We start from the raw sequence: 72089 nt of genomic DNA on the forward strand, positions 1-72089 counted from the left end.
AAGAGTTGATTATGTCATATGTGGGTAAGTAAAAATAACTGGGTATCATTGTACCAAAATGAACCAAAAATCAGACAAATACTGTATGTTGTCTCTCACATGCAGGAGCTTGGATTACAGTAAAAAAGACACAAATTGGAAGATTTGTAGGGATGTTTGGAAAGAGAAAGGTAATCAACAGCTGGACAGATAAGGCAGGGGGGATGGGAGATGGGAGATTTACAAGTACATGATATGTATGCATGTAAACATTTCAATAAAAGACACTGCTTTATGTTTTCCAAAGTGAATATGTATACACTTGAAAAAAGAAGGTAAGGGAAGCCTTTTGTTATTGCTGATGTTGTTGTTTATAAAGTAAAAAGGGTTTAAGTAATGGGTTTAGTGGTTTGAACCTGAAAATCAGAAGCTTGAAAGTCCATGTCAGTTGGGGATTTAGCTCAGTGGTAGAGCGCTTGCCTAGCAAGCACAAGGCCCTGAGTTCGGTCCCCAGCTCCGAAAAAAAAAAAAAAAAAAGAAAGTCCATGTCAAAGTAGTTTACAGAGATAAAATCTGTCTCATAAAAGGTGTACATTAAATAAAGTCTCATTTTTTCATATGGAGTGATGTTTCTTTGATATAAGATATTTTCTCCTTTATATTTCTTTTAAACATATTTTATTGATTTAAATTTTTATGATGTATAGTGTCATTGTGAATGAATGCCATGCGTATGCAGCTGAATTCAGAGGCCAGAAGAGGCTGTTGAATCACTTGATCTCCTGGAACTGGAGTTATATGTGGCTGTGGGTTGTGAGCCTGACATGGGCGCTAGAAACTGAGCTTGTGTCCCCGAAGTCCCAGAAAACAAAAGTTACAAAACTGGTTGCTTCTGTCAATCTCTTTCCCAGAATGATATCCATATCTTCTAGGACCTTCTTAATCCTGGCTTCATGCTGTCTGGTGAAGTGCAAGCCATCTATACTCCATTGGATGACAAGTTTTATGAAACGGAGAAGCCTGGATTGTACTGAAGCTAATTCCATGAGATAAAGCCAGATGTGGTGGTGGCACATGCTTGTCAAACCAGTTTTAGGCAAGCTGAGGTAGGAGGCACCGTGAAGGTTAGAGGTTAACCTGGAGTAAACAGAAAGATCGGGTTAAGAACCAAGGACAAACGTCAAAATAAAACCCTCAAAATTCTCCAGAAGAGAAAAGAATCTTCCGCAAAGCATTCACAGTGAAGCCCTTTTCTCTTTGGGTTCAGCTGAGAAGTCTCCAGGGCTGCTCCCTAGAGCTCTCTAAGCCCTGGATTGATTAAGAAGCTCGTGCACTTTAAAGAAAGCTTTCCGCCTCTGCAGAGAGCTTGCTCCTTATCCTGGGGGTCAATGTTTGGATGTTTTATGAATTGTCAGAAGCAGCGTGGGTGTTGTCTTAGATTTACTCCATGCTCACCAAGTCTCCTAGTCTGCCCATGCATCTCTATAACAACACAACTGCTCAAATGGATGCAAATTTCTCATTCTCCACTTTCCTACAAAAGGGGGCGGGGTAAACTTTTGGAGATAGTGTACTAAGACAGACTGGGTCTCACCCTGTAACCAAGGCAATTCTTATGCCCGTGTGGCAGTCCTGTCTCAGCCTCCTCAAAGCTGAGTTGATAGGCATGAGCCGCCATTCCCTGCTATCGTGACTTCTGGAGAAGCAGGCAATCACACTCTTGTGTTCATTTTCCCATGTGCTGTGTCTTTTCTCCCTTTTTGTAGCAATCTGCATGTCCTTTCATATTCTAACCACTGCTAGCTCATTCTAGCAGATCTTCAGAGGGAATGGCCTGTTTCTCATTATCGCCACAAGGTAAGTTCACTAAGCTTTCAGCCACTGTGTGACAGACATCCCTTTCCCTTCAGCTGCTATGCCTCACCAGCAACGCAGAAAATGTCCTTCATCCTACTACCAACCTATTCAAGATCTTCTCTAAGGCTGAATGCTTTCTCTCTGTTCCTCAACTAATGTAAATATTAACGTATGTGGAGGCATATATGTGTGTGTGTGCATGTGTATGTGTATGTGTGTGTAGTTAGGCATGTGTATATGTGTATAGATATAGATGTATGTGCTTTTGTGCATGTATGTACGTGTGTGTGTGTTTCTGCATATATGTGTATATGTATGTGTATATGTAGCATATATGTGTTTATATATGTATGTGTATATGTGTATATGTATATGTGTTTATATATATGTATGTGTATGTGTATATGTATATATGTATGTGTATATGTGCATATGTATGTGTGTATGTATATGTATTTATGTGTATACATGTTTGTATATGTATGTATTTATATGTATACATGTATGTATGTGTATATATGTATGTGTATATGTGTATGTGTATGTATGTATATGTATGTGTTTATATATGTGTATATGTGTGTATGTGTTTATGTATATACATATATGTATATGTATATGTGTGTATAAATGTGTGTGCATTTGTGAGTGTATGTATATGTATGTGCTTATGTGTATATGTATATACACATATATATGTATACGTATACATATGTGTATACGTATACATATATATGGTGTATGTATATGTATCTGTATGTGTGTATATGTATATATATCTGTATGTGTGTATATGTATATATGTAGGTGTATATGTGTGTGCATGTGTGTATCTTTATGTGTATATGTGTATATGTATATATATGTGTGTGTGCACATGTGTATATGTATATATGTGTATATATGTATATGTATGTGTATGTATGTGTGTGTATATATATGTGTGTATGTGTATACATGTGTGCACATGTGGCTGTGTTCTGTATCCATCTTGGATGGAAGAAGGATTTCTTTCCTTACTTGAAGAGGCATCTGTAAAACAACAAACAGAAACAAAATATGAGGAAAGCTAAGTGAGACCAGAGAAGAGCATACATACTTAATTAAATACGAGTTTTGCTTGACATGCTAACTTTCAGGGTTGGCGCCTCAAAGAAATAAGCTGCCTTGTGTTTTTTTATGCCTAGGCTTACAGAATTATGATTGAAGCAAAGGGTCTAAAAGCTGAAATCTGGAGAGTAGCAAGCAGTTCAGATTCATGGTTACTCCAAACACTGGGCTCCAAGCAGATTGTCAGCTCACATTGGTGGGGGGGCATACCAAAGGAAGCTACTTACCATGCATTATTGATTGTTCCGATGTCTGGCCCATTCACTATAGCATCAATACAGAGAGATACAGGCTTCCTCCTTGGATCAGCACATGACTACATTGTGTATTATCACTTCCAAAGCTGCTCCTTTCCCTGCAAATGGAAGACGGTGTTTCCTATGGCTTTCACATGGCCTTCTTGTTTCATTTCCAGTTATGTTAATTACTGAATGTTTAAGCAATATGGGAAAGCAGACCAAGAAACACTGACATTCCCTGTTACTCAGAAAGAAACACCTTCAGTGCTTATATTTCCCAGAGAGTGCTGGCTTCCGTTACCCGAATAACCAGAAGAGAACAAAATTGGAATCCTGAAGTATTCAGTACATGCTTATTCATCCTGGACAATTTATAGGAAGGCTTTTTTTTAATAAGAAAATAATGTTGGGGGCTGGGGATTTAGCTCAGTGGTAGAGCGCTTGCCTAGGAAGCGCAAGGCCCTGGGTTCGGTCCCCAGCTCCGGAAAAAAAAAAGAACCAAAAGAAAATAATGTTAATGTCTCTTGTCTTTGTTCTGTAAATGTTTATCTAGCCTGTGCATCATCCTGTGTTTCCCCCAGATGAAGTAGTCTATTCAGTCACATGCCTGTGTGCAGTCTACTGCCCATTACTGTGTTTGTGCCTGTAGATTACATTCCCTCTTAGATCACCTGCATGATTGTTAGTACTAATGTACTAGGCACATACAAGTGTTAAAAAAATCCTAGCTAGCTTTTATCTCCTGTCATTAAGTTGGTGTGTGTGTGTGTGTATGTGTGTGTATGTGTGTGTGTGCATATGTGCTTAATTTGATTTTATTACTTGGTTGAATTTCATCTTCAAATAACATTCTTTATTTTTCCCAGAAGGGATTATTGGTGTCACTTTGGTCCTTTTGAACTAGAAGAAACCTTCATCTGATTATAAAATTCTTGAGACACCCTCTCCTTCAGATCTTCATTGACATTGATCTACTGTCGGCAGGAATTTAGCCTCTTTGTGGAGGTGCCTTGGCTGAGAAAATGTTGGGCTGTTTAGGTGGATTTGTTTCTCTACTTAATTGCTCATAGTTCAGCTAGGTAATTAAGTGACTTCAGCAGAATTGACTTCACTAGTTGTTTATTTGTTTGTTTTTTTCCTTTGCTGCAAAGGAAGCTCTCCTGGGACCTAGAAAGTCACACTGTGAATTCAGAAGGCGTCTCGTCTGGGAATGCAGAGTAGCGACCTTAAGCTGTATTCACCACAGGCAAGGACTTTCTTCCTGTACACTGAGACTTGTTCACCTGCGGTCTGTCACTGCGGTCTTCACAGAGGACAGTTTATTTCATTTAATTGTATAGAACATACTCAAATCTGTTCCCAACCTCTTGATCTAATCAACTTTATTGAAAAACTCCTTTTACCTCTATAATGGTATTAGTTTTCCTTGTTAATCCCTTCTAATTTCTGAGTCCACTTTTCTCTTACTCTGACATAATTTACGTGAATAAAATGAACTACTTAAGCTTATTGTTTTTCCTGTTTTATTTTGTTTTTACACAGGGTCTCTCTGTATTGCTCAGGATACCCCTGAAATCTGGGCTCAAGCAGTCCTCCTCGTTCAGCCACCCTAGCGGGTAAGTCTGCAGCCATGTACCAGTTGGTGATTTTAAAGGATATACGGTGTTCCCATTGTGACATATAGAAAAAGATATTGACCTGTTTTCTACACTGGAAATCCTTATACATGCCTTCACAGGTAAGTGCCTTCCTCACTTCAAGACCCGGGCCGCCAGAGGGGTTCTGCTGGGTCGGTGAAGTGTCATGTGCACGGAATAAAGAGTGTTAACCTGAGTCTTTTGGACTAGCACATGGCCTGGACAGTAGATGCATACTGCTTTCTTCTTCTTCTTCTTTTTGAAGTAGTGGTCTGCTTCTCTTTAGTGTTGAATAATATTCCAATAAGTGAAGTAACAGTTGTCGGTGGATTCATAATTATCTGGTTATTTATTTTGGAGCAGGGTCTTGCCTTCAAACTTTTTATCCTCCAAGGTAGTGGGATTACCAAGCCCAGCTTAGTATAGTGTTCTTAAAAAAAAAGGCTTTCAAGTCACTATCAGTTTCCCCTTAATTAATCATGCATTTAGTGCCTGGCTAAGAAATGTTCACCTCCATCAGAATCAGAAGCAGCTTTTCCTTGTGTTATCTTCCAAAGATTTATACTTTTTGTTTTTTAATATTAGAGCTACATTGCAACTATATTAGACCTACTGCACATTAGAACTTGAAAGGATTACTTAAAAGATGCTCTTTTCCTTTATTACTTGGGTGTGAATATCCAACTGTTTCTGGAGCTTACATTGAAATAAGTTTCTTCCCTCCCCACTGTACCGTCCAATTCCTTTCCCAGTCAGTGAACTTCACTGTCCTCACATTGTGCTTGGGTTTCTGGTCTGTGACTCTTACAGTTTTGTCTCTGTTTTTGTTGTTGTTTAAACACACCACCATCTGGCTTTACCATTATGGACATGTAAGCACGTTGGCTTGGTCATTTTCAGTCATCTAGCTAGCCTATGTCTCCTCCATGTTCCTAACAAACTGAGACTAATGTGTCAGTTTCTAAAATTCCCAAGATTGTGTTTGGATGGAGTCAGCTTGTGGACCAGGACGGAACAACCGAATGTTTTACTGACACGAGCCTCTTGGCTGTCAACGTGGTACATGATTCAGGGTAGAACACGGCATAGAACATACAATGCAGCATACAACATGGTATACAACACAGCATAGAACATACAATATGGTACACAGCACAACACAGGACCTAACACAGAAGACAGCATAGAACATCCAACACAGCATACAACATGGCATAGAACATACAATGTGGTACACAGCATGACATAGATCACAACACACAGTGCGGTGCACAGCCTGGCACATAACAAACTTTCAGCATCCATTATGGCACACAGCACGGCATAGCATGTAACGAACAGTGTGGCATCCAGCATAGCATCACAGCATCAACACAGCACCAATCATTGCACATAATACAGCTCACATCACAAAACACCTTGGTTGCCAATCTCTTCCTTGGCTTCTTCCTCTCTTTGTACTTCCCACCCAGTCCCACGCGTATTTTGACTGGTTTATGTGTCAGTATTTTACTTCCTGCTCTCTTGATACTCTAATTCTTTTTCAGTTTCTAAACTTCTTAATGCTGCTGTTAGAAATTCAGTCAGATCTTATATATTTAGCGTGTGATTAGAGTCTCTTGCCAAGTCTGCTTATTAGAGTTACTTGGTAGATTGCTTTTAGATTATTTGACATTTTCTACATATACACAATAAAGTCATCTGTCAGTACAGCTATAATCATATGCTTAGCCACCTCTTTTGAGAACCCGTTTAACAAAGCAAACAACTTTAACACTGTGAAATCCACAGATGAAGGAAACATATGTTAGAATTGGGTTTTGTTTCTTTGTTTTAGTTTATTGGTTTATTTCTCGTTGTTGTTATGTGCATGCATGGGTATGTGTGCTGCCGTGCATGTAGCAGTTACAGGACAACATGGTGCTTCTCTTCTATCCCATGGGCCATGGGTATTGAACCTAGGTCATCAGGTTGGCAGCAAGTCTAAGAGGTTTGGTCAGTCCCAAGCCTTTTTTTTAAATAAATACAGTACAGTACAGAGTGTATGTTTTGGGAGACATTCAGAAAGTACAAAATGCAACATGTTCTGGGTCTTGAAGGTATCCAAAATTTGTCATCTTTAGCAAAGGGTGCTGTATGTGCAGAAAGTGCTTACAGTCTGCTCACATCCTAGAGCCAGCAATATTGCCTAGATTAGCTCGGCCATCAATCTTTGTATTTATTTTATCAGATAAACATAATTGGATCAATGGCTTGCATCCAGTCAATTTGAAAATTGCCCCTGTTTTATTCCTGTCTACTTTGGTTTTTCGGAATATTCAAATTCCTCATCTGCAGTTACTTGATATGTTTTCTTGCTTTGCCCGAAATGTGACATTTGTACCAAATTTGTCTGATGTAATTATAATAGTACAGGTAAGATGATAGTTTAGATGAATCCTTGAAGACTTACCAAGGTAGGAAGATGCAGATGTCTCTTTGATTTCTTCTCTGTACTAAATTGGAGACTCCGGAGATGATTACTATTTAGCGTAAAGATTTGTTCGCTCTGTCAAAGCCGTCTCTCTTAATCTGGAAAACATTCACAAGTCTCATCTGACATGCAAACACCAAGGAGCAACTTAAATGATGGTAAATTCTCCCATTTGAAAGGGAGATGGGAAACTATTCGTTTTTATTGGTCTGAGACTTCCACAATGGTAGCGATTGTATCACAGGGGTGTTGGGTGAACGGTAAGGTGTTATCTACTGCATGGTACCTTGGTGAAGACTAACAATAAATACTTGCATTGCATTCTAGATGGAATTTTGAAAACCATCTCCTACAAATAGTGTGTGTCGCGAGTCACCCAATTGCACCTACCAGTAAAATTCTGATGCAGGATTAGAAAGTCAATCGTGAGAGTTCGTGATCTTGTACACTGTATGTCTTTACTATTGCTAGGAGGAGAGACAACTCGAGTGTGGGTTGGCTTTGGGGGTGAATTAATATTTTCTGAGAAGAGGAAGGATGCTGCTCAGTCATGTCAGTTCTCTGTGAAGCAATTTAAGAACATTTTTATGTACCTTCTGAATACAGCACGCGTAACACTGACTACACCTAAGAGACTTGCCTGAAAAAAAAATGGCAGTTTTGTTAATATATTAGTTTATTCAAATGCCTCTACTAAAAAATTGCATTTTAATGGCAATTATATGACCAGCTTTATTCTTGCACCATTGGGAATGTAATTGAGACAAATCGCTACAAACATGTTTGTAGTGAAAATGTCAACTCAGCATTATGCGCCTCTATTTTTCTGCAATCTCGAAATCCATCGGTAAGTGGAATCATCTGTGTTTCAAGAGCGAGGCAATGGGCAGAGAGAGATGGGGAGGAATGGTTTCTGAGAAGATCAACTCCAGACTTAACATGAATCATCAATTTAAGGTTTTAAAGATTCATGAGGAAATCAGTGATTCTAAATGTGCTTTAGGAAAAAATACCTCCTTAAATGATATTAATGGCAAGATGAATGCAGCAAGGTGAACCACACTGATAATATTAAATTACCCCAAGAGGTTCCCACTCAGAATCCCAACACAGAAGTCTGCTTGCCGACTGCCCTCGCTTTCCCCATTGGCTTACTTGAGGGCCGTCCTTCTTGAAGCTCCCTTTTTAATCATCAGATCCCGACCTTACAGTTTTCGGTGACTACTTTCCTTCAGGCTGTCTTTGCTCCTGTCAAGTTAGGATTTCCAGGGAATTATACTTCTTTGAAATGCATATTCCAAGCTTGAGATGCTGGCATATGTACACGGTAGAGTAATTGTGGAGGCCAAATGTTTAATTACACATGACAGCTGGAGCTGTAGGAGTCCGAGGCTTGCTTGAAAACAACTTATGCCCCATGATGCCTTAAGAGAAGGAGCACAGTTTTACAAACACACACACACACACACACACACACACACACACACACACAGAGTCACACCATACACACACAGTCACACCATACACACACACACATATGCACGCGCACACACACAGTCACATCATGCACACACACACATACATCTCACTTCCACATATTATCCACCAGTCCTTTTTGCCTAAAGTATTATTAATTGAAGAATGAATATCAGTAATTCACCTATTCACACTGGAATATATTTAAGTAAATACTGTTTTCATGAAGTTTAACAGAAAGCCTTATGGAAAAGGCTGCAGGAGAAAATCAGCATTTGGTTCATCAAACAATATATGTGTATAGGCAAACACAAAGGTATCAAAAAATAAAGATATAATTTACAGCGTCCTGTTACCAAATGGCTATTAATATTTTTTAAAGAAATGGATTAATTAGAAAGCTCAATGGTTCCTATTTATCTTCTCTGATGTCATTAAAATGTGCCCACCTATTGGCAGTTTATAAACACTGTCCCTTACATTTTTTTTCCTGTGGCAGTGAGGGAGCAGGCATTAGAAATATAATCATAACACGTAGGCTACGTGCATTATAATTAACTTTGTTTTATATGCATTCACATGAGAGATACTGCCCCGCTGCAATCTTTGGAGAATCAACAGATGACAGTGGGACACTAGGATGGGTGCAGCTTTCCTAGTGATGGGTCTTAAAATCTTCCACCTCCTAGGGCAGCTGTCCGGACTTTAGAGGCTTACGGTACCCACATAGCCAATCTCAAGGCTGCGAGCTACTGAGCCAATGTGACCAGACTGGATAAGGCTGGAATCTTGAAGGCCAAAATTCCCTGTGCATCCAAGCTAGGATGCTTTCAGGATTTGTTTCTGCTCATCTTTATTGAAGTAGACTATTACGTTGTATGTACGTGCTCTGATAACCAATTTACCTGGTCAAAAAGGAGTGGTGCTTAATTGTGCCTCAGTAGCAATGCCTCACCATCCCTAAAGGACAAGGTGAATGTGGTGACTTCAATCCTGGGTCCAGAGATGATGAGGACGAGGGTGTGTGCAGTTGCTTCTCCATAGCATAGGAGTGGGCAGAATGGAGAGTTTTAGTAAATCTAGCAGAAAGACTCAATTCAGACATGGTTTAAGTTATCTATGGCTAGAAAACAAAGTAAAACATGTGCAGAATAGTGTCTTGAGTAATATTGGCAAGTAAAGCTAATATAACTGGATATACTTTCCCCTGCCTTAATTGGATATATTTATATATAATATAATGTATATTTACATGTGTATGTCTGTATTTCACAGATGAATAAACACATGCCAAAAAGGCTATGAGCTCCTGAGCCAATGTGACCATAAAGGATATAGCTGGAATACACACACACACACACACACACACACACACACACACACACACACACATTCTAGAAAAAAATACATCTAGAAATTTGCAGAAGCCTGAATGTCTACGGATCCTTATTTAAAGCTGTACCTATACCTCAGCTTCGGTGGGCCTAAGAGATCGTATCACTTTGTCTTCCACCTGTTCTGCTTGATCAGTTCTGCTTGCTGTGTCACACCAAGCACAGCTTTAAAAATGAAAAAACCCTGCTATGTATGTCATTAAGATGCTTTTATTCAAAAAATGTTATACGATATAATTTTATCACACCCTTTCCCTCCCTAATGTCTCCTATATTCTTGACACCTTTCCACTCACCCAATTTCATGGTCTCTCTCTCTCTCTCTCTCTCTCTCTCTCTCTCTCTCTCTCTCTCTCTCTCTCTCTCTCTCTCTCTCTCTCTCTCAAAAAGAAAAACAAACAAATGACAATGAAAACAAACAACAATAAAATCACTAAGACATAAAACAAAACAAAACAGAAAAGCACACAGAAAGCATAGGATCATTTTACATTGGCCAATGTCTCCTGGACGTGAAGCCTGCCCGTGAGGCTTTGGTTGATATATCAAGTGACCCTCTATTGGAGAAGAATTGATTTTTCTCCTGCCAGCAAGTACCGATTGAGGATAGCTTCTTGCTTACAGGTGGAACTTTGTGTCCACTTCTGCCTCAGTGCTAGGGCTTTGTCTGTTTTAAATCCACATGTGACATCTACGTGTTCTCCCAGTCTCTGTGAGTTCACCTATATATCATTCCTGCTGTGTCTGGGGGTGTCCCCTTGGAGTCATCCACCCCCTGGGTCCTTTACAGGTCCTTTACAGTCCTTCTGTCTCCTCTTCTGTGTAGGTCTCTGAACATTTACAGAAAGGGTTTTAGGAAGATGTTACATTGGGGCTGAGTCCTTCAAAGCTTCTGTCTCTGCATATTGTCCAGTTATGGATCTCTGTGCTAATTAGCATCTACTGCAGGGAGTGGCTTCTCCGATGAGGGCTGAGGGATTTGTGAGCCTGAACATACGCCCTTTGGAGTCAATGTATTACTATGTTCCTTAGTGTGACAATGTGGTAGGTTTTCCCCTAGGGCCTTTGGTGTATCTAGTCTCAAATTTGGGGCCACTTGTAGCAATACTGGGTTCTGAGAAGGCGAAAAAACAACAGCTTTATCAATTTTTGAGGAGCACACATTCAATTCTGCTGAAATCAGAAGGACGTGGAGTTGGGCAGTGGGAACCCATGGGTAACAGCTCTGGATAGCACAGAAAAGACATTTTCTGTAGTGACTTAGTAATTGAATAAAAGCAATTGACAGCCTGGCACTGTCTGCACCATACTTGGCAATCACCGTTTGGCACCAATAGAGAGCTCACCTACAAAATTGAGCATCTATTTAATTTTAAAACAGTAGGAAAACTATGACATTTATCTTCTTGCCAACTCTAAAATATAAAAATGTAAAATCACTTCAAATAGTTGTGTATAATTTTTAAATGCATCCGATTTATGCCATGGTATTGGGGGCCAACTGGTGGCTTTATGTTTATGATTAATTTCTTTTGTTTTCAAGTGGAAATTTGTCTTAAGATACTCAAGTCTATCAAAGATATACCTTTGCTTTTTTTAATATTATATTTCAGAAATAATTAACAGGAGATTAATTCTGGGTAAAATATGGCTTAATTTTATCATACCCTTCAGGTGAGGTCACATTTATTTGTCTTTTGTATGCATGAAGATTCATTTATTGTAGTTCTCTGTGTGTTGCCTGGGGGGTACCCAGCAAGGAGTCATATACGAGAATCCGAGAATCAAAAATGTTTCATAACATAACCTTTTCATGATAAAAATTTTTAATGAAAGAAATTTAAGTTTAGGAAAGCTTTATTTCCAAAATGGGAGAAACTGTTATTTCTGATTATCTAGAATCAAGCCATAAACACCCACTACAAAATCTCATTTGTTTAAACTCATGATACAACAACAACAACAACAACAACGACAACAAAAAGAGAAAACAGCAAAATGTCACTAGCCAGAGCCAGGTTGGTAGAGCATCCTAGAGAGGAAGAACCATTCTGAAGATCTGAGCTAAACCTTTTCACATAGCAGTGAGCTACCATGTCAGGTTGTGCGGTTTGTAGTTCATTATTGAGAGCCACTTGGGACATAGCTAGTGAGTCTCTCAGCTTTACTCAACCAGTCAAAGTAGTTTAAATCAATATCTCCACCCTAAATTTGTATTGTTAATGTATACGGGAGATCTAACTAAACAGAAGAATCAGACAGATCAGAGGGTCTCACCCACCAAACTCTCCATTAGACCGTGTCTGTATACCAGCAGTCTAGTGTATCCTAACACCGTAAATGCCTCATAACATATAACTGTATTTATTGCTAAAACTAGAACACCGAATTTTTAGTTAGTGTAGTGAGTGCTTGAGTATGTTAACATAAAACTGATTTTAATTTGCATTGGGGCATGTAAAATAAAGTGGCTCTTAATGCACTTTTAAGTAAAATCTTAAAATTCAGGCACTAAAGTTTAACATCCACTATTGGTATTTGAGAACAACTTAATGTGTGTACATCAAATTTACATCATAGAAAAATACAGTCACATAATAGACAATTTACTTGAAGATGATTAAGCTTCTAGTCCTTAAAATAGAACAAAGACCACACGATGTTAGTGGTGGTCTTTAGTCAAGTAGAAAAAATTTGCCAGGAATAAAAAGGATATTTATTGACCCTTTTTCTTGTTTTCAGTGTTTCCTTGAAAATAATTTGAGAGAAAAGTGTTACCTATGGGAAAGGAGTCTGAGGTAGTCACAGTATCTTGTAATGCAACTGAACTGGCAGCATAAAAATGACTTTGGGATTCAGAAAAAGTGTGGTGGGATTTTTGGAGTTCGGAAGCTTGGTCAAGGCTAGAAATTATACAAGTGGCTTGAACTTGATTTGCACAGTTGTAAAACCACAATGGGACCCCAATATTTTCCTATTAGTGAGCAATATTTTTTGTTCTTGTCTTTTGTTCCTTGATATAGACTTGGTATTCCTCAGAATGATCAGAAGAGAAGGGAGACCATGAGAGGAGAATAAAGAAGCTTTATGGATGGTGGGGAGGAAGGGGAGGGGTGGGGAGAGATGACATAGAGATGAGAAGGGGAATACAGGGTGAGGAACAAGGAAAAGAGTGGAGGGAACAGGAGGGCAAGAGGGAGGGAGGTTCACATTGACCATAAGGAGGAGAGGGTCCATGAAAAAGCCATAGGCAGAAACACCTGAGGCAGAGAGAGCTAGAACAATATTAAACTACAAGTATCATGGGGATGGGAGGTAGCCAGCTTAGCATAGGGGGTTAAGGTAGATCATTTAGCTGCCCAGTTATTGAGGTGAGAGGACTGAGTTAGCCAGAGTGAAAACTGACAGTTTGGGAGGCTAGACCTATGCTTCTGTTTCCCAGAAAGGAGAACCTGGATCCAAGGAAACTGTGGTCAGCCAACCACAGTCACAGGCAACCAATCCGAGGATACCTTGTCATTGGGCCTGAAGTGAGAACAAGCAGCTAACATGAGAAAGCGATCCCCCCAGGAGGTCTCCAGAGCCTAACCAATGGTAGAATCAGTCAGACCCCTAGCGATAGAGCTAACCAATCAAAGTGTCTTCATTAGGGTTTTATTGCTATGAACAGACACCATGATCAATGCAAGTTTTATAAAGGACAACATTTAATTGGGGCTGGCTTAACAGGTTCAGAGGTTCAATCCATTATCATCAAGGTGGGAGCAAGGCAGCATCCAGGCAGACATGGTGCAGGAGGAGCTGAGTTCTACATCTTCATCTGAAAGAAGCCAGGAACAGACTGAGCATCCTCAGGCAGCTAGGAGGAGGGTCTCCAAGCCCACCCCCACAGTGACACCCTTCCTCCAACAAGGCCACACCTTCTAATAGTGCCAGGCCCTGGACCAAACATATGCAAACCAGCACACAAGGTAACTGGGTACAAACCCCTCCTGAAATTCCCCTAACAATAAAAACTGGGCCTGTGAGCCTACTCGGGGTCTCCATCCCCAAAGGGAGAGATCTCTGCCTGCAGGAAATTCTGCTGAATCAATGCTCTTTGCTTTTGCATACTCTTTGAGTCTGGGGTATTATTCTTCAGCAAATCACAGACCCTAACATAGATGCGCCTTGAAATAAATCTTGGTTTCTCTGTGTGGCTATTGGGGACTAACAAAGGTAAATAAATACAGCTACCAGATCAATCCACTGTATACTTTTATATCACAATAATTCATGTTATATCAACTGGAAAGGCCATGAGCGACTTGCTATCTTCCATGTTAACATTAAAGAAGAAAAGATGACCGTGGCCATTTCTTAATACATCTTTTGTTTGTTTTTTTTACCCAGTTCTGGTCTGATGCTTCTGTTTGTTTGTTTTTTTTTTAAGATTTATTCATTTATCATATATAAGTACACTGTTGCTGTCTTCAGACACACCAGAAGAGGGCATCAGATCTCACTACAGATGGTTGTGAGCCACCATGTGGTTGCTTGGATTTGAACTCAGGACCTCTGGAAGAGCACTCAGTGCTCTTAACCGCTGAGCCATCCCTCCAGCCCCCTTCTTAATACATCTTGAGGGTCCTTCTACAGGTTTTCCTTCACGGCTTCCTTTAGTCTGAAGAGAGAGATGCACACAATCTCCCAGCTACTGATCCTTCTCTTCCTGAGAACTTCAGGCTTTACCAGAAGTAGTCCCCACTTAGGTTCAAATGTTTGGGAGTACACATCCTTACAGTCATTTGTGTGACTGCGACATCTCCTGCCCTGCAGGGCGGCAGAAGTATCCTTACCCTCCGGAGTGTGCCTGTCTGAGTGTTCCAACACACCACAGCCTTCCAAAGACTTAAAAGCATGAGAGCTGCAAACCTACAGGTCCCTTTACTCAGGGCCTTGTTAGGAGAATGCATCGTATGAACATTTAATTTGTTTAACACAGTGTTCGAAAAGTAACCGCTCCAAGTTGAAATGAGGTCTGGTGACACCACAGGCACATACAGAACAGAAGAGCCAAACTCCCCATACACAGCACCAGCTACTGGCGAATTATGTTTAATTCCAACACTGACATTGATAATTGGCAGAATTTCCAGCTACGTAGTGACAGGATATGAAGGTGCGTGGATAGATTGATAAATGTCCCATTGGGCAGATACAGTGACTCAGCTGCAATTCAAGATTTGGGAGGCAAAGACAGGAGGGCTCCTGTTCAAGGCCGTCCTGATTTATAATAACTAATTCTTCCTCAAATAACCAAGCAAAGATATAAACAGTATTGCACAAAAGAGATGGTTCAAGGGAGGCTTAAAGGCATTAACATCTCTGTCACTCCTAATCTGAGAGTCAAACATTGCATAACAGAAGCAGTCGTTCCATGAGTCATTAAAACCTACCTACAACATTTCCATGTACTCCAGAAAAACAAACAAACCAAACAACAACAACAACAACAACAACAGCAACAACAACAAAACCCCAGTGATTTACTGATTTTAGGAAACTTCTCAGAGATGTTGAAATATTGACTGAAAAAAATGCACACCTTAGAAATTAGAGTTGGTGACTGGAGAGATGGTTTCGCTGTCACATGCACTGGCTACAAAAGCAGGTCTCAGCTTCCTTATGTAGGCTTGGCAACAGCTCTAACCCCAGTTCCAGGAGATCTAAGCCATCTTCTGGTCTCCTGGAAAGCTGCATGGCCACGGTTTAGACATGTCTGCAGACAAAACAGTTCTATACATGAAACAAAAGTAAAAATAAATAAAAAGAGGAAGGGAAGTGGAATCCAGAACTAAAACTAAAAAAAAAAAAATATGTCCATTTTCTCAATCCCACATCATTAAATATTTAAGTGTTGTATAATATCTTAGCAAGAGGCATGAGTAATTATTGCCATGCAGGCCAACAAGCATTCAGTTCACTCCCAGTGGAGTAGGGCATAGCACTTCTACTTCTTTCCTAAGGGCTGGCTAACTTACCTGAAGATGACATCAGTGTGATTTTCTCCACATCAACTCTTCATCATTTTCTCCCCTGAGTTTAAGCTTTCCTTTGGATTTATTTATTTGTTTTTGTTTTTATTTTTTATTTTTTATTTTTTTTGGAGCTGAGGACTGAACCCAGGGCCTTGAGCTTGCTAGGCAAGAGCTCTACCACTGAGCTAAATCCCCAACTCCTATTTATTTTTTTAATACAAAGACATGGTGATACCTGTCTTTAATCGCAGCTCCCTTTGAGGCTAACACAAGAGACTGGCAAATTCAAGGCCAGCCTTAGTTATAAATAGAGCCTGAGGCAACCTGAGAAACTGATCAAAACCTTGTCCCAAAATAAAACAGCAAAAATAAAAAGTTGGGGGTAAGGCTCTGGGATAGATGTTTGCCTATCAAGGTCTTAAACTTGAGTTTAAGGAAACATGTTGTTAGGAAAGAGATTTAACCAGGTATGTATGCGTGTGGTCTTTAAGGCCTCCAGACACTTTTAACTCAAACTTTATTATAAAAGCCTTGCAAATTTTGCTTTTCATTTGCAAGACATTTTAAAAGTTAGTGTGCGGGGCTGATTGTTCATTTTGTAAGCTGACATGCTCATAAGTCCTTACATGGGTCTTCCTCGGGACCAGAAACCCTGGTTTGCATCCAGCCTTCGTCTCACACTATTGTGTAGATAGTAGAAAGTAGCTATTACTACTACTAGGACAGAAATAACACAGAAACATGCATCCTAAGTCAGTGCAATAACAAGGACCAAACCAAGACCTCCATGCCTATCAGTAAGAAAGAGAATGTGAAAATGGAAAATTTCCAAATATTAAATGTCATGTGATTGGCATCAGATCGCCTCTGAAACTGTTTCCTTCAGTATAGGAATAGATACCTTATATTTAATTTTCCTTTCTTGAAAAATAAAGTATGTGTCTCCTTAGGGACCATCATTAATGTTTTTTAGACTGGGCGTACACAGATTTCACAAATGTCTTTGAAACCATACAAGACAGAGGAAGACATTTTATCTTGAGATATTAGTGTTAGTTCATGCATGGAGGATTCTGCGCTTCTGAGCAGGACCAACACAGCTTTGGCTTCTGTTTTATTAGCCTGAGAAATCCATTTCTTGACCTATGGCCGAGTGCAACAGACCCGTGTTTAAGTAAAAGCACAGGAAATGACAGGGAGACAAGGCTGAGACACCTGTCTAGATCACTGTTGACCCATCATGCTTAACTAATTTCTCCCTGACCTCTGACCCAGATCTCCACAGCTCCATGGGGATTTGTATCTTTCGTCCAACAGCCCCCACACCTGCAACCGATTAATGAAACAAAAGTCAACTTTGTTATCTGATGAACCGAACTCCCCAAGTTAGCAGAGACAATTGTTTTATTACTATATTGACAAATCGTCCTATTAACAACTAGCTACTAGCAAAAAAAAAATCAATTAAAATCTTGGCTGAGAAATTCAAATATAGTTGAATACATAAAAATGGGAATTAAATAGTGAGCTAATAGTCTTTTTTTTCATAACATAGTTCATCAAATGGTAGCAGACACATCAAAGCTAGGAATAAAACTAAGTTGAAAATAAGTTGTAACAGGACATATGGAGCTGCCCGGTGTTTAATTTCATTTTATTTTGTGCCGATGTGCTCCTCCGCACCTGTATGCGCATCAATACTACATGTGCTATTTCTCCAGCCTCGTGGCTAAATAGCTCACTGTTCCTGACATTCGATAAATAATCCTGCATAAATTTGCCGGGTGGTGTGAGGATACGTCCTTGTTGGAAACCTCTTTTGTCATTTTTTTTATGGACTCTCTGTATTTACTTCTGTCCCTGACTTTAATCGCCACATATAATACAATTGGGTATCCTCTATCAAGAGATACATTAACAACCACTGAACTGAGCTTTGAAGTTTACTTTGGAAAATAATAATCAGGGGGAAAATCCCGAATAGAGACAAAGGAGTCTTAAAGGCAAAAACTGCACTTCTACCAAACTATATTCCTCATAAAGGCATTAAAGCCATCTAAAAGCCTGCAAGTGACGCTTTGAAGGGCGAGGGGAATTAGTTTCCATAGTAGTCACTTATGGATTACTCTGGAAACACGTAACTTACGAATTTGAAGGAGAAGAAAGTAATTATTTTACCCACGAGTGTGAGTCAGTCTTTAATAAAGTCAGTATCTCCTCTCCCTGAGTGAGTGCTGGTAGCCACAGAAAGCAAACATTTGCCTGAGTGAAGCTGGGTCTCTGTCATTCACGGAAGGGACGAGGTTTTTGCCTTGATGCCATCAGTTAGCTCTGAAGAGAGAATACTGACAATCAGCTATTTTATCTATTGTGAATCATACAGTATTTAACATAATAGTGAAAAATACCTCATTGAAAAATCATTTTTTAATCCCATTTCTATTTATTACCAAGAAATGAGATTGATGGGAATAATATGTTATATCTGCATGAACAGGGTTTGGGCTATTTTAGCCCACATCTTTACATATATTTTTGTCCTTTGACGTCTTGGTAACATTCAACTCCCTTAAGGCTTTGATTTGAAATCCCTTGAAACTAAAGGTGTGAAATATTTCTAAACACACTTGTTTAAATATCTGTAACATAATATTTCGTGCCTTATCTATTCAGTTCTCTTTTCTATTTGCAAAATAAAATTATGTGTATTATTTTTTGACTGAATTGTAAACTATGGAGGTAAATCTTTTATTAAACATTGAGTGTCAATAGTCTCCATTGTTACATGAGTTTCTGTTTTCTTTTTTTGAGGCAGGAAATAATTTATTTGAAAAAAACCTTTTTTATCATATAGTTCAATGTGTTAGTTTTCATGATTTTCTCCTTCCCTAACTCCTACCATATTCTCTCTACTTCCCTGCACACCCACATTTATGTTCTTTATCTCTTGTAACAAAACAAAAAGGTAAAAGGAAACTTCAAACACACACACACACACACACACACACACACACACACACACACACCCCCAAGCAAACAGGTAAAGAGCCAGAAAGACTGAAAAGGTAGAATCAAAGTGAAATGAAGCAAAGTTACCACTGAGTTCACTTTGTGTTGACCAATGACTTATTGGCACAAGCCTGCCTTCAGGTGTAACCTATATACCCAATGGTACTAGAGTAGAAAGAATGCATTTCCCCTTTGGCCAAAGGTATCACTTGACAATAGTTTCTTGGTTAAGGCTATGTCTTCTTCTCCACTTTCCCTCCTCGTGCTGGAACCCCTTCTGGCTTGAAGCTGTTGTGCACCCTACCACAGCCTCTATGAGTGGATATGTGTGCCTCACTAGTCTATTAGTGGTGGTAATGTAGCTTGATGCTCCAGTTTTCTATGTGTTAACTCATACCATTGGAAATGAAAGCTTTTGACTTTTCCTCCCCCTCTACCTTGATGCTTTTGCTACCCTTCCTTACTGTAACGCTAGCTGTGCTGTGCAGAAGAGAATTGGCTTCCTTGTATTGTTCCCAATCCTTGATGGAAAACTTGCAATTTTTCAGCAATGAGCATGATGCTGGCTGTAGAGTGGTGATACGCAGTGCAGCCCGTCTTGTGTTGAAGCATATTCCTTCCCTAGGACGGGCACTTTCTTCTAAGGTTGGTAAATTGTCAAACTCCTTGTATGCTTCTATGCAGTGACAATACCATCCTATGCTTACTCTGCTGGTCTAGAATATCACATTTACTGATTTGCATGACTTTCGTGATTTATGATAATTTCAATGTATTGTTGAGTTTAGTTTTGTAATATTTTGCTGAAGTTGGTTGCTCCTGAGTTTACCAGGCATGCTGTTCTATGATTTTTCTTTTCTTCCTCTTTCCTCATCTAGACTTTGTTTCAGTGTCATACAACATTATAAAGGGAGTTTTGAATTATTCTTTCTTGATATGCTTGTGTAGAAAATTTATGAATTGTTTGCATTAAATTGGGTACAGTGGTGCACATCTGTAACAGTACCTATTCCAGGTACTGAGGCAGGAAGATAGTGAGTTTGATTTTATGTGTTGAGACCCGATATTATATTTTTAAATGTTAAAAAAAGGTGTGTTTTCTTTTCCAATTGTTAGTAGATGGTACCAATGTAGTCTATATGTTCTTGGATCTTAATCGATGGGAGATTTTGAATTATTGATTCAACTTATAACTCATATTGTTTTATTCGTATTTCCTGTCTTTGTGATGTGGAAGTGATGTGCTACAATGTATCTAAAAAGTTATCTATGTATCTGAGATGATCAGGTCGGTTGTTTGTCTCCTGTTCTTAGTAGTAGCTATGGTCCTTTGATTTGTACAGTATTGGATTATAACAACTTTCTTTTCTGATGTCATTTATTTTGGATACTTTTTAAAGCATAAGTGTGTATCATCTTGTATTGATTTTTAAAACACCTAACAAACATTGTGTTTTCTTCTTCTTCTTCTTCTTCTTCTTCTTCTTCTTCTTCTTCTTCTTCTTCTTCTTCTTCTTCTTCTTCTTCTTCTTCTTTTCTTCTTCTTCTTCTTCTTCTTCTTCTTTTCTTCTTCTTCTTCTTCTTCTTCTTTTCTTCTTCTTCTTCTTCTTCTTCTTCTTTTCTTCTTCTTCTTCTTCTTTTCTTCTTCTTCTTCTTCTTCTTCTTCTTCTTCTTCTTCTTCTTCTTCTTCTTCTTCTTCTTCTTCTTCTTCTTCTTCTTCTTCTTCTTCTTCTTCCTCTTCTCTTCTTCCTCCTCCTCTCCTTCCTCCTCCTCCTCCTTCTCCTCCCCCTTCCATCTCTTATTTCTGTTTTGCTTTTCTGAGGCAGGGCCTGTCTGTGTAGCCTTGGCTGTCCTGGAACTCAGTATGTAGACCACGCTGGCCTTGCACTCACAGAGGTCTGCCTGTCCCTGCCTCCTGAGTGCTGGGATTAAATGTGTGAGTCACTAAGACCAGCTATTTTTCTTTTTGTTCATGTTTCATTCATTGCTGCTCTGATTTTGATATTTTCTTTCTTTTGCTATTTCAGGGCTTAGCTCACTGACTTTTTGTTTCTTGTCCCATGACACCAAGTGGCCACCTTCCTTCTCTTTAGTGTTCATGGTTTTTTTTTTTTTTTTTTTTTTTTTGGTAGAAACTTCCCTTTTAAAATTCCCCTTTAGAATTACACCATGTTAAAAACAGCCTGTTGTATTCCCATTTTCTTTGTCTTAAGACAATCAACAAATTTAATTTTTATTCCTTCTTTGACCCATTTTATTCTTCAGAGTACGGTATTGGTATTTCATTAATAGCATTTCACTTTGCTTTTCAATTTCTTACTTGTGATTAAGTTCAGCTTTCATACCATTGTAGTTAAAAGTTGTTGGTATATTTGTCTCTTTTTATGCTCAGATCACAAGGTTCCCAGAGACCACCAGAGACCACCAAGAGTCCAATTCAGATGCAAAAGCAAAGAATCTTTATTCAAGCTCTGACCCTTCAACCTCTCCAGCGCAATGGAAGGTGTGGAAAGTGCTGAGCTGGTACAAGTCTTGCCTATTTATCATGGTTGCAGGATGGGGGACTTCCAACTTAGAAGTTATATGATTGGTTGACATTTGCTCGGCACATTTCTATTGGCTAGTGATGATTTCAGCTTGGTATGAACAATGGTTGCTAGCTTAATCAGTCTACTTTAAGACATTAGATACTTTCCTCTTAAGTACTGATTGGTTGTTGCTATGAGTGGAGTGGTTATTTGCCCAGGGGAATTGTGATTGTTGCCAGGGTGACATAGTTCTTGGAACAACTTTTTTTTTCCTTTTTCTAGTAGCTGAGTTTATTCAGAGGGCAAGTTAATCATAAAATGGAATCTGAAAGCAAACTGGGGTTTGCAATGTTAAGCTGGGCCCTTCACTCTTTTTTCTGGTTTCTGACTTAAAATTTATTATGTTGGCTGTATTAGATAGATCCGTGTTACTAATACAAATGCCTGTAATAATCAACTTACAAGAAAGAAAGGTTTATTTCCATTTTAGAGAGTCATTTCTGCTACTCAAGTCTTTTGGTTAGACAGCATGTCATATTTGGGAGCAGTGGAAGGGTGAATTGCTCTCCTCACGAGAGAGAACAGTGCCAAGAGAAGGAAGCCAAGAGAAAGAGCAAAGGACTGGATAGGCTACTTCAAGGTTATGCCCTCAATAGCTTAACTGCCTTCCATTTGAGTCCACCTTTTAAGGATTCCACCACTTTCTACTAGTGGCATCCTAGAGCCCAAGCCTTTTATACACAGGCATTCAAAAGCCACTTAAGACCCAAGGCTGTTGTTTGAATATGCCTCTGATCTCAGACTTTGAAAAAGAAACTTGGCTGCTTTCTGGCTAGCCTCTCATTTTTCTACTGTGGGAAAGACCAGAGCTATCACAGTCTCTCTCGACACCCTGTTTGCTTGCATGAGTGAGGATCCAGATAAAGAAAACCAGTCCTCTCCTGCTCAGCAGGTTTTCCCCAGATTGATAGCACCATCTAAAGTATTGCAAATTCCAGCTCTACCCTTAGGCTGGAAAATGTTCCCCTTCGGTGATTTTCCATGTTCGGACACGTGCTATGAAATGATGCTAGAGTGATCCTAGTCTGTCAGCATGCATTTGTCAGTCTTGTCCAATTTGAATTAATAATTAATTTAGCATTAATCGGTTATTAACTGTGATTAATTAATTGTAATTAATAGTTTATTTTTGTAAGATAAAATAATAAACTCTCATGGGTCCCTTCTTACCATTTTTTTAAAATTCCACTGAATTCAGAATATCACAGACAATTTCTCCTCTGAAAGGTGTGGGTGCATATCTTCCTAATGTTCACTACAAGCCAAGCCAAACCATGTCATTTTTTTATAACTAAATCTATTTAAACATTTGATAGTTTCATCTTTTAATGTAACATCGCAGTGCTCCATTTGTTTATGGAATCATGGGATTTGGACTCACTAAGAATTAAGTTCCAATACCCTAGAATACATTATGAAACAGAAGCAATAAAGATAATATGAGATAAATCTCCCAAAACTCTGCTCAAGCCTGGGGAGTTTGCAATTTGTAGCATAAAACTAAATTAGTGTATTATATTCTTTCCTTCTGAAATAGGTACAGCATTTGGAGGCTCTGAATTGTAGGGGCGATTCACTACATCACATTACATACGCTGGTAGGGTGGTCCTACAAGTCACTGATTCTAAGCAGGGCTCAAGGTAAGAAAAGTTCACTTATTTATCTTTAAGACTTATTTGCACATTTTATGCTAACGGTTTTTATCTGTGTGTACCTCTGCACACTAGAAGAGGGCATTGGATCCTCTGAGACTAGAGTTATAGACTGTTGGGAGCTATCACGTGGGTCCTGGAAACTGAACTCAGGACCTCTGGGAGAGAAGCCAGGTCCTAACCATTGAGCCATCTCTCCAGCCTACTTCACTCTTTTCATTCACCTGTTTCTAGTATTCCAATGATCCAATATTCAGTAGGGACTTGATTTTTTTTTTGAAGAAAAACACAATACAAACAAAACCATGAAATCACATCCACTTTGGAAAAGTTTATAGACGATGACTCCCAGACATTGCTAAGGCCACCTGGTGGATCTGAGTTGCAAAATTCGACAAAACTCACACTATGCCACAGGTCTCATGTGGGAGGCTTATTAAAAGAGAGCGGTGTTTCTTGCTCTTGCTCTCTTGCTCTTCCTCTCTTCCCCCTTTGTCCCTTCTTTCCCCATTCCCCTCCCCCTTCTCTCCAAGTGCTTATGGCCAGCCCCTACTCTACTCCTCTCCTTCTCTATTCTTCTCTACTCTCCCTTGTCTGTCCTTTCATTAAAGCTCTCCACATGGAAAAAAAAAGGGGGGGGGAGTAGTGGGGCACAGAGGCTGCCTCTGTGTGGAGGAAGGGAAGAAGGGATGTGGGAAGGAAAAGCATGGCCTTTTAGGCAGGGGTGGGGAGTGTGGGGAGAGGGTGGAGTGTGCGTGTGTGTGTGTGGGGGGTCAGGGTGATGCATGCATAGGAGGACATGTAACAGGAGTCAACAAGGGAATGTGTCACCTCTAGGCAGCTAGTGATAACCTGTCCTTTAGTATCAGGCCCCTTGGGTTTATCATGGAGGGGCCTGATGATCCTACTGTCACCTGGTTCCTTGGGCTGGCCATGGAGGTGCCTGACTGCCAGCACTTATGTGGCCATGTACTTTGAGAACTCATATGCTGTAGGTTTTCTTTATGAGTTAATCTTTGCTCACTCGTTGAGTTCAGTGGTTGATATCCAATCCACTCTACATTAACATCCATATTCAAATAGAAGTGGCACGTACCGGATGGCACACAAGCAATTGCTGTGAGCCCAAGTGAATTTACCCGGAATGGTATTTGGCATTATTAAAAACCATCTTCACTCAAACCCACATAAACGGCCACATAAAACCTTCTGGTTCCATACCCCCTTCTCTCGCCACCCCTGAAAGCGTTGTTTAAGAAAGAAAAAAATGTGTGGAGATGATGGTGTATGTGTGCGCACAGGTGTGTGTGTGTGTATGTGTGTATGTGTGTGTGTGTGTGTGTGTGTGTATGTTGTGTACATTAAGTTGGGTTATTGACGTATTCAAACCATAATTGAAGAGACTTCTCATGAAGATAGAGAAAATTATCCACAGATGGTAGAGAAATGTTTCCTGTAGGACTCTGCCACCTGATGTATCTTGCCTATAGTCCTACATTTCAGCTGCGGTTTCCTGCATCGGGGCCGTGTTCTTATGTAGGCACTTAAGCATTAAGTCATGTATGGCAAGGGTCTTATGGAGAGCTAATCACAACAGAGGGCTGCTGGGGAAGAGGAAGTCAGTGTCCCCAGGAGTGTGGGCAGAAGCTCATGCTCCAGTGCCAGTGGACAGTTTTACAGGTGTGTACGAGCCCAAGTAAAGCAGAACTAAAGGACAGGAAGGGCATCCTGGGGAAGGAGTGGATTTGGTGGGAAGTGGGGATTGCTGGGAATGTAAGGAGAATGGGAGAGAGTTGAGGGGTGTGTGTTAACAATGTATTAAGTACCTGTATGAAACTGTCAGAGAATAAACGACTTCCTCTGTGAAGGACAGATACTGTGAGTATGGTTGTGTGTCCACAGTGTGGACAGCCTCTGGTCTACAACTACCCATGAACACTGGTGACTTCTCTCCCTTTACAGACAGAGTCAGCAAGAGAAGCGGCAGACAGGCATTTCTGGATGCTTCTTCTGAGTCTCCACGTTACCAATAATAAAAAGTGTTGACTTTTAGTAGAGTTTCTGATGGTGACTTTATGTCAGCTTCATCAGAAGAATTGTGCCCCCAGTATCTCATAAAAACTAGTTCAGATGTTGCTGTGAAGGAAGGTTTTTGTTAGAAGTGATTAGTACATGTACCAGGAGTTTTTACTGAAGCAGATCCGAGTCTCATCCCATCAAAGGGAGGCCATGAGAAGAAAGGCTGGGCTTTCCAGAGAAGATGGAATGGTGTTGTGTCCCTATAACTCTTTATATGTCCAGTCTACTGGCCTGACCCGCGAATGTCAGAGCAATTACCTATTCAAAGCTTGCACTTTGTAGCATGTCCTGCATCCCTATTGCTTTTAGACTTCCTAGCCCCTTAGATTGCGCAGCTCAGGCAGTAGTTGGGAATATGGTGTGTATTAGGAAGGCTTGTGAATTGAAGTCTTATTTGCAGGCTGAAGAGCTCTCTTAGGAAGTGCGAAGATACAAATTGCTCTGCCATAATTAGTAGACTGGAGGCTAGTGGCATCGGGCTGCTGGACTGCTGTAAAGAATAATATAGAGTCCAGTCAGAGGAAGTAGGTCATTGGATTTGAGTCCCTGGGGTCTACATTTTGCCCTGACCCTTTCTGTATACTTTAATTCCTACCTCCCACACTAGACACATCTAATCCCTGTCCTTCCCAACTTGATAGAGGGAAACCTCTGAAAGTGTGAGCAAAAGAACTCTTTCCTTCCTTAAGATGTTCTGCCAGGCATTTTATCACAGTGGACGGAACTTGGATTAACTTGAAACACTGGGTTTCTTAAATACTTCTTCTATATACAAACTTAATGGCATTTTTTTTCCTAGAGAACTCCAACTAGGTATAGATTTTGTTGTTAAGGATTCTCACAGAGGAACAGAATCCTCAGGGATAGATTTCTGAATTGATTCAATGAATTCCTGATTGACTGCCCCATCTGATAAGACATGAGACACAGAGGACTCCAGAAGCAAAGGGGGTTAACAGTGCAGGATACTATATGGTAGAGAGAAATGCAGAACTGCCTCAGATGTTCCTACTCATATACTTAGAAGGGGCCTCCTTTGAGTGAATATGAATTTGATACCTTGTAATGTTTTTCAAACTAATAAGCTTAATGCTGAGCTGATAATCCTGCCACATCAGCTCCATGAGTGGAAGGGAAGGATACGTGTAATACTTCAAATTTCCATCTCCAGGGCCTTGAAAACCACATAACATTCTCCGTGTCTGAACAATACCCTTATCCCTAAGAGTCGCAGCACTTGGGCTGTGAAAACTACAGCCAGGGTTCTAACCCTGAAAGTAGCTGGGTTATCCATAATTTGGACAACCAGCTTGGCAGATATCCAGGGGAGGGGGATAAATGGCATTGTTTGAGAAAGGAACATCATATACACTGGGATTAGGACAACACAGAAAACTCTAATGAGGCTGTGAGCATTGGGCTCCTCAATTCTGAGATGTTTCTGAAAATAAAAACAACCTTGGTCTTACCTAAGAAAACACCTAGCTTCTCTGATATGGTTGCTGGTAAAGTCAACTCCATTCTCTTCAGGACCCATTGCACAAGTATTCTGTTTTTAGACTCTAGCCTGAGAAGCCTACCGAGCTTTCTGTCTGAGTGATACCTTCTTTTCTGGATTTTTTTCTCTGACAATTCTAGTCAACTTGTATGGCTTCCCTATGTCTAACTTGTGTCTTTTCAAGCTATGGAGTGTTCTGAGGTCTATACTATCTTTGTCTGAAGATGAGCCAGTCACCTTCCCTGCTATGTTTTCCTATTCCCAGCCAGTCCTTGCTTCTGCCCATGGCAAGTGACCGAAATGTTATTCCATGGATTGTGCCTATGTCCTAACCTTTATTCTTTAGATAATAAATTTATTTATTATGCTACAGATAAACAAGGATTGCTTTTTCAGTGTGAGTATGACCTACGCCGCTTTTGAAGTCTGCTTACTCTTTTTTTCCCCATTGTTGATTCATTTAATTCACTTTACATCCCGATGGCTGTCCCCAGCCCCCACAGTTCTTCCTGGTGCCCTCCTCACACAGTCCCTCCCCTTCTCCCCCTCTCCTTCTCTGTGACAAGGTGGAGTCACCTCCTCATCCCTCTCCCATTCCCTCACCATCCTGGCACATCGCATCCCATCTCGGCCAAGCTAGACTTACTTCTCTCACTGAGGACAGACAGGCAGCTTAGTTAGAGGAATGGGATCTGCAGTCAGACAGCAGCTTTAGGGACAGGCCCTGCTCCAGTGGTTGGGGACTCACACGAAGGGAAATCAGTTACTGTTACTTCTTCCTGAGCAGAAGAATAGCTTTGCTGTTATAACAGATCCCATTCTTGTCAGTGCGATTTTTCTTCATAGGAATACTTAGAACAGTGCACAAACCATTGATTCTGTAAAAATTAAACCATGAGTTTCAAGAGCCCTATTCCCTCATCTCAAGTAGTAATGAAGTAACCCTGCCCAATATCATAATTCAGAGCTGTTATTTCTTTCTTTGCCCTCATAGCATTGTTTTTTCCAAGTCTCTCCTCCCTGTGCTATATATGTTCATAATATACACATAGGAATGTGGCGCGTGTGTGTGATTTTCAGAAAGAAAGGAGATTTATGTCACACAGGGATATCTCTTCACTGAATTTCCTTTTGTCAAATTATTACTAATTTTCTCACTAATGTGAAATGCAAAGCAAGATTGTGTGTGAATACCTTTCAAACAGAACAGCACGCTCACCATACCACCCCTCATTGTTTGCTTTGATTATATACATTAGCAAATTTCATGGGAAAGGTACCCAAGGCTTCACTCTAAGTGGCTCTTATTGTTTCTGAATATAGTCTCGAATGTAATGTTATTGCAATATTTGTGAGACATTAAAATCGAATGCTCTCAAGAGAAATGTAAGATAAATTCCTTTCTCCCATGTGAAATAATGGTAGCTTAAATAAAATCCCTGTCTGTAGAATCTGAAAGAATAAAGTACCAAAAAAATTCCCCCAAACCTTACGTTATGATAAATGACTAATTATGCTATTTGTATGTGTATGAATGTGTGTGAATGTATACATATGTGTCAGTAAACATGTATATACCTACATAAAAAGATATAGAAGGAAATGTATTATACATTTTAAATAATTACAAATCCTTACTCGAAATACTTTAGGAAAGCTGGGATTACAGAACTCAGTCCTTGTGCAGTGTGATACATTTTCCTTGTATAAGTGACATTAACCAATAAATATCTGTTTAGAACATGTGTCTTAGTCAGGGTTTCTATTCCTGCACAAACATCATGACCAAGAAGCAAGTTGGAGAGGAAAGGGTTTATTCAGCTTACACATTCACATTGCTGTTCATCACCAAAGAAAGTCAGGACTGGAACACCCAGGGCAGGAAGCAGGAGCTAATGGAGAGGCCATGGAGAGATGTTACTTACTGACTTGCTTCCCCTGGCTTGCTCGGCTTGCTCTCTTATAGAACCCAGGACCACCAGCCCATGGATGGCACCACCCACAATGGACTGGGTCCTCCCACCTTGATCACCAGTTGACAAAATTTCTGACAGCTGAGTCTCATGGAGGCATTTCCTCAACTGTCAATTGAGACTCCTTTCTTTGTGATAACTTTGGCTTGTGTCAAGTTGACACATAAAACCAGCCAGTACAAACATGTATAATATTTTAGTTTTAAAATAATTGTTAAAGAGCTAGGGGGTTGGTTCAGTGAATCAGGGATTTGCTGCACATGTAGAGGACTAGAGTTTGGGTGTCTATCATTACTGGAAATTGCTAGAAGCCATAGGACCTACTTGCATTTCCAGTGCTTGGGAGCTCCCAAGGGCAGGCTGGCCAGCTCTCCTAGCTGAATTGGTGACAGCTGGGCTTCCCAAGAGGCATTGCCTTAGTAAATAAAACAGAGAATGAATGGTAAAGACTGGAAGAAAAAAAGATCTGACCTTCACATGCATGTGCACACATGTGCACTCATACAGCTGTAACACACACACACACACACACACACACACACACACAGACACGTGTACCATATACAGAAAAGATATTCAGAAATTCTTACATATTTAAAAAAAACACCCAACGGTTGTATTTGCAAGGAACCATTCACAGATGTCATTTGCTTGTCTTGCATTTTTCAAATAAATTTAACTGAAAATTTAATCTTATTCAACAAACTTATTCTCTTAGTTTTATCATCAAGTGTCTTTAAGCCTTTGATTTTTTTACTTCCATTAAAATAGTGTATGCTTGCTGGACATTTTCAATTGCAAATACTTTCTTCATAACAATAATTAATTTGTTTATTTTTCCACTGGCAAGGGACGGTATCTTTAAGTTTTGAGTTTGTATGTCAAGTTCATTCACCATCACCTTCATGCCTGAAACAGTCCAGCTCGTTGTTTATAATGAGCATCACCGTAGGCGCAGAGGACTTGTAAGAATCCAGCCTCTTCTGCACATGGGATGCTCAAGCAAATACAGACTTGAGATTACTTTGAGGGAAGACCACAGGATGACCACGGGACATGGTAAATAGACTCTGTACCTAGCACTTGCTGTCTGGAGGATACAGATCATAATTCTGAACACAGCAGAGGAAATTTACGAAGCAGTTACCCCTGGCTGCACCTCTAGCCCATTCTGCTTCCTCTTTCCTGTGTTGTTTATCTGTAGCCAAACACGGATGCTTCGCCACTAGTAATGGTAGCATAGCAGGATGCTCCAAGCTTAAGGTGAAATAACGCACCATGTTTTTGATTGAATGTGCATTTGGTGCACCAATCCTACGCATCTTGCTGGTTAGTGGCGTCGCATGCTTGATTTATTTTGTTTTAGACTCGCAATTGAGTGGCTGACAGAGTCTGCAGCTCACTGCCATTGCCCAGTATCTTAGGACACTACTCCATTTCTATCGCTAGCTCATTATTGAGTATTGCATTGTTTGGAGTACAGGTTTTATCAAAAAATCTTTTTTGCTCTAGCATAAAATATGTAAGTCGAACTATCTTAACATGGCACTTGCACGTGCTTTAAGCTTTTGGAACATGCCCGACTCTCTGCTGAGGAAGTTTTCCCGGTCCTGTGCCCTACACATATCACCCCACTTGGCTTGCTGGCCCTAGATATGCACAATTTCCTAATAGAGCATTTTACACAGGATTAATTCATTCTGGCTTTGCCTGGCTAGGTTCCCAGTTTTCAGCGTGCAGAAAGCCCACACTTAGCATGGGAGAGGAAAGGTCCAGCAGCTGGAATATCCATCTCCGCTGACCTCTGTCTAAGTCCTCGGAGACTTATCATCTCTAGGCCTGGCAGCTTTGTCAGCATCCTTCCAAAAGAGAACAGGCATCAGTGATGGAAATACGTGTTTCTTTCTGTAACAAGTGCCGAGCTATGATGTGGACTCAAGGGACCTTCGTTACTAATCTTAGAGTCCTTTTTCCTTCTTTTTTTGCAATCATTGAGCTAACTGTTTCTCCATCTAATTGAGATGAAAAAGTCCCAGCTGAAAGCCTCAGAGGGGTTTTCTGTCCTCTGCCCATTGCCTGTGTAATCATCTCAGAGTCACGAAAGCGTATGCATTGGAGCCTTAGCCTCGCGCGCCTGTCGGCAGGTGCAGCAAAGAGCAGGTTATGCCTGTGGTTGCATGGTTTTCGGTGAAAGCACACAAATGGGAAGCGTGTCCTGGCTTCACCAGCAGGGGCTAAGCTATTCGTAAGAGTGTTTAAGTCTTTAACTGAAACCACTTCACTTATGGCTGGAGTCCTTCCTGGTTTTCTCTTTGTTCTGAATTCTCATTTGAAAGGAGTGTTAGCTTCCTGCTACTACTAAAACACCCGGGCACCCAAAAGCGATGGATCTCATTCTATAAGTTCTGGCCTACGTGATAAGCTGTTACTTCCAGTATTCTGAATGGGAAGTAATAGGAGAGCAGCGAGAGAGAGAGCAAGGGAGAGCACAAGAGCGCGCGCGCACGCGCACAAGAGAGAGAGAGAGAGAGAGAGAGAGATACTGAGAGAGCGAGAGCGAGAGAGGGAGGGAGGGCGGGATGGAGAGAGGCTGGCACGAGAACATCCCTAACCAGGGCATACCCTAGGGGCTAACTTCTCCCTACTTGTCCTCACTTCTTAAAAGCTCTACCATCTTCCAATAGTAAAATGGGTGAGAACCACAGCTTTAATATATAAGCTGTGAAACAACACTCAAGAGCTAAGCATGAGGAAGAAGACAGATCACAGGCATTCACTGCAGTTTGTCTCCTGTTCCCTGGGCTGTGTGACTGTGCTCAAATCTTCAATCCTCACCCCTACTGTAATGGCTCCTCTCCCAACAGCAAAATCTTTTTATTCCCCCTCTTACTCATCCTCGGAGTGTGTGCTTTTCAACGAGACAGCTTCACGTAGCCTTTTTTCTTCACAGTTAAACTGTCTTCATTGGGACGTCATCTCTTCTCATCCCTGTGTCTTCTAGCAGCTCAGTTTTCTTAAGTGCAGTCAAGCTTTCCCATGGCTCCTGGAAAGAGTCCGTGGAGAGACCCTGTCTTAGTGAGGGTTTTACTGCTATGAACAGACACCATGACAAAGGCAAACCTTATAAAGGACAACATTCAATTGAGGCTGGCTTCTACTCCATCTGAAGGCTGCTAGTGGAGATTGGCTTCCAGGAAGATAGGAATAGGGTATTAAAGCCCATGCCCACAGGGACACACCTACACTAGCAGGCCCGCACCTACCCCAAAAAGACCACACTTCCAAATAGTGCCACTTCCTGGACCAAGCACATTCAAACAATCACAGACCTCCACACCCTGAAGCACCAAGGCTCTGAGTGCTGTGGTGTGGGAAAAAGAACTGTTTTTGGGGTAGCAGTGTATATATGGGAATCTCATTCAGGAACATGAGCTTTTATTTCTTTGCCTAAATATTCCTTGTGCCCTGGACCACCCATTGACTGACTTGCCCTTGGGGGTTGGAGGTGAGTTGGCATGGAATTAAACTGCAAAGACTTCAGGGGCAGGTGAGAAATATCACAAGCTCTGCTGAACACTGTTGCAAGTTCCTTTAATACCCTCTACCTGAGCCCCATTGCTTCCAAGGAAGCATCTATTCTAAACAGCAGTTCCCCATTGGCTGGCATTGTTGGTGTCAGCAATCTTCGTTCTCCCAGGCAGTCTTCAATTAGGTCCTCCTGCAGGAGATCTTTGTGACTGCATGGCGCCCGGTGTTTATGCACAGGTGGCCCTGCCATTTCTCCTTCACCTTGTCTTTGGAAGAAGCAATGTGCTGCAATGAGTCAGAGATGTCCTCCAGCCTGGAAAGGTGACCATGGCCAGCACGACAATATCTGAAAAATGACTATGCTACATAATTGTCTAAAACTGATCATACAATAAAATACTACCCACATTTTTATAAGATATTTCTCCATATTTATTGCTAGTTTATCTTGCAAACAATGATTCATATTGCTTTCATATAACATTGTTTGGTATTACTGTTACCTTGTTTTGAATGAAACTAGAATAATGAATACACATGAAATTTAATACCTTATTTTGGCTCTGTGTAAGATCATTTCTTAAATTGGGTCACAAAGAAAAAATAAAGAACATAATGATTTCTCAGACATTCTCAACACTAACTTTAGGACACAATGAAATCACTTCCCCTTCTACCCAATCATTTGAAATATTTTTTTTATAATACGTTTTACAATTTTGACAAATGTGAAAGTATTAAAAAAGGGGGAGGAGAGAAAATCCACTGTCAGAAATACAATTTATTTTACTAGCCATAAAAATATAAAAAATATAGTTTTTAAGGGATTTGTCATTTTTAATTACACTAGAAATCCAAAAGACACATTCAAGTATAGAAGTGACAAAGAGTTAGTGGCAGGCTGATTGCAGAAGAAATAAGTTCATTTCAAAGTGTTGGTGGCTTAAAAGAAAGCAGTAATAGTGCTCAGGGACCCTCACATGAAATACCTTCTGAAATTACTTGGTTTGCTTCTGAAATATTTCCCACATCCTTATGTGTCTAATTACATTTTGTCCCCAAGGACAATTATTTAAGGGGCATCCATTATAAGAAATAGGATAGATCTGATACTGTGTCCCCAACTTTTACTGAAGAACTTAGGTTATGTTTTGAAACAATGTGTTATTTATTGCCCTCTTTGTATCCAATATGTGCAACTCGGTATCTGTTATGGTATTTGAACTTGAGATTCCTTGCACATCCTTATGCATTGTTGCCCATTCTAATGTGTGCCACTCATATGGCCTTGTCCTATACAAGTCGGACAGAATTCAATTTCCCTTAACATACAATAAGGGTGTGTATGTCCTGGTAAACCCATCAAAAGCAGGATCTATTATAAATTTAAAAAATGCATCCACTGCATCTGGCGTAATGAATGTCACAGCTTACCAATGGTGCAGAGTAGGTTATGGGGAATTTTCCTCAGTGGAGGAGTGACTGGTTCTTCAACTCACTGTCCTGGCAAGCATCCAGAGTGTGATAATGTGTAGTGTTATGCCAAAGAAAGTCCAAAACACAAAGTCCAAGCATTATTTCTCCTATATATTCTCTTATATCACTGAAAAGTGTGTGTGGGGGGTTTAGGGAGTGTTCAAGCTGAAGGAACTTCCTGAGAATGCTGTTCTATCATCTACTGTGGCCAACACTTAGGAGCATAGGGAATTGGACTCAACAACTGAAACACTCTCCCCATGGCTGACTGCTTAATACCAAGAGCACAATGTGATGAATGAAACCATCACAGAGCTCTCCTGTGGCTCTCACCAGACGCGATAAGAGGGCATGGGTGGTGATGGCTGAAAAAACATATTTTGCAATCCCTGGAGGAAGCATTTGTAAAGGTCCTTGATTAATTTGTTCTATGTATCAACACATCCAAACATTGTGTTTCAGAGATGGACAGTGGCTTGGACAGTCCTGAATAAAGTGGTGGCAGCTGTGAATGAAGGAGATGCGGGGCAGCCTCAGGACAAGGAGGCTTGTGAAACCCAGGAGAGTTACTCTGTTGCTACTTGTGAGATTCAGGAGGAATTACTGTGTTGTTACTTGTGAAATCCAGAAGGAATTCCGTTGTTGCTACTGATGAGATACACGTTACTCTGTTGCTACTCTTAAATCCAGAAGGAGTTACTCTGTTGCTATTTCAGGTCCTTACACAAAGGAGCATTCCAGGATTAAAACTTTTATAAACCTGTATTTCTAACCCACAACAACATTCAAACCTAAAAATGAGCCACAAGCCATCAGGCAGATTCTTAATTTTCCTTCTGCTCATTTATCTTGGTTCTGTGTGCTTCTTAATTTAAATATTATGAACACTGAACGAAATACTAAATGGTTATTTTTTAAATTGTAATACAATGGGACTCTGCAAACAGACTCTGATGTGTGTGTTTTTGTGTGCCTGTGTGTCTATCTTTAAGTGTAATATTACAAAATGTATTTTAAAATATATTTGTTTTCTACACCATATTGTCAAGTAATACATTAATTTCACATTTATTGATATAAAATCTCTTCTTAGAAACATGTCATTCTAAAATTGGTAGTGTGTTTGTGTGTGTGTGTGTGTGTGTGTGTGTGTGTGTGTGCGTGTATGTGTGTGCTATGAGTGTGTCTGTAGACAGAGAAAGATTGATAAAAAAGGGTAAAATGCAGCTTTCAGAGGGGCTTTGAGGCACCACCATCCAAGTTGAGGCTCACCTTATCTCTTGCTACCTCTATCTCTAGTCTCTCCTGGCTCTGCTTTATCTCCCCCTCCCACCCTGCCACAGTGCCCTTTATAAAATGCAAATTTGGCCTTGTTTGTCCGGTGCGGTGCTCAAGGTCTTTCAGGGTGAAACAGCACTTGCTCAGCAGGCCTCCAGCCTTAGAGCAGTCACCCTGCTTCCCCGGGCTTCTCTCTGGCCTGACCTGACTCTCAGATTGGCAGAACACTGTTAACCCCAAGCCCTTGCCTCTAGTATCCTCTGCCTGTCCATTGTCCTCCATCTCATTCTGTATTGAAGTCACTTCATCTTGTGACTCGAAAGGCATCTGCCTCACAGTCCCCTAACATGTCCAGAGACAATTCACTTCTGGGCAAAGCCCTTTGAGATATGTTAGAGTTAAGTAAGTCAAATGAAATTTAAACCTAACATCCTCGTGGTCTGAAATGCAGAACATGCTTTTAATTTTTTTTAAAAGGCTGATTTAAATGCTTAAAAAGTAAGTCTCAGAAAAAATAATTAACTAGCTTAAATAAGTAGGCTGAATGAATGCTGAGGGGAAAACACATAGGAGTCTTCTAAAATGGTTTTCTTTGCATAAGCAGTCCGCTATACAGTTTATTTTCGTTTTCATCTTGGGAATTTTTACTGTTATCTTCGACCTTTGGACTCTTACATCCCATATCTGTGCTTTTAAAAAGACCAATTAGGAAAAGATGTACAGATTGAGTTTTTGTCCATATTAGTATTTACCGGATGATTAAAGTTTCTTGAGGAACTATATTTGGTTCTGAGATATGGAAATGCTTTCATGATCTCTCTTAGCAATACTTATATTGAAGGAGATGGAAAAATCTGTCTTTCCAAAGAGTTGTTTATTTCAGTCCTCATTGCTGGAGTGACTGTAGTAGAGAGTGAGGCATGAGGGGTAGAGGGATGGTGTAGGAGTTAAGAGAACTTGCAGCTTTTACAGAGAATCAGAGTTCAGTTCCCAGCATGCACATGTGAGGTTACAGTCATCTGTAATTCAGTTCCAAGAGGTTTGATGCTCTCTTCTGACTGCCTCAGGTACTAGGCATTTAATATATTATATATATCATAACTACTGCACCATCCTTCTACCCCTCATGCCCCACTTTCTATTACAGTCACCCTAGCAATGAGGACGTAAATAAACACTCTTTGGAAAGACAGATGTGTGTGTGTGTGTGTGTGTGTGTGTGTGTGTGTGTGTGTGTGTGTGTGTAAAATTCAGTGTGTGTGTGTTAGTGGTGGTGGTGGTTTGGCTTGGTATCCTTTGTCTTTTGTGGTGTTTTGTTTGTTTTCATGTTTTGGAGAAAGAGAGGAGAGAGCAATAAAAAGTCTGGTAGGTAGAAAGATGGGTACGATCTAGGAGAAGTTTTGAAAGGCAAAGGAATATGATCAAAATATATTAAATGAAAATATTTTAAACCCAATTAAAAAATATGTAGAGCCATGTAAAGAAAGGAGATCACAGCCCCCATGAATAGAATGGAGTCAGGAGCTTAACAAAACATCCATCCCTATGGTACTTGTTCATTACTTTTCCATGTGAAGATATTGTAACAACTTAATCTCCATGAACTAAAACTTGGACTCTTAGCTGGCATTGAATCTGCTGACACCCTAGTGCTGCCTGGCTTGGAACAAGTGTACAGTGGAGAAGAGATAAGGCAGAAGGGAACAGGTCTAGGAGAAAATAGTAGCAGAATCTTGCCATCCTCTGAAAAGGTACGAGGTCTTAGAGAAGGGAAAGCCATTTGTGTGACATGGACTTGTTATTTTACTAGAACGTCCAAAAGTCTCTCCCATGTTGTCTAGGCAGAAGAATGTCACTTCCACTAGACAGTCTCTTGGCTTTAAGAACACCTGATTGTAGTCTAAGGCCAGGAGGCCCAACATGCCAGAAACCTCCTGAAATCGAACTTCAACACTCAATCTTTCATTTTAGAAACAACTTGTCTAGAAGGTCTAAGCTCCGAGAGAGAGAGAGAGAGAGAGAGAGAGAGAGAGAGAGAGAGAGAGAGAGAGAGAATTCCCCTGTGTGTGTGAAGATTGTTACTTATTTGTTACAAAGACATTGGTCTGAAATTGGAAGAGTGACAACGCTTTTGGAAATATGCTTTCTTCCCTTTCTGGTTTTACTTAGTCCATGAGAATGAAAGGATGTCTTCGCTTCACCTGAGCATCTCATTCTCCCTGTAAATATTCTCCCTTCACAAAATAAGTGAATTATAATTTAAAATGCGGCTGCGAACCAGCCCAGGGTCAGGTGCTGACACAGTTGGGCAGGGGCCTGGGGCAGTGCTGACGCTGAACTTCCTGATAACACTGTCACCTGATGTATTCGTTGACATTGACAGCGACAGAAGGGCAGCTTGGGTATATCAGAGAGAGTGTTGATGATAAAACACAACAATAGCACACCCAGGAGTTGAGGAAACGACTCAAAACACAGACCTGGGAGTTGTGCATTCTGACCCATTCAAATTATTGCCATGGCGATGGGAGCCATCATGCACAGGAAGGTGAGGGACAAATTGAAGATGGCATGACATTCACCTTGCCTGCCCCTAAAATTCCAGCAAAGGGAATCAGCAGGCTGTGGTTCACAACATATTAAAGATATTATATTGAAGAGGATTTGCTCTTAGCACCAAGGGAATGTCCTGAAATTAGTGCCTGCTAGCAAGGTCTTGGGGCTCAAGAAAGAAGGGAAATGGACAACTGCACTGGGGTCATAAACAAGGCTTCTGTATTTAATGAGTATTGATTATTTTGAGCCTGGGCAAGTCTGAACAGCTAAAATATGTAGATTTTAGATTTTAAAGCTCATAAGGAAGAAACATTAGTTTTGAGTTGCTTCCTAATTCTATATAATGTAGTGTACAAAGGAGCAGGGGGTAGAAATATTTCAAAGGACAAAAGCAATTCTTACTCAGTTTTCATTTTTAAAAAATATGGTAATTGCAAATTACTTTTAAAAGCATCGATTGCCTAGTATTCTATATCAGTCTTCTTGGAGGGAATGATAGCAAAGATGTCTCCCTGTCTTAGCATTAAGGGCTTTAATATAAGATTTGTTTTATTCAAGTTTACATTAAATGCTTTGATTGGCCTACATTTACTTCTACTTGGTTAAAGTCCCATGATTATAAAAATTACTTAAGAAGCAGCTGATAATTGGTTAGATGTATTAAAACAACCAGCAGGGAATGAAACTTTTTAATTGGGTAATAGTTGATTCCCTTGAAAGTGAAGAGTCTTAGTTAGGGTTTTACTGCTATGAACAGACACCATGACCAAGGCAACTTATAATGGACAACATTTAATTGGGACTGGCTTACAGGTTCAGAGGTTCAGTCCATTGTATCGAGGTGGGAGCACAGCAGCATCTAGGCAGACACTGTGCAGGAGGAGTTGAGAATTTCTACATCTTCATCTAAAGGCTGCTAGCAGAATACTGGCTTCCAGGCAGCTAGGACTAGGATATTAAAGCCCATGTCCATAGTGACATACCTACTCCAACAAAGCTACACCTATTCCAACAAGGCCATTCCATCAAATAGTGTCACTCCCTGGGCCGTGCACACACAAACCATCATAGCAAGCATGTGGGTTTTGCTGGGTAGATGGTTACTCACCAATACTTAAAGCAGGCCTGCAAAATCATCACCAGTGTCTCCATGAAAAAAAGTCCATCAGTGATATAAAACAACAATGAAACTGTGATCTCTCTCTCTCTCTCTCTCTCTCTCTCTCTCTCTCTCTCTCTCTCTCTCTCTCTCTCTCCCTCTCTCTCTCTCCTGGCAAGAGACAGGAAACTTCATAACAACCTGGGGAGTTTTGTGTCCTTGTTTTTTGATTTTCTTCAGACTACATTTTTTTTCTGTCACTGCCCTGTTCCACTGCATAGATCCTCAAGTTTGCAAGAGAGGATGTGCCCTCCTTCATGCTAATGCCCCAACATAGTTCAAGCATCCAGAGAACTGTCCACTCTTCAATTACCCTCCAGTCACATCTACTTTCCCTAGATAGGCACACACATACATGCAGAATTCACTCCCACAGGCTCCCAACACACAGAGGAAAAACAAACAACAAACAAACAAACAAACAAACAAACAGGAACCTTATGCATTAAAGGAAGTTGGGTTGACTTTAGAAGGAGAGACGCTTGGTCTGACGTCACATTACCATCCCCATTGCACTGGCAGTAAAAAGATTAGGAGTATTTAGCTCTAGAGTGTACAAGGATGACTGTGATTTGATTTTGCTCATTTAAATTCCTGGAGGAGAAGAGTAACATGTGTGTCTGTAATTATAAGAAACACTCATGCTTCGTATTCTTACTCTCCACCGTGGTAGAGGAAGAGAACTGCTAAGCTGAGTTTACTCGCCCCTTTGTCTGAATTATTAACTTCTTGCCCCTGTGTATCAGGTTTTCTTTTGCAGTTGGAATTCAATATCTCCAGTTCTCCTCAGGTCAATAATGATCTCCATAACCATCTTGGCCTCTTGTCACCACATGGTCAAATTTTATGTGGTTGATACAGACCGAATTAGGAGGAGCATGTGATCTAGAAACTTCCATGAAACGAGGGCAAGAACTGAGGTCTCATGTAAAAACAAGTTATCAAGTTCCCATGAGCAATTCTCTCTCTCTCTCTCTGTCTCTGTCGATCTATCTATCTATCTATCTATCTATCTATCTATCTATCTATCTATTATTTATCAATCTCTCCATCTCTTCCTCCCCCTTCCTCTCCCTCCCTCCCTCCCTCCTTCTTTCCCTTCCTTCTTTCTTCCTTTGTCTCCTTCCTGTGCTGGAGATCAAACAAGTAAGTGCTCTACCTCTGAGTCACATCCCAAACCTAAACATTCTTACTTCTTTATTCCTCCCATAAACTAGTTGTGTGGCAGAAGACACCCTGATTTTCCTCTGAGGATCAATCATTAACCTTTAGAATTTAGGGTACTAGAAGATAGGTACCACATATAATTTAAAGCTATTAACTGCATGTATTCGACGTGAGAGTCTTTGATCCTATCTGGAACAGATTTCCTTCAATTGTGCTAAAAGCATCAAGGGGTTTAACTTTCCCCTTTCCTTTAAGGCAGGTGTCCTAGCCAAAAAGAAAAAAAAAAGGAAAAAAAAAACCACCTTAACAGCACTGATTGGTTGCAATCAGGAATGCTGCTTGTTTTAACCTTATTCTGGAGGTCTCAAGGAAAATCATCTGATGATAAACACAGTGTCAACTTTGCCATTTTCTGACACTAATTTGTAGGGAAAGGAGATAAAAAATAAACTAGAGAAACAGGAACCATAAGACTTAAAGCATGGAAATCCTTAGTATTTTGGAAACCTGTAAAGCAATTCCAAGTGTGCTTTTCTGGGAATGGACTGGCTAACAGGCTTTAAGTGTTTATTTAAGAAACGCCATAAATATAAGGACTGAAGTCACCAAAATAAGAGAGAATTTCTACCAAGGCTGTCCTAATGAGCAAAAGTTAATTCATACCAACTTTCACATACGCCTTTGTGGGCAGTTGGCCAGGCCCAGAACATTATCTGTTTGACTCACTGGGTCCCTGCCGCTAATGGAATCTAGCTCCTTGTTTGCTGTTGCCATGGTGATGTGATATTCTCAGGCATGTCATGTTCACAGATCAGTAGCAGCAGCAGGCTTGCAGACACACAGCAGCTCTCGGTCTTTGACCATGCCCAGGAATTCACTAATGCAGCCAGCTGCCAGGAAGGAAGTGGACTCTGGATAGGAACACCCGGCTGGGGGAGAGGACCCTGCCTTCTCCCTTTGTCCTTGTGGGGCCATTGTCATTAAAATAACCTTGAGTCTCCATGAATTCACTCATTCACAAACACTGTCAAAGAAGGTACAAGAGTTCAAGAGAATCCCGAGGGTCAAAAGGAGGACTAGTTCTAAATCTGTGCCCATTGAACCTGGAAATGACATCCTCTGCTGTTAGACATAATCTTATTCTTACCATAGCAAATCAAATCGTGCTGACTGGCACCAATGTCCAGGCAATTCAGCACCATGAAAGGTTACTGGGAGCAAAGGGGTCATATCCTTTGTGGCACCACTCTGAGAAATAGACACAGACATGTGTGGGAATATTCTACAAAGAATGGATTCCTCCCACAGTGAAAAGCAAGCCCCGCCAGCCCTCTATAAAGGGAGAGGGCATTCCATGCCAGGCTTATTTTTGTGTTTCCAGCCAAAGTTACAAGTACGGAGTTTCCGAGTTCTAAAATGTTTGAAGGAAGTCACAGATATTGTGTGAGATTTCTAATTTGCAGATAAGAGGTGACAAGGAGTAAGACAACATGAATTTTCTGAAAAGTTTTTTTTCTTTGCCCTTTGGAAAGATACTTCTATTAAATTATGCATAATTTTCACGAGGTGTGAAATTTGCTAGCAAATCGAGCAAATTTAAGAGCATGTGTGTAAATGTTTGTCAGTATTGTCCAATGCAGGATCGGAGGCTAATTGTAACAATTCAGCTTCCCTAGGGTCAGGCCTCTCTCTCTCTCTCTCTCTCTCTCTCTCTCTCTCTCTCTCTCTCTCTCTCTCTCTCTCTCTCTCTCTCTCTCTGTGCTGGGGCTTCGGCTCCTGCCTCAGAATGTGGAAATTGGGAACACCAACACCTCACTGGACTGAATGGTCAGTCCATGAGAAGTTTGTGGACATAGAGAGTCAGGTCAAAAACAGAATGCAAAACAAAAATTTCCATGAAGAGATTAGTCCTGTGTTCACATTCTCTGAACATGTGGCAGGGTGGAGAAGAAGGCAGGCACAAGTGAGAGTATTATCTTTTTCATATGCCTGTTTGCTATGTAATCCAAAATTTTGTCTTTCTTCTTACCTCTCCATCTTTCTCCCCATTTCTCTATGTCTTTCTCTATGTGTCTCTGTCTGTCTCTCCCTCTGTCTATCTGTCTCTCTCGTCATCTCTCAGTCTGTTTGTCTGTATGAGTGACTGTCTATCTGTCTATCCCCCCCTCTGCTTACCTGTCTGTTTCTGTCTGTCTGTCTTCCTGTCTCTGTCTGTCTCTCTGCATGTTTCCATCTCTGTCTCTTACTCCCTCCCTTCCTTTCCTTCTCCCTTCCTAAATGGTGGGAGAATTTTTCAGAAAGACCTCACTCGATCCCAGGCATTTTCTGTCACTTATGACTGAAGGAACATTGTGGACACATGAAAATTACAACAGCCAAGAGACAGTAAGCTGAATGTGAATCTTGCCTGACAGAGTCCCACAGGTTCATTCTATTAAAAAGGGTGTGGTGGTGTTAGGACAATAAATGTGCTCATAACTTGGTTGTGGATACTGTTCTATTTCACTGGAGCCAGCCACACAAGATTTAGAGCACATATTAATACAAATATAGATTGAGATTGTTGGAAACAGGAACGAGAAAGGGAAGAAAAGAAAAAGGAAAGGAGACAGGAAGAAAGGAGAGGAAAGGAGGTTGAGGAAGGAAAGGAAGAGGAGAAAGGGGATGGGGAGAGAGAATGAGGGAATAAAGAGGGAAGGAAGGAGGGAGGGAAGGAGGGAAAGAAGGAAGGAAAGAAGGAAGTATAATAGGAAGGAAGGAAAGGGAAGGAAGGAGAAGGAGAAGGAAGGGAAAGGGAAAGGAAGGAAAGAAGGAAGGAAAGAAGAAAGGAAGGAAAGAAGGAAGAAAAGAAAGAAGGAAAGCAAAAAGGAAGGGAGGAAGGAAGGTAGGCAGGCAAACTATGTCTTTATCTAGTGGGTTCTCTCTCAGCTTGTACTGAGTATGTCTTATCAGGTACTCTAAGACCTACTCCCTCATACTCAGGGTTGCAGTCGGGATGGACATGTACTTTCACAACTGCTCGCAGCCAGTCTCAACCCAATTCCTGACTAGAGCACAAAAATCATAGGTCACAACAGGAAGTAAGTGAAAGTGGTGGCTTACCAGGGTAAAAGTTTCTAAAAACATGTTCAGGAGAGATAGGCAGGTGGTAAGGAAGAAGAGTTTCAAAGATGACTGGAGGCTCCTAGAGCCCTGTGTGTGCTTCACTGTCTGCCTCAGGGTGGGATTATTGTGATTTCCACATGGTTCCTTCAAAGCATCGAAGCAGGAATAGGTGCCTCGCTCTGCTCCCGGGGCTGGGTGAAATGAGTAAAACACAAGGCGCTGATCCCGCTTACAATAGAATCACTTACATGTGATTCTCTCTTACCTCTCAGGTCTCAGAGCAAATCAATGCAGTATTTTCCATTCCAAGAGGCTTGGGAATGGAACTCTGTGGCTGTTTCATGTTTTCTAACCTGTTCTGTTTATATACATGGACATGCATTTAGCTGTCTCAACGATCTATTCGCAGCGGACGATGAGTTGTTGGAACACATGCTCATGGTTTTTATGAAAAGGTTTAGAGTTTGACATGGCAGTACCCGTTAACATCTGTGTGGCGAGGGCATTGTTCTTAACCCATTTCTGGGGTTCAAATCAATTTCCCACTGCAACAGTCATTTTTTAAAAAGTTGTCAAAATAATCATCCCCTGATAACATCTCTACCAGGAGCATTTATCCTTTCATATAAATTAGTATAAGCCACCTGGTGGCCTCTCCTCACAGAGTGCCATTACAGGAAGGATACTGCTGAGAGATACATGGTGAGCTTCCCCAGAAGGAGAGAAAGAAGCCATTACAGCAACAAAGTATCACGTTACAGACTAGAGGAAGGTAATGGGGGTTTTTTCAACTTCAATTCAGCTAGTTTATTGTCTCAGGACTTTGTTTTTTCAGTCTCCCTTATAAATATTTCTTTATATTCATTCAGTGGCAATGTATCTGTGTTCACTTTCATCTAACACTGGCTGCAAAGTGACCTTCACTTGACCCAGCCCATTAATTTAAAAATGCCTACAGCTAGAACTGAATATGGAGGAGACTCTAGAAGTAGACAGTTCCAAACTGCAGGAATGGGTGGGTTGTGCATGAGCAACTGTATTAGTTTTTTTTTCCCCCCAAGGAATGCTAATCTCTTCTTGGAAATTGCAAAACAAAATACAAAGTTAAATAAGCAGACACAATGATAGTAAAATAACAGATAACAAGATATCTAATCTTTAAATATGAGATCTGAGTATGTTCTCCATGTTTTCTGTTTGCATGTACAATGTACATGCCTCTTAAATAAAGTTATTATTCCTAGAATACTCTAGAGCAGTTGTTCTCAACCTGTGAGAAGAGACCCCTTTGGGAAACCTTTAAGTATAAAAATATTTACATTATAATTTATAACAGTAGCAAAATTACAGTTGTGAGGTAGCAACAAAAATAATTCTATGACGGGGGTAATCATGGCATAAGGAACTATATTAAAGGATTGCAGCATTACAAAGGCTGAGAGCCACTGATCTAGATCCTATTGTGTGTGTGTGTGTGTGTGTGTATTTTAATTTATCCTTCTCTTACGTGTTGTCCAAGAAAATCCATTCAAGAAACAAAAATTTCCCCTAAGTAATCTGTGTTCTCTTGAAAAGCTGAGTAAACATTTACATGTTTTTTATATCTTATAATTCATATTAACAATATATCTATAAAGACACAAATTTTCCTAACTCCTATCCTAATACTTGGTTGTTTGTATTTTTTGACTCTTTCAACTGTCTTAGAGAAACTTGATGATGCCCCAAAGCTGAGTCAGTGACTTGAAACTGAACACAACTCCATTTTTTCCACATTTTTTAAAGCACAGAGAACTAGAGCTAGCGTGAATCTTGTCCAACCTGGTGACAGTCCTTTCCAATGATATGAGCTGAGAAAGCAGTTGTACACACTTCCAAGGTGTAAGTGCTTTGATCATTGTTATTTTTTTTGAATTTGAAAAGCACCCATCCCACAGGCTTGTACTCGGATATTTCAAGTTCTGCGCATGGTTCTAGTTTGGAAGGGTGTTGACCTCTTTGGAAGAGAGGTCTGTCTGCCAGAACTAAGTCACTAGAAGTAGCCTTTGAAGGTTACATTTTAGGTTTTGTTTTTTGCTATGCTAAACACTGGTTGCTCAGAGACCCAGGTGATGCTATGCCCCTTTATTCTCCAAGTTATTTCTGATTGGTGAATAAATATGCCAACAGCCAATAGCTGGACAGAAGATACATAGGTGGGGTTTAGGATTTCTGGGCTTGGGGGTCAGAAAAAAAATCACAAGGGAAACAGAGAAGAAGGTGGAGAGAGCAGAAAACCACCATGGGATAAGAATCTTAAAACAATGGCTTTCTGGGTTGGTTGGTTAGAGTGAAAATCAGCTTAAACAAAACACGGAGGATTATATAATGGCTGGGAAATAGAAATAATAGCATACAGGATAGATATCTGTCCAGCTCCTGTACTTATTAAGGCTTATTATAAATAAAGGTTGTGTGCATTCTTTATCCAGGAACTAAGTGGTCGAAGGTGGGGTAGAAACCCTAGATTGGGATTAAATATTCCTAGAACAGGCCTCAATGCTAGAACTGAAATCTGTCCCCACTGCTTCCAAGTCTGCTGTGAGCAAACACCACCAATTCCTACTGCCAAAGGCTGAAGCACCCTGGCATGCATTTCCTACTGTGAGAAGAAAAAGCACTCTGAAAACATGAGCCCAACATCTCTCAAGTTGTTTTTTATCATTATCTTGGTTATACCAATGCTAAGTTAAGTAATACCAAATTAAAAAAATGGGAAGCGAATCATCATTATATATCTTTAAATATATCAATTTAACATGGCTATGTGGTATAAAGCCCTGTGTTAAAAGCTTGGGAGAGTGGTGTTTCAGAGTTCGAAGATGTGAACTGAAGAGTTGGCTGCAAGCAGAACATGGGACTTTCTGCTGGAAGTGCAGAGGATGGAGTGCTAACTGGAATGCAGACCAAAAAATGCCTGATCATGAGACTTCGGATAAAACAAATTCTTCACTAGCCATTGGATCAGTCAGTGGTCATTTGCATTGCATCATGGACAAAAATCTTTACAATGTACCTCTGTTCTAAAAGTTTTATTAATACAGAATTCAAAGGTGGTGGACTAATAAATTAACAGAGAAAACTTGGAAGACAGTAGAGTGTTCACATTATGGTACGGCCACTGGTCACAGTTTTTAGCCAGGTTTACCGTGAGAATTAGAATACTAAACCAGAATAGAAGTACTAAAAAAAAGTGTCATTTGACAAGAGAGGAAATCCAAGTGAAGTTACAGAGAAAACAACTTTTGTGACCACTACTGCTAAAGAGATCAATGTCCTTATAAAAAAGCCAAATATTTTGCAGTGGGATAAAAGAAAAGTGCACGGAAGACATTTCAGAAAGTAGTAAGGCCCACAAATCGAATGTTCCAAGGTATGGCCATTCGAAATATGTCTACAAGACTTGTCTTTACAAGATGGAGCCCCCAGGGCCATTCTCTTCACATGGGACCACACAGGAAAGTGTTTGTCCATGTTAGGTAACCCAGACACTTGCAGTTTCTCAAGCCATGTCTCACAGGAGCCAGGCAACTTTTTGAGTTGGTAACAGGGCCTGTTATTGACCACATATTGACAGATTTGAAGGCAAGCAGAATACAAGAGAGATAGTCTCATGGGTGCTTGTACCAAGATGTTTAGGGAAAGCCTTCAGGACAGCAATATGTGGTAGGGTGAGATTCACTTTGAGGCAATGTGGGAAGCTATAAAAATGAATTCTAAGTTGTAATAGAGGTCTCCTAGTTATTGAAGAGGTGAACGGAAGATGAAAGCAACAGGTACAGCCTGCTCAAAGAAGAGATCTACCTGTAGAGACTGGCCAACTCTTATAGCTCACACTTTGACACCATGTGCCATGGAAGTTAGACATGAAAATGTAGGGTACCAGGTTTTCCTTGTTGATTTTTTTAATGACTTAAATTTAACATTTTTGTTACATTTGTATTTTTCCATTTACGCTGAGTATGTCTGCTTGTTTATTCTGTATACTGAAAATATGATGCAATTTTGCCTTTTCTTTGTAACAGTTCATACCTAAGACACTGCCTTGAGTCCTGGAACCCTGTTGTAACTATTAAGACTTTCGTTGAGAGTTCCTGAGGTTAGACTAGCCTCATGCTTTTTACTGAGAGCTAGTCATAGGACCTTGGCTTTTAGAGACAAAATGTTACAGTTCTCTTTTGAAATTTCCTCATAAGCTTGTGTTTAGGGAGTCTGTGGTAGGCAAGGACTATTGAGAGGAAGGGAGTTCCTAGGGTTAGTCCATTGAAAATTACAGTTCGTTCCCTTTCACCCATGACAGTGCCACCTCTCTTTGCTAGTCCAAGGTGTTGTGAAGAGCCACCATAATTCAGTTCAGCTGCTGTGGGCTCGGCTGCTCTGCTGATTTAATGAGCCAGAACCTTTAGCGAAAATAATCGCCTCTGTCTTCAGTTGGGTCTGTCATAGATTCGATCTCAGTGACGGAACATAACCAATGCATCTACTTTCCACTGCTCTCATCTACTTCTCTGAATGCTGACGCCATTTTGTCATTAAAATCTATATTCAAAATAGCCACGAACCTCTTGCTAGATTGAGTGTAAAATTTGCTCTCACTGAGTTTTGTTTAAGTACTCGGTCCCCAGATCTTGCCACTATTACAAAGGTTGGGTAGTTTTGTGGTAGGTGGGAGGCATGGCTGGCAGAGGTGGACCACTCAGGTGGTGAGGGTTATAGCCCGATCCTGCTTATGGGACGCCCTCGCCACTCTACTTCTCCCACCACAATGGCCAGCCATGGGCATCCGTGCCACAGACTGAGATACTCCAATCCCATGTTTACCCTTCCCAAATATTTCTTGTTCCTGTGAATTGCTTCTATGATCAATAATAATGTGACAATATAGTCACTAACACCACCATTGAAATATATATATGTATTTATAGATACATATACATACACATATAACACACACACACACACACACACACACACACACACACACGATATGATTTTCCAAGCTCCATACCAATTACCCATGGTCCAGACCCAGCAGCATGTCATTGATATTTACAATGAGTAAGCAACACAATTATGTGTTATCCCACATTGAAGGAGCCACAAGATGTGAGATTCAGGGATAAAGGGTGCTATAAAAGGAGATACAGGTATGAACACACCAAGTTTGCCTACTGGGGATAAAACTCTAATGAGACTTGATTCTATTATAGCTTCTTCAAATTCAAATCTCCCATCAGTCCCACAGGTTCAACACATTTGTCCATCTGTTTATCACCTCTCTGTTTGATGTTCTGAGCAAGTCCCCATTGCCTGCAGCACCTGCCCAGTGATAGAGTTTGAAGGACAGTGGACCCCAAAATGGGAAATGACAGAAAGATTCATTGATCTATAAACCATAGGAAATGCTGAAAACTGTGCCTTACTCTTAGTTGTTTATAAAACTTGTTACATTTACAGAGCTGCATTGACTCATGATGAATGTTTGTACTACACAGATTCAAGATGAAGGTCTATTGGCCTTCTGCTCACATCCCTAGAAGGTCGTTCTTCAGCCACACTGAAGATCCTCTGGCCACTGGAGCAGCCAGGTCCCACTGTCAACGTTTTTTCAAAGTGTTTTTTTTTAACTCTGGAATACTCTGATTCCACTTGTTTTTGTACTTCCTACCTAAAGATAATCTCAGTTGGAATAGGCATCAACTAGGTTTTTCGGACATGGTGTTGAGACTTAAGATCTATCACCAATTGGCTTCGTGGCCTTATCTGGATCCCTCGCCGTTTTAATCTACATAAGAAAAGTTATAACAGCATCTGCCTCATGGAATCACCTGGAAGATCAAACTGAACTTAAAGCAGAGCCCTGTACATAGTAGGTACTCGAAGAGTGTCATAATGCTATACGTACTGTGGATACAGTACCTATCTCTTTAAGTGTCTACATTCTCTGCCAAATACATTTTTCTTGGAGATAAGGGCTGCATGTTAATATTTCCTACTCCTGGGTGTCTAGGACATAATAGGCAATCCACAGAGTCCTAGTAATAAATTTATCTAATAAAATCATTCTAATTAAAACCAAATCAAATATATTAACCATATGATTCAGGTAAACTTACAGTCTGTCATCCTGCTATAACATCTCTTGGCTACCAGCCCCACTGACAATTTAGCCACTAATTTCCAGTTTGCTCCTGTTAACCAACAGCACAGGGCATGCTGAACCCAGAAGAGAGTATTTCAGAATGGTGACATACATCTGAAAACACCGATGGCTTCACTAGGTTCCTGAGGCAACTCAGCAAGAATAGGTGTGGGGGCATTTCCTCTTACATCTTTGGTCTGTAAAAGTGTATGGTTCTGTGACTGACAATCCAACCCAGAGCAGATTAAGAATCCGAGGGGGGAGGGATCCACATCCTTTAATTTAAAGAGAAGCTACGATCAGTAAAGATTGTCTCTCACTTGATTGCTTCGTTGTGACAAGTATGTTCTCAAAATAAAATGAAAAAAGCAAAATAGCTATTTCAGTCTATTACAGTTCTCTTTTACACACACACACACACACACACACACACACACACACACACACACACACACACCTCACATACACACTTGTAAAGGCATCCTATTAAATTGCCACTAGGACACAACAACCCAACATGCAGTTTTATTTCACCATTTCAAAGAAGATATGGAAAGTTAAAACAGAGTTAAAATTTTTCCCCTTTCTCAGTTTATTTATAGGATAGGATACTGAATTGTGGCTGGAGTGTGAATCGTCCTCTCCAGTAAAGAGCTTGTGAGTTAAAATTGAAAGGAAAGCCATGGCACTCTGAAGAGATGCATTAGAGGCCATTTATGTCAACTTTTGGCAGACAGTCTTGCAGTTTTCCACCCCTGTCTTGAACAATCTGATTGGGGTTGAATTAAAAATAAGGAACCGACTGATCTGCCAGAGGAAATTCCAAGACACAGCTAGCACAGGATACTAGCTGGACACTGCAGCGTCTGGCCGTGTCTTTTGTGAGGAACCAAAGGGAAAAGAAGCAGAACCAAAGCTGTGAGAATCTATACGTGGCTGAGGAGAGAAGAGCGAATGAATTTAAAAGTACAAACAAGGCCGATGCTCATAAAGAGGCTATCGATATTAAGGAGAAAATTTGGAAACCATACTAGAACAGAAGGAGAGGGGCAGGGAGAAACAGATGTTCTCCATCAAATATTCAACAGTATAAAAATACAAACACAAACGAAACATGGTCATTTGAAAAGAGAGAAGTGTCCAGTGTCCCTCCTGAGAAAGAAGCCTAGGGACATGCTCACCACAAGTTCCGCTTCCAGGACAATTAGAGGTCACAGCAACTGTGATCCCAGGGCATTCGGGTTATATCTTGAGCCAACAACAGAAACTGGTATTATTCCCATAATGTTGGTTTTACACATATGCAGAATATCAAGGCGATAGTTTTATGAAAACTTGTGTCAAGATCGAATGATAAATAAATAAGTAAATAAATAAAGCCCTCGAGGCTAGGCAATGTTTGGAATCCACTGCATGGGGCTACTGAAGAATCTATGCATGAGTATGTTAAGAGGAAGGCTAAGCTCATGGAGTTATGATGGAGACCCCAGGTTGGTAAACATTGCAGGAAGATTGCATGTGTATACAGGAAACTACAGGTACCTAGTAAAACTAGAGACAGGCCATGTGTGCTGTAAGTAGCAAAGAGGTGGGAAGGGCTGCTGAAATACACTGCTAGCCATATGATGCTGTCAATGCTGGATAGGGTTTGCAGGAGTAAATGTTTGTTTGTTGTTGTGGCCCAGTCTTTCTTGCTCTCCTTCAACCTCTTCATTGGTTTGGAAATGTTGACTTTGCATCATGAATCGTGAACCCAGATACGTTTTCACCTCATGAGAACTTTCAGCTAAGAGGTTGCATTGAATCTCGGAAGAGATCTTTTTGAGCACCGTTGTTCACTGTTGAGGCTTTAGAGTTCTTGAAGTTGGACTACCTTCACATTTGGCAATCTGAGATGGCCATGAGCCTTTCAAGGTGCGGTATAATATCACAGTTTGAAAGTGAAACATCCCTACCCCAGACAACTTAACTTGGTCTTCAGATGGTGACAGCTTCTTGAGAGGTTTTAGAAATGTTGGCCCTGCGGCTTCTGTGATAGATATAGTAGGGATAACATTTGTGGCTACTATGCCCTCCAGTTGTGATATAGAATTTGGCTTCCTAATCCTTTAGGTGTGTGTCCTAGCACCTTCTTTTGTTGCCAGAAATTCTCTTGCATACCCTTCAGCATGACAGACTACAGGCTTTAAAAGAGTAAGCTAAACCTTGCCCCTACAAGTCACTCCTGTCATGCGTTCAGTCACAGGAATTAGATAGCTAACAAGCTATCATCATGTGAACTAAGGTAGAGTTCACGCCAGGATTCTGAAAGCGATCATATTGCTAATGAAAATATTCCACATATATACAATGAAGGAATACCATGGGATAGCTGCGTCCGCCATTGTGTTCACAGCAGGTACAACTGACAACTACTCCAATACTTCAAGAAGTAATTTTAAAGAACATAACAGGAAATAATGCAATATAATTTTTAAATGAAAGTAATTATTCTTATACTATTGTGTGAATTCGATTCACTTTAATTAAAACATTCCAAGCATATTTCTTTAACAACTCTCTAGGATTTATTACTTTTTAAACTCTCAATACAGATACGTAAATATTAATGTATCATACGTGTGCTACAATGTTCGTTAATGTAAACATTTCTGATACATGACTGAAGAGTATTATAAACCTTAACCAATGCAGTTCTCATAACTACCCTCTCATTGCTTGACATCGTTGGTCTGAAAGTGGAGTTGTGGATTATTTAAATAATTTCAACCCAAGGCAACTTTAGGAAATGGAGGATGGAAAGGATTGCAGGAAAAGTCAACATGAAGCCAGACGTGTTAGATAATACACCCTACCCTTTTCTCACTGGCTATATTGTTGCCTTTAAACAGATTTGATTAGGACTTGAACTTTGTTGACAGACACCTGAAGGTGCTCCTCAGTGGGCATTGCTTCTGTTCTGTACCATTTATGAGCTTCCATCATCCTTCAGCTTTTCAGCAATTATCTAACTGCTTATATAATTATATAACTTATTTTTATTATTCTGCTCAACCTCTATGCTTTTGTTTTTGATCCTTCTTAAACTTCAAGTATCATTTTCTACCTTGTATGGATCCCCTCTGTTTTTCCCCTCTAAGCATCCCGCCTTGATAAACTGACCCATGCACACATGTTGACCTCATAGCCTAAAGGGACCACACCTCTTCACTGATTTTCCTGCTATCGAGTCATCTTTCATAATGGCATTTTCCAAGTCAAGGTAGGAAAGGCTCACAGGAAACACAAGAGTCACTGTTACAGATTTTGTTCTGTATAATATCTAGCATACTTTGAAATCAATTCCTGCTGAACTTGCACACTACTTTTACAATGAATATCTTCTCTCCTTCCATATATGAAGATCTGACACTGCACAGTTTATGTCTTTGCTTTCATGTCGGGCTTAAATTTGCTCAGTTTTAATTGAGAGTATTCAATCCTAAAAATACATAATGTTGTTTTCAATCACCTCATTTCTGACAGTCTATAAATAACATAAATACCATAAAGCCATGCATACTTAAAGTGAGACTCACAAGAAAAGAAACTGTGTCCTTGTCTATTAAAGCATGAGTTTTGAAGCACAACATTTGAAGTTTACTATTTATAGTGACCACGATTATGACAGCTTATTAGATATTTATTCAAGATTTCCAATAAGAAATAATATAATTTAGACTGAGCGTATCCCCATATTCTTTTGAGGTATAAATGAAACATTCAACATCTCAGAAAGCAGGCTACCTTGTTCTAAATAAGAGGATAAATCTGTTGGGCTGGTTAAAGCCACCATGTCTGTGGGAGATGCCCAGGGTTACGTCATTTGTTTGTGCAGTCATGTGACCCATCACCTGAGCACTGCAAACAAGTACTAGCCTATTGGTTCATTGGCTTGATTCAGCTCAAAGTCCAGCAGCTTACTTCTAATCTTCCTTCTTTATATCTGAGTATAACTTATCATCATGAGCCATAGAGCTTAACCAGATGCAACCATCATAATTTTCCACTCAGCTCCTGGAAATCAGTGAGTTTTAATCAAGCAGATGGCAGTGGGGTGCAGTGGAGTGATAGAACACGTGAGAATTATGCAATGGATTGACTTGCTGTGACTCACTAGAGGCCTGTGCGGCAACTAGGTGGCACCAAGAGAACGCAGCAGTGTAGCAGTTGCCGATTTATCTCCACTCAAATCATCCCAGTGGCAGCAGCGCGGTGGTGCACATTCCTCTCTTTCCCCTCTACTGGTCCCAATGTTCTGGATTCCCAAATGAAACCCACACACACACACACACACACACACACACACACACACACACACACACAGCTCAATGGTTGGGTAACTTTCAAACTTCCAAATGGCTAACACCTCCCCTCCAATATTCCTGAGTTATTACTTACTTAAATCTGTATTCCACATTGTTACTTTAGACCCAGTCAGGGGGTCCCTGGAGTCCACTTTTCCAAGGCTCTTACATGATTGCTGTGGTCTTTCTTCTGCACCTCTCAGGCATGGTCTTAACCAGGCAGTTCTATCCTCTCCTGTCTCTGTGTCTCTGTGTCTCTGTGTATGTCTCTCTCTCTCTCTCTCTCTCTCTCTCTCTCTCTCTCTCTCTCTCTCTTTCTCTTCCTTGCCTGGGGAATCCTAAGAGCCTTGCCTCCATCTCCCTGCCCATCCATTGGCCACTAGCAACTTTATTTACCAATCAAACCCAACTGGGGTCAGGGTCCCTCAGTATCTTACATGCAGAAGTGCAGATTCCCTTGAAATTTTGGGGACCAAATTAACATAAGTAGCAGTAGACTGAATCCACAACACATCAGAGTGGCCATCTGCAGTTGGCCAGCATGCCTTCTTCTTCACCTGGTACTTCCAATCATTCTCAACACTTCTTAGTGTTCCTGCAGTCTACTCTGCATTGCCTCGGTTTTCCAGAGTCCTGACTAGTTTTATTATTGAGCAGATCATGTGGAACCGCTCTTGTCAGGGCCCTAGAACCTTAGCCAACTTACCCCATGCTCTTCTCTTTGGAAGCAGCCACAGTTGACAACCTGCATGGATTTCTCATAACCAGTGTGTTGATCTTGATTGATGGCTTCATGGAAGCCAGATGACAGGCAAGTCGCACAGCTTCATGTTTAGAGTAAAATGTCTGACAAAAGAGTGAAGCACTGAGTGCTCTTGGTCCTTTCCTACCCTTTCAGGAATGATGCATCTTCTAGACAAAGGAATAAAAATGCTTCCTAGACACAGGATAAGAGGTTCTGATGCTCTTGGGTGAGCCTCTGCTTCAACCTACTCCAGAAGTCCTAGGCAGACCATGACTCCTCACCCTCTCTCCTGTCTTTTGAAAGTATACTCTGTGAGACTATTTTTGTTTCCTAGATTAGAAAATTATTTACCAAGATATATTTAAATGTGTGAGCCTTGTGCCTGGCAACTACAAACTTTATCACTGAATCAAATCAAAAGGTGACAACATCAATTTGACTTCCTAGGGTCTTAGCTGTCCTTGGCTCTGGACAAGTTTCTTGCCTCTTCTTTTAGGGTTCTTTGCTCTAAGTTCCCCACCAGCTCGTCTGCTCATGGTTATCTCTATGGTTCCCCCCAAAGCTGTCTCTGCCCAGACACATTCCCCAGATCTACCACACTGCCCCAGCTTAACAACTGGAAACTTACAATCTCTTTGGATGGCCTCCAGTTATTCCAAGGAAGTTATTTTGATCACCATTTTAACAATTCTTAGTCATCTTATTGCTGTTTTGACACTGAGGTCTCATGTAGCCCAAATCATCTTCTATCTCACTGTGGGAAGATGACCTTGGACTCCTAGGTCTCTTTTCTGTTATTCTTGTGTTAGGTCATATTTTAAATTGGAAATGGTATCATTTATTGTCACTTCATATTAAGAATAAGATACTCAATGTTCAGATCCAGACACTGCAAGAGTCATATTCCCCTGAGAGCTCATCTCAAGCATAAGCACCACACTACGTACACAGAGTGCACCATTGCACACAGTGTCTCTTCTGTTAGAGACTGGATTGGCTCTCTCCTCCAAAATTCATAAACTAGAACCCTAACCTTTGCTATGATCCTCAAAACACAAAGTTTAGGAATGGAAGAAAGATTAATGCTGGAAGAAATCTCTGGTGTGCAAATACACTAAACATGGTTAAAGTGATGGCACTTTAGGCTCCAAAAAGTTTGATCACAGCTTCATAATCCTAATCACTGAGAAATCAAATATCTAGACATAGGACCTCTGAAATGATAATTAAGGTTAAATGAAGTTGTAATGGAGAGGCTCTGATCCAATGGCACTAGGGTCCTTATAAAAAGAGAAGACACATCAGTGATATAGAGGAGCAGAATGTGGGTTAGGGGATAGTGGGGAGAACACCATTTGCAAGTCAAGAAGAGAGAACTCAGAAGAAACCAGATACACTAGTACTATTATATTGCACTTCAGCCAGAACAATAATGGGACAATAAGTTGAAAAAAGTGAACAGCAGCCTTACCTGCTTAAAACAACTTACATATGAACTGAAAAACGCGTTACTAAGAGGGGCAAGAGATCAGTGGTTCAGAGCAACTGTGGCTTTTGCAGAGGACCCAAATTTGGTTCCCAACACTTACAGGATCGCTCACAACAATCCATAACTTCAGATTTAGGAAACGGGATGCCTTCTTCTGAACTCACTGTTCACCAGGTACACATGTGTTGTACAGACATAAATGCAAAGGCAAAACACATAGTCAAATAATTAAATTGGAAAATACATAAAAGGAAAGGAAGAACAAGAGAGAGAGAGAGAGAGAGAGAGAGAGAGAGAGAGAGAGAGAGAGAGAGAGAGAATTTACTAAGACTTCGAGGACTTTGAAGTGTGGTTTAACTGATATTTTTACAGTGACAGTCTTTTATCACTTGAGTGTTGTGCTGAGTGTACCACACACACACACACACACACACACACACACACACACACACACACACACAGAGAGAGAGAGAGAGAGAGAGAGAGAGAGAGAGAGGAATCTCTCTTGACTTTTCCCCCCTAATGAATACTAGCTCTTTATTTTCCTCCAACACACTGTCTCATAATCTCCTTATTTGTAAACAAATTACTACCTAAATTAAAATATATGCCCTCTAGAACTTTTTCAGGAAATTAATAGATATCACTTGGTTATAAATATGTGAGCTTTATTGAAACGGGTCTTATTGTCAAATTACTTGCTTTAAATGAGCCTTACTACAAAAAACAAAACAAAAAAAAAACAAAAACAAAAACAAAAAAGCAGCATGGATATTGCTTCAAATGTACCACAAGATACAAATTATCAAAGATTAGATTATCTTTATGTTTCAGCCAAATGAGGTTATCTTTGAAACAAAACAAGAGAGGTGATGCAACAGAGATAAAGGGGTCAGCTCTTTAAAAGGATGTGCAAATTTTAGGACTTAATGTTTTCTTGGTCAGGGAGAGGTTTCGTGTAAATTTAACCAATAGTACAAAGACTTGCAAAGGGATTAAGATAGTAAAATGCTCTCAGGTCCTCTACACCTCAAATCTTCCAATGCCAACACAGGTCTTCTTGCCCCAATTATTCATCGTACATTTAAACTTTCACAGAATGGATTAGAGGTGGGCGTGGGTTCTGAGTACACTCTCATCATCCGTGGTGTAGACAGTGCATTTCTCTGGAAAACATATGTGCCTACCTGTGCTCATATCCCTTCTTCCCTTCTTAAATGTGTATTCTGTAGCTTTTGGGTTTTTTTTTTTGTTTTTGCTTTTGTTTTTTAATATAACAGCCTCAATGATGTGAAGCACTTTGGAAAGCAGGGTAGGGACTATTCAATTTGATAAATGCCGCCAGGCCAAATAGCTTTCTGAGACAATCACATTTAGTAATGACAAAGCTGGATTCCTTTTCAAATAATAAAAAAAAAAGAAAAAGAAAAAATGCAGAGATAAAATAAAAAGAAAAATCCATGTATCTTCATTATTTCAGCTGACCCCAGAGAAAATGAACTTAAGGTAATATTTTATCCACAATGGTATCCTTGCCGGTGTGTGTGTTACCCTTTCTTGGTATTACAAAATGTCCCAGTGTTGACATACGTACATTGATTTTAATAGGCATTCTCTGCAGTGCAATATGAATATCGCCGGCAAGTGTATAATACAATTTTCTACCCCTGAAACACTATAGAAAACAGCACATTTTATACTGACATATGCCCCATCAATAATAGAGTTTTTATATCTTATTTGTAGCTATTGATCTCAACAGCATAATGAAAAATTGATTGCAGTGAAGTGCACCATTTCTTAAGTATAAATTTCAATGTCAAATTATTTTTATCTATGCTTCCCAATTATACATGGAACTTGTACATTTATACATGTTTGCTTCCACAAAACTCTACCAACAATAAATTAGGGATGACAGAAATCTACAGTCAATACAAACCAGGTTTCTCTCACTAAAAGAGGATTCCAAAATTAAATATGGTAGTTTCATTTCTTTATTATAAAAGGAATTAATGTCTCTGTATACAGTACCATCTTTTTATGCAATTTAAAGATTTGAAATGAGGTCTTAAATCTATCGGGCAATACAAATATACACACATGGGGAAAGGACCATGTACCCAGAAGCCCATGCTCTCATTTGTTAGCCCACAGTTCACTATAAAAATAAGGTGCCTCTATTTTGTTATCTCTTGAGACCTTATTATTTTAGAGGGAACAATCTGCTAGGACGTGCTATAGGTATAAGGTCTCTTAAAAATAATAGGGAAATCATATCTCCTCATCAGTGGTGAGCTCCAGGTTTGGTATCACAGACAAGCCATGCATTCAACCAGAAATACACAAACCCTAGCGAGACAGAAAGAGCGAAGGACCCGAGGAGGAAAAGACATTTCATATATCGATTCGTTCTTTCGGTATTATCATGTATCAAAACCAATACTTAACATGGTTTCATTTCTTCCCCCTCCATGATATCTAGAAACAAGCAATGTGATGAAAGGTATTAATCTCAAAGATGAAAACACTATTCATAAACGTAGTGTGCAGTCAGTAGAAGGACTCTCTCTGCATTAATATGGATGCAGCAGTGTTAGGGCCTGACGACAGTTAACGGACCCAGGATGCACAACTGACAGACAACACCAGTCACACTCATGGATGGTAGGTGGGAAATTATTTTATCTTTCCGAAAATTCTATAGTGAAGGGTTTGCTCCATCGGATCAGCACCCAACTATTTAGTAGTGATTTTTTTGGTGACTTTTAAAGAGATACCTAGCCTCTGAGTGTGCACGAGCATGAGTGCACACACACATGCACACACACGCACGCACGCACGCACATGCATAATAAAAGTAAGCTTTAAGAAATTCATATTAAAAAACAAACGTATTAAGTTCTTGCCTTTATACCATAAAATACACCTGTGCAAATCACACAATTTAATTTTATTTGTATAATCAAAGGTTTATTCAAATAAAACCACGGTACAATTTGTGAACATATTGGCCACACCTATAATTAATGCTGTATTTATTCCCAGTTATTACTTCTCTGAGTCTCCAAAAATTCTGAAGCATTTTCTGTGTCTATGGATTTGCCTGATCTGGTTGTTTAATGGGCTCCTAGGATCTGTGATGTTTTCTCCCGGAAATGTTTTTAAAGTCCATCTCTCTTGTATATACACCATTCATTCCTCGTTATGGAAAGGTGGCATTCCAGTGTGCACATACACTCTATCTGGCTGGTTTGTTCCTGAGTTGCTTTATTGCTCACATATCTAAGCTGTAAAAAAGAATTCTGCCTCTATCAGTAGGGCGTACATTTTTATGTGGTGTATTTCCCGAGTACATGTCTGGGGATGGAGGTGGTGGACCTATTGTATTCTATGTATATTATTTTGAGAAACAGCAACTTGGAAGGGATCTGACTGGCGCCATCCTTGACAACATTTACATGCTCTGTCCTTTCACTAGCAAACATGCTAGTCTACATGACGTAGTATATCGTGATTTTTTTTTAATTGACCTTTTTCTAGCAGTGTGATGTACGATACAGAGCATTCTGTCATGTTCTTGGTGACTATTTGCATATACTCGATGGTTAAAGAGAAGTCTGTCCAAAGCCTTTTCCAATTGTAAATGGTACTCTTCGCTCTCAGAGTGTAGAATTACACAACGTAACAGGTTGTCTTCTCAGAACATCTAACCGGAAGCATGATATACAGATGCACTAATAATATTACATTTTAACCTCAGCTGTGTTTTCTAATGTCTCCCATCGGATGTCCTACCACTCACAGTACAGCCAAAGAAGTAGGGCAAGACACCCCTGCTGGGCTGAGTCTTCCTGAAGCAGTGGCTCCCAGCAGGACTCAGATGACACAGAGAAGCAAGGCTATGCAGATACAGCCTGAGTTCCTGTTGTACTCTTCCAATTTTCAATTTACTTAGCAAAAGCTTTGGAAAACTGTCAAGTGTCAAAGTCTGTAGCATGTCAGCAAAAAAAAAAAAAAAAGTCTGGCAAAGGGTATGAGTAAAATGGGTAGTGGATAAAAATGTGTGTATTAAAAACAAGACTCTTGAGAGGGAGGCTGAAGGCTATGGCAACCGAGCCTGAGAAAAGTAGCAGATTTGACTGAGGGGAGTCATGATTGTAACACTTTGCTATTGACAGATGGGGGCCCAGAAGGTAGCTTGGAGTCAAAACAGAGCACCAAACACGGGGATAACTTGTGAAAGAGTAGATGAGATCAGATACTTGTTCATAAAAAAATACTTTAGAGGACCCTCTATGTACAGGTTCCTCAGCCAGGGGAGTGCAAAGCAACCGTTATTTTGAATCTCTTCATTTTCGGTTGGTAACACTGAAAGTCCAGTTGAGAATGGCGCCATTTTATTGCATAATTGTGCATTATATTCTGGAAAAAATTCTGGAGAGAAATGATGTTGTAACCACATCATTTCTAAATGATTCAAAAACTCGTCTTTACTCAGCGTTCATTCACCCCACAATTCTTTAATGACTTGTCTTACAGCTCTGCAACTTCACTAAATGCTGGTAGGAGAACATTAGTTAATCATCCCCATCAGTACTGTAACTGAGTAAAGAGAACAACAGACAAAATAATTACAAATGGAAAAATCACACGTCCCAGTGATTAATCACATGTCCCAGTGGCAAACCATTGTTGCTTTCTGAGGTCAAGAGAGGATAGATACTGGTAAACTGTGGGTCTGGTTGATTATTTAAAGGGACTATGTCAAACTCCCTGCAGGAATTAAGAAGAATGTCTTGCTTAGAAGGGCAATGCATGTGTCTCTTTAAGATACCCTATCCTCTGTGCAGGAAGCTCAACCTGTACACGATGAGACTCCGTAGGGAGTACAAGGAGGGGGAAACTACACTGTGTTGTAATCACTATGGCTCCTTCAACTTCCATGATCTCAAAAGGAAAGCTATCTGACCCTCAAGCCAAATGCGGAGTTCTCAGCCCTGTGTTTGTCACCTAGCAGATGCGCTGACTTTAGTAAGTTATTAAATCTCCCTGTACTATTGTTTGAAAGAAGTGTGTGAAATAGCTCCCCGATGGTAAGGGCGTGCGTATTGGATATTCATAAACACATAGAGATGTTAGGGTATGATCTAAATACACAGAAAGTTCTCTCCTTCAAGATCGAGTACCTCTGTTGAAAACTGTTCCAGAAACGAGAGTTGTTGTGGCATGTCTGCTGGAGGGGAGGAGGGGGGTAGGGTGTGGCTCAGAAAGTGTATCTTATGGTCTTTTATTACATTTCTGGCAAGGAAGAAAATTTGCCACTCTTAACCTCAGGAAGAGGGCATCTGTGTTTGCCTGGAGCGATTGCCAAGTGACATTTGTAGAGGAGCTGTTTCCTGTCTTTCATTTCCCCCAAAAATGTCTTGACAGCCTATTCGACGGTTCATCATTGTGCTTCACTTTCTTTAGGAAGCTGGTGTTTATTTAGGACTGTCTTCACTACTTATCTGGGTACTGTTTAATTTTCTTCATCAGATTGCAAACGCTGTGAGCCCAGTATTGTCCGGGTTATAGTTCAGGGGTAAGTGAGCATGCGCGGTACATTGTAGGTAAGTAATATATATTTATAAATGAATAGATGCCCCAAATATGCTAGTGTTGTAAGTGCAAGGCTTCTAGGGCCCACCTTCAGGATGAGAAGGGCATAGTAAACATTCTCTGTTTAAGACTGAGTCAGGAAAAGCTGGCCTGACCGTACTGTCCCTGGAGACAAGCTGTCACCATCGCAGAGTTTAATACACTACTCAACGAACACCATATCGGTTCCTTGTTGTTTGCTCCTGAATAGAATCACATAACATCTGGTCTCACAGAGATGCGAGCTATGTTACACGGCAACAACGTACAGCTCAGATGTTTCGACTCTGTGAGGATCAGCTCGACAATGCCCCTCTCCTTCTGTGTGAATGGTATGCTTAGCGCTAAAGGCACTTTGTTGAAAATTGACTTCTCTAACTCAATGACCGAGTTCATGTTGGCATTCAAGCATCCAAATGTTTTCCTAGATTTCTCTTCAGAAAAAAAAAAGATAAAGCAAACATGTCAAAACAAGGTACTTTCTATACCACTCAGAACAGAAAACACTGAAATAAACACCCTTCTGGATCTTTAAATGGCCTAAGACGTTTTATTATCATTAGGTTTAAGCACACTGAAAATCCTAGTGGCTTCTTCCCATAGATGGAGTTCTCATGTTGTCATGCTTATAAAAAGAGATCAGCAGTTAAGCAACAAGTGTTGGTCTAACAACTTCAAATCTACTTGGGTACATAGGAGGCAGGGGCTATTGTAATTTCTTTGGTGTGGCAATAGTGTCAAGTCAAATGTAATATCAGGTACTTAAGATACCTAGTAGCATAGTATAGCTGGATTTTTTAAAAATTTCATTATACAATGGGTTCTCTGAAGCATTACATGATAATGTGGATTTTCTTCAGTGCTAGGAATTGAATGTGGACCAGATAAGTGTTCTATCTCTTTTTGATGTGTCCCATTTCCTTTACTGACTAAATATATTCCCCTAATTACTAGTGTCCATTTTTTATTATACTTTGTTTAGTCGCAGTTATCTCTAGATGTTTACAATTTGCCGGAATTGGACAACGATTGATAACTTGAAAATTAGCATGTTTGGCCACGCCTAGAATAGGGGCATTTTGTCTTCTGATTTGTCTGTAAGAGAACTGGATAACTTCTTGAGATTGCATACATTTTTCCCTCTTTACACTGCATGTGTGGATTGTGTATATATGCATGGACATGTGTGTCTATATCTATGAATGCATGTGCCTGTGTGTTTGTGTGTGCATTCATATATGTGTGTGCAGATGTATGCTATGTATGCACAATTATGTGTGCGTATGTGTGCCCCTGTGTCTATGCAGGTGTATGTGCATATGTGTGTATTTATGTGTGTTCATCTCCATGTTTTAGGCATGCACACATGTGGGTATGTCATGTTAGTTGCATAATGTAGGGTCTTTTGTGTGCGAGGTATGCACTTGAGCTCTGTCTTCGTCACCAAGCTTCTTGATTTCATTTTCTTTACGAGTGTCTGCCCTGGAACTCAGATAACTATCAGTGACAACCTTTCTTATAGGACAAATGGAAATATGCAGCATGCTTGATAGACACCCTTTTGGATCTACTTTTTCTTTGCTAAACTAGAGATTTCTTTTGCTTCCTACTACTGTACAGCCTACCACTATTTAACAGAACTGTTAATGTTATCATTGCATTTTGGTGCTTTGGGCTAACTTCTTTCAATATTCCAGCATGCATTATGTAGGAGTTGGTGAAGCCCCACCTCTAACTGAGGAAAATGTCAGCAGTCAAAGACAATGGGTGGAAGGAGAGTTAGTTTTCTTCTGTGCCGAATCCCCTAGGGGCTTGCCCATGATCCAGTCAATAGACATATATGGAGAACACTCAGTGGATTCTCAGCCACCTTCCAGAAGTGATTGGGAAAATGGTGAGTCTGGGACCTTGAATAATATAAAACAAGTTCGTCTCTAAGCTGCTTTCCAAAGGACCCAAATTCTTCAGCATAACGTAGGCTAGGAGTTGTTTCAGATTAAACATAGGAGACTTGGATTGAAGTTCAGTTGGCTCCTTTAGATCGGGGACTCTTCTGGGTTTTCAACTGCTGGTGAGCATTGCAATTCTCCCAGAAGGAAAGTTTCTACAGATCTTGAAGCATTTGTCAATCCGACTTATCAACAGAGCACTTCCTCTAAGGCTGTTCTGTGGAACTGTGTTCACACTGTGACACGTTAGCCAACAGTTTTCTTACTATGTCAAATTTCCATAGTGCTTGCTTTCCTGTTCCTCAGGAACATGTTGTTATCTCTGCCTAGTGCTGCACACAGTGATGCCTGAGAGAATTTTCCAGTTGGTTTCATTACCAGGCAAAGCAGCACGCTTTAACGACTCCATTCTGCCTCCTCTTACAGATGTTTTACTCCATGTAAAACCACGTGCAGTGGTGTGCCAGGCATGTTTGACACTTGAAACGGACCAGTTTCTTAACATTTTTCTCTTCCATGAACAAAATGTTACCAGATGTTTTTTGCTGCCAGCTTTAACTTGGAAATTAATAGTAACTCACTAAACATAACAAAATTCAATCTTGAAGACATTCTCATTCAGTGATTTGTCTGTGTAGAGACTAAAACCATCACACCCAGAAAAGTCTACTACAGTCTGTGTGCCCTATCTTTCTGTCACTCCCTGTCTCTGTGTCTCTGTGTCTCTGTCTCTCTTTCTCATACACGTGTAAACTCAAACACACATATACACAAGTGCATGCACATATATGCACATAAACACATACACAAATACACAAATACATACATACACACATATATGCATATACACACAAACACACACATACCCACATATACATACATATACACACATATACATATATACACATACATGCATACACAGACATATACACACACAGACCTCACATTTTTCTTTTCCATTTATCTGTTTATAGAGTTCTTGTCTGATTCCACAGTCTGGTTGCTATGGACTGTGCCAGATCTAACATAGATGCACATTTATCTCTATGAACTTTCCTCTCTTCTCAATTTAATGTGTTGACTTGAATTATTTATAAAAAAAAACTTTAGAAGTTTACTAAGCTTAAAAATAAACATGGGGGGGAAGCTCTCACGGCTTGGTAGACAGATGGTGCTTGACCATATTAGGACCCACAAATTGAGCTGGAGAGCAAATTTCATTCAGTACTACTCAACTCTCACACTGTTCTGCATGTTCCTGGAGCTAGGAGCAGAAGCAATTCCCTCACTGTTCTGATGACTTCCTCAAGACTTTCTACCTGCCTAAGAACCAGTACAGGAGAAGATGATCACGTGACTGCGAAGACGGGTGGGAGGATGAGGTGCATACAGATCTGTTACATAAATACATTCCAGTGAGCAGTAAATTGAATGTCTGAATGGTAAGATTGCGGGTGGACCACACACTAACGGTGGTTGTTAAATGCCAGGAAATGGTCAGCTATTTTCCTGTTCTTTAACCTTCTAAAAATCCCACTTTCCTTGTTTTCTCCTAGACTGGAGTCCTCCAACTTTTTGGGCTAATCAAGTACTGCCCAACCCTTAGTATTCAGATAAAGTCCCTCCTTGTTTCTTCAGATTCTAGTATCCCTGTACCAAATGGTTGGCTAGTTGTCAAAACTTAAAACTTCAAGAAATGTTATGTTAAATTTACTCTTAGTTCCATTATTTAAAATTATAATGTCTAAAAAAGTCTAAAAAGAAATCTCAGGCTACAGAAGTCTAGAATGTCATATATGCACACACACACATACACACCACACACACACACACACACACACACACACACACACACTCCTGCTGGTTCACAAGGCATTCTCCAAGAGGCTCTGGGAAACTCTGGGATCAATTCATAATATCCTTAATGCACTTGCTCTATCTTAACATCAGTGGGAAGATATATATTTTTTGCCATATTTCAAGCAAATGCTACTTATTACAACAGACCTGCACACATTCACTTTTAATTAACCCAAACACTAAGCGTGCTTCCAAATATAAACCAATGTTTTTCACCCTGTTGACTATTTTTTTGTTTTGAAATATATTAGCTATTTTTTGAAAGTTACTCTATAAATGAAATGTGTCGTGGCTGTGTTATTATTCCAAGTGAATTAATGATTACATTTAAAAAACCTTAGCCTTAATTTTCAAGGTTTTACAAGACATGGTAGGATCCATATGTGCAAAATCTCTTCCAAGTTTCCAGTGATTTTTAAGAATCAGAGGGAATGCGCAGAACTTATACTGAGAACAAGGGACGGGCAATGTTTGTCCTAGATCATTGGAGTATTGTTGCCTCTCTTAGGTGAGGAAACTCGATCTAGCATGAGCCAAAGGTAGGTGGGTTGAAATTTAGTTTTCCTCTCAGTTGCACCTTCCTGCTATCGAGCCCCAAATCCCCTATAGTGGCCCCCGGAATCCAAAGCTCAGGGAAGACTGTAAAGGCAGGGTGTGGAGAGCAAGCAAAAGTCAGCCACCCTGTGTTTCTGGTCCTGATACATTTTATTTACTAGTGGTTTATCACACATCGGAGTGGTGTTCTCATGGGAGCAGGGGGGCTATCTGAAAAAGAAATATAAACAAGAAGGAGGGCAAAGAACTTGTTACAGGGTTTGCCTTCTTGGGAAGAGAATGTATCTCTGCTTGGAACCCCGAAATCTTGCTCCCTCAAAGCTTCTGCACGGACTGTTTCTTAGCAGTTGTGTGCACTGCTCTTTCCTAAATTCCCGAGTTAGCAGAGGACATTCACGGTCTCTGTCACTACCCACTTGTCCACAGACAGAACAGTATCCGGGCTGCTTCCCCTAAGGCTGATTTTTCTTAGGGATACCCGAAGCACCTTTATCCATTCCAACGAATTAAATTATCCACTTTAACTATTACTCACTCACTTGCAGGAAACAGAGCTGTCTCTCTCCGATGATGTTTATCACCTTTTAACTATTCCCTTGACCTTATTTCTCCCAACCCATTCATCTAATTTCTTTTTCCACTTTCACTTTCCCCAGATTCCAATGTAGTAATTTAGAGGGAGATGAATGGAAGGCTGGACTCCAATCTCGCAGTTATTTGAACTTGAGTATTTTTCCACCTCTCCATGCCTCAAGTATTTGATTTGTAAAATTGTTTTAATAACACCCAAATTTTCATATCTCATAGAAAATCCGAGGGCATAAAAGATTAGAGAGTATATAAAGCTACTTTAGATAATAGCAGTGTACTGGTAAATAGGCTGTGTGCATAATGTTATTCTTCTGCAGCACTACTCAGACACTTCCTCCTGACCTCTATTCTGCCAGCCTCACTCTTCCAAGCTGTACTTCTTTGTTGGCATAGGTAAAATCCCCATTCACTTATTCAATAAGCTTTTAGTTTGTTGACAACAATGAGCCAATAATGTTCTTGTTGGGGGGTGGGGAGAGAGAGAGAGAGAGAGAGAGAGAGAGAGAGAGAGAGAGAGAGAGAGAGAGAGCACTGTAGACAAGGATGTTGTAGCTTTCCTAACCATGGTAAATCTGTACATTTTAGTCCTTAAAGCCAACAGCAGCAGGATGCTGTCAGCCCGGGTAGACTGTAGACTGCTAAATCAACATCTCCTATGTGGTATTTGCCAATGATAACCAACAGGGCTCCCTTCCTTCCTGAAAGTCCCTGATGAACACTCTCCCCCTAGGAAAGTGTGAGGACTTCATGAAATCATCAAACCAATCTTGTACCTCTGATTAATACGATTCGATGTCTCCAAAACCCAATGCTTATGGGATATAGCAATTCTTCTGACTGAACCAGAGCTATCTACAATATTATGTAAATTGGAAGGTCTGTGACATCCTTCCTTGTGACCTCAACAGAGAGGGAAACAAATGCTAGGGGAGCAGAAGAATTATATGACGTAACAGCCTAGAATACCATGGGGCAGTGAATGGGAGCTGGAGTTACAGCTCAGTGATGAAGCTTTTTCCCCATGGGCAAGAGACCCTGGATCGAATCCCCAGAACTACAACAAGCTGTATCCTATTCTGGATTAGTATGGAACCGCTTCTTACATGAGTTCACATTGTACCTTAGGGTTAAAGCAACAGAAAAAGGAATAGGTTTCAAAAATATGTAAAACTGAGACATGGCAAGACATGATATTTTATATTCATAGCAAACTTAACAAAAAAATAAAAATAACAACAAAAAATCAGCGGTACTTTCAATATCGAGACAGACCTATCATGTTTTGAAGGACCACATATACTATTAAATTTTTATTCTATTAACCATAGAAAAACTAATGGAAGAATTAAAAGGAAAAGCAGGCGGGAACATTTCTATTTTAAGAAAGGGACTGCTCAAGTACAGAGGAGTCACAATGAAAAGAAGTGGGTGATGGAAAATGAGAACACAAAAATTTCATGAAAAAACAGTAGAGAAGGAATATGAGGGACGGATTTGAGAGGCGACCTTAAGGTAGAATTTATTTTTAAAATGTGACCTTCAGCTCGGCACAAATAGGAAGTCAATCAGAGTGATGTGTCAAGAATATTCTTTAGATGACTACATAAAATTCATATCAAAGAAAAAACCCGAAAAAAAAAAAAACCAAATAGACTGAAAATCAGAATGAGATTTGTGACCAGGAAGGTACGGAGGAAGACATTCGGTTCCATTTGGGGCATTTTAGGTTTGAGGTATCCTCTGTGGTAAATAGCGTACTCTATAGAATGACGAGCAGCAGATCCCACTGAAGTAAATAAAGGTACTGAAAGTGAGTTCGGAGAGAACTGTATCGCGACCCTATAGGAATACCGGGTTTACAATTAGATGCAAAAACGATCGCCCTGTGGGGTCTTCCAGAGTTCAAAAAGATTGTCTGGAATATTAATTAAAAGTATGCCACCAGGTAGACAAGGTAACATGCTTTTCAAACGGTAGCCCACAAGGACCCAGGCAGGGGCTCCCGGGTAGCCTGAGCAACACAGCGAATCTCAAAAACCCAAGGGCTAAAGATGAAGGTTAGCCATAAGGTGATTACCTAAGGCTCTGGATGCTATCCCTGGTGCCACGGCAGAAGAGGTGTTATTCTGATGATTTATTCATGGTTTTAACTTGCCTTCCTTCTCCTTTGCCAAGTGTATTAGCTTGTTGTTTTATGACTGGTTTTATATGTGTTTATGTGGATATTGTTTGTGTGCGAGTCGGCGTGCAGATTCCAGCAGAGTTCAGAGGCACCGGAGCTGGAGCTGAGGCAGCTCGGAACCACGAGATGAAGGAGTTGGGAAATGAAGTCCATCCAACCCCCTACAAAAGCACTGCCTGCCCTTAACCTCCAAGACTCTTCTCCAGCTCCTTCTCACAGTTTAAAAATCACCGAAAGCGTAAGTCATGAAAAGTCAGTCTCAAATGTGTGTTTCGTTCACTTTTGAATGTTTTATAATTAAGGATAGATTCTTTAAGAAAAAATTGCATCTCAACAAACCTCCTCCTATCTTTCTGCCCCTGAATAATATTCACGGAATTGTACCAAAAGGACATACGCGCCCATAGTTCTTAATTAGATGAAAAGCTATTTTATAAGAAAAATGGGAAGAAATCATTGGTATCAGGTTCCCTTGAGCATCTGAGATAACTATCTCTCAGGATGAGGTTCCCGAACTGAGTGACTAAAGTAATTCAATCTGAAGGAGAAGACAATGCTGCTGCTGTTCAGCGTTTCGGCGACATCAACTCGAAGGTTCTGCAGGGATGGGTCACATGACTAGCAGCCCAGGCCACTTCCTTCCCTTTTCTTTCATTTGAAAGTTTGGGGTTTACCCATCTCTGCTTGGGGCCTCTGGTTATTTTGATGGAGCCAGTTTGATGCCATTAGACAGGAAAAGGTGCTCTTGAGCCAAATGACACAAGTGTGTGTGTGTCCTGGCATTAACTTTAATGTGCACCTGGGTCTCAAAAAGGGAAAACAGAAACCCAAGTTCCTTTCTTTGCCCTTTGGGATTCAACCCTAACACCATTTTGTTTAAATATCATAGTTTCAGTTTCATCAAAGTCAAATGTGTTTATGTGAAATTGCACACCAGATGTTCATGGCCATGGATGTTGTGGAGTATTTCATCGCCAAGGTGACCCTGTGGATTTCACAATTATGAACCAAAGCCAGGGTGTTTATATAAGGCTCCAACCATGGAGACTATATAAAAAATGGAAATTTAGTTATAAGGGCACTATGGTCCCATATATATGATCGTTTTAAGCAATTGGGGCCTATAAGCATTGAAAACTTGATTAGGGAAAATTATTTATTCATTATTTAGAAGATTTGTATGGTTGTGTTTAATTAATTATTATCATCAGTGTGATGTAGCCTTGAAGTATGATAAAGAAACAGATTCACTGAATGTTAGGCACAGTTTTATTGCAGCTGGATTATCAACTTTATTACATAACAACCACATTTGCACTTTTATTTTATTTTAACATAGACTGATAACTCCTACTACTGGGTTTCTGAATCTAGTCAGTCCTGGCTGAGTTCTTAAACTGCTCTATCAAGTTCCCAGACTTGTTATTTCTATACCTTTGTGTGACTGAATGAGTAATTAGTCAAATGAAGTCAGTTGAATATACTAGTCAATTTATTATCGCTGGAACAAAATTTTGGAAGCTGCATTCTTTGCAATGAAAAGACTTTTACCCAGCTCACAGTTTGGAGATTGACTGTACCCAATACTGTATTGTTGGCTCTGGAATGATCTCTCTGGTTTTCATCACATGAACAAAGCCATCATGCTAGAAACATATACAAATGGGAAAATAACTTAGGAAGCTAGAAAGTCCACAGACCAGGGAAGGGGCTGTTTTATGCTGTGCAATAACTGAGAGGACCAACAGAACCTGTGAGAACTACATAAATCTTTCCTGAAAGCAATGTCCAAATGTTCTAATTACATTCTTATGAGCCCCACCTTCAACACAGGCCCACAGGAACTGAGAGTCTAACACAAGAACCTTGGGAGACCAACCACATCTAACCTGGGAGACCAACCATATCTAACCTGGGAGACCAACCATATCTAACCTGGGAGACCAACCACATCTAACCTGGGAGACCAACCACATCTAACCTGGGAGACCAACCAGATCTAACCTGGGAGACCAACCAGATCTAACCTGGGAGACCAACCAGATCTAACCTGGGAGACCAACCAGATCTAACCTGGGAGACCAACCACATCTAACCTGGGAGACCAACCACATCTAACCTGGGAGACCAACCACATCTAACCTGGGCGACCAACCAGATCTAACCTGGGAGACCAACCATATCTAACCTGGGAGACCAACCAGATCTAACCTGGGAGACCAACCACATCTAACCTGGGAGACCAACCAGATCTAACCTGGGAGACCAACCACATCTAACCTGGGAGACCAACCACATCTAACCTGGGAGACCAACCACATCTAACCTGGGAGACCAACCACATCTAACCTGGGAGACCAACCAGATCTAACCTGGGAGACCAACCAGATCTAACCTGGGGGACCAACCAGATCTAACCTGGGAGACCAACCATATCTAACCTGGGAGACCAACCAGATCTAACCTGGGAGACCAACCACATCTAACCTGGGAGACCAACCACATCTAACCTGGGAGACCAACCAGATCTAACCTGGGAGACCAACCACATCTAACCTGGGAGACCAACCATATCTAACCTGCGAGACCAACCAGATCTAACGTGGGAGACCAACCACATCTAACCTGGGAGACCAACCAGATCTAACCTGTAGTATTGGATCTTCACGTGGAATGAATGGAAGCAGAACAGCTGATACTTCTCACAAATGTCAGCCGCCATGCAAAAGAACATTATTTTGGTTTTTATAATGGAGGAGTACAGTTGACTGGACAAGCAGGCCAGACATATGGATCCAACACGCCTACCACCTCCTTCTAGTAGAACTTTCTGAAATGCTACTGTAGACAAAGCAGATGTCACAATGAGTGAATAATCTGTCAGCAGCTAAAGCAAATGTATGATGGCCCACAATGAATTAACCTGTGTCCCCAGAGAGCCGCCTCGAGATGGGCAACTGAAATACGACATATTTAATGCTCTAACTCTCCTGCTTAACCTCCAGCCTCCTGAATCACAGACTGGGAAGGATGGGATCGACAAAACCAACAGGCTCAGGATGGAGTCTGATGCATGTTAAGGTTGGAAGACTTGAATTTGCATGAAGCTATATCAATACAGCTACTTTGATTCCTTGGGAAGACACCAAATAAGGAATTTATAAATACCAGTGTTATTACTTTACATTTACTTGTCTAAATCTGCATAGATTAACACTTATATCATTTCAACATACTCTTTTCTCTATGACCTGATATGGTGGTTTGAGTATCCCTAATCCAGGAACTGGCACTATT

General features: G+C 40.4%; 2 long non-coding RNA genes across 3 annotated transcripts; one reads left to right on the forward strand and one right to left on the reverse strand.

Moving 5' to 3' along the window:
- The first annotated feature begins 1745 nt into the window (after positions 1-1745).
- On the forward strand, positions 1746-35024 carry LOC108352024 (uncharacterized). 2 transcript variants are annotated; one of them, XR_015629112.1, is made up of 6 exons: positions 1746-1836; positions 4337-4431; positions 4728-4801; positions 21587-21697; positions 23320-23423; positions 34452-34923. It is a non-coding gene; the product is annotated as an uncharacterized LOC108352024 (long non-coding RNA). The 2 variants fall into 2 exon arrangements; XR_015629111.1 differs by lacking the exon at positions 1746-1836 and having other exon boundaries at positions 3944-4431; positions 34452-35024.
- Positions 13804-16463, reverse strand: LOC148003703 (uncharacterized). Its single transcript, XR_015629113.1, has 3 exons — positions 16189-16463; positions 15753-15943; positions 13804-13985 (listed from the first exon to the last, which is right to left on the reverse strand). It is a non-coding gene; the product is annotated as an uncharacterized LOC148003703 (long non-coding RNA).
- Positions 35025-72089: the final 37065 nt, after the last annotated feature.

The sequence above is a fragment of the Rattus norvegicus genome, chromosome 9, assembly GCF_021556685.1.
Source record: "Rattus norvegicus strain SHRSP/BbbUtx chromosome 9, alternate assembly SHRSP_T2T, whole genome shotgun sequence".
Classification (NCBI taxonomy): domain Eukaryota; kingdom Metazoa; phylum Chordata; class Mammalia; order Rodentia; family Muridae; genus Rattus; species Rattus norvegicus.